Below are 72,089 nucleotides of genomic sequence, written 5' to 3'. Positions count from 1 at the left end.
TCTTACAGTCAACTCTTTTTCTAACCTGAAAATAAACACTGCAACCTTTCTCTGTGCATGAGTTACCCTGACCCCCTGATAATTCTGGCCACTCTTATGCCCCATTGTGCTGGTCCTGAGGGTTAACCGTGCGACGAGGTCCGAGTCCGGTCCGAGGTCAAGGGTGTGGTATGGAGGCTGTCCGTCAAAGCTGAAGCGGACTCCAAGGCAGGGAGTCAGGTGGGGTCAGGAACTCTGGCAGGAGAGCAGGACGGGGTGCAGGCAGGAATAGGCTACCAACAATGTTGCTCCCAAAACCTGGGACTGGGGCTGGCTGGCTTTTATCTGCCCCAAGGCATAGGGCAGCCCCGGTCCACAGGTGACTCGCCTCTCCTGGCCTGGAGGCGAGCACTCCTCCTGCGGGAACTTAGTTCCCTCGGCCTCTCTGCCCTGAGCCTCTGCAGCTCAGGAGAGGCTGGAGGGTTACTGGACCCAGAGGCAACCTCAGCTTCCCCTCACGGGGTTGAGAGTGGAGCACCTGCAGGCAATGGGTCCTCCATCACCTCAGGGGCCAGAGCAGACTCAGCTGGTGCCTGCACCTGAGGATCCAGCACAGGTGAGGACCCTTCAGGCTCAGGCCCCAGCCCCGGCTCAGCTGGATCTGGAGGCGGGGACTCCTGTGCAGGCTGGGATTCCTCAGGTTCAGCCTCTGAGTCCGAATCCCAGGCCATCACACCCATTTTCAACCCCACATCATCTTTTTGAGGGGTAGTGTCCGAAGTGGCACCCAGTATTCTAAGTGTGATGATAGCTTAGATTTGTATAAGGGCATGTTTGCCAGCTCAAAAATATCCAGTTTGAAATGTGGTGCCCAGAACCTTTGCTTTGACACTACAAGGGCATTTATTCATTGTCTTTGTCCTGTAGCCCCAGGCTGTTGTATTGTTAACTGATCTTGAGTCCCAGTTATGGCTTCCCTCCCCCACGTGGCTTGGAATATGGGAGGTTTCATTGGCACACATTCCTCCGTCAGTTCTCCTTCCTTTTACTGTGGTACCTTGGTTTAAGAACAGTCCTGTTTACGAACGATTCGGTTTACGAACTCCTCAAAACTGGAAGTAGTGTCCCGGTTTGTGAACTTTATCTCGGTCTAAGAAAGGAATCCGAACGGTGGAAGGGCACCGGCGGTGGGAGGCCTCATTAGGGAAAGCGCACCTCGGTTTAAGAACGGTTTTGGTTTAAGAACAGACTTCCGGAACGGAATAAGTTCGTACTCAGAAAGGACACCAGCTCACGACAAGAGTCTGAAAACAACGTTGTCTGCCATTTTAAGCAGCTCCTTTGTCCAAGAGCTGACACCTCCCCACACACAAATGGCTCTGAGAATTAGCTCCCCATAGGCTCCCCTTTGCCACCTGAAATGTGTTTGCTCTTTGCATTCTTGTGTGTGAATTACACGACACTCTCCAGGCATCCCCGTTCCTATTCACCCATTATTTGGTTCTTTTCCATTAGCCGGATGCTTCTAGAGAGTGCTGTTATGCAGCGAGATGCAGCAGACACAGAAAACTCATCATGCCATTTGAAACGTCAGTTTGGAGCACCTTTTTTATAGCTGGACCATAAAACATTGTCAGGTCCAGCGTAAGCCACCCATTTTGTTTCTCTAGTGACCCTTTGCTCTGCTAATGGAGGTGGCAAAGCTCCATGCTTGGATGCAAATGAATATGGGGGTTTGGCAGCTTGGAATAATGCTCCCAATCAATCAATGCCTTGTCTTGCAATGTGGACCAGAAATGTCCCTTCGGATGTTGAAGAGGCCAGTCTCTTTCACATGCATGGCATAAGAACCGCCTTAAAAATTCTATCCAGAGAAACTGAGGAGCTGGAAATAGGCAAAAGACACACACCACAGGGAGGCAACGCAGGCAAAACAGGTTTAAGGACAGGTTTGCCAGGCCTCCAGGTCTGAGCTGAAGTCTCCTGGTTTTACTGACCCCCTCTAGGTGGCAGGTGGAGGGCCTGTTCTCCTCCAAGTCAGCAAGACTGCCTGTAATAATAATACAAATTATTACAAAGACTGTGCATACAGCTTGCAAGCTTCAGCCTAGAAGGAGCTGTCCACAAATAATAGCATGGACACTTGGGCCTGTTCTCCTCTTCTCCCAATTAACCTCTGTCTCCAAAGCTTGCCCCTGTGACATCACTAGGAGCCTCCTCATGACATCATCCAGGTCTGCCTGTAGGTCTCAGGCTTGGGCGCTGAAATCTCAGGGTCTCTGATGCTCCTCACCAGGCAACCCTGTGTAAGGAGCCTGAGGTCCCCCATCCTTGCTATAGAAGGAACCTGCAGCAATTTATTTTTTAGTGTGGCAGCACCTACACTTTGGAATGCCCTATCAACACCAGGCCTTTGAAGTGCTCTATTCGGTGCCTGTTTAAAACATTTCTTTGTGTTGGCAAGCCTACCCAGACATACAAAAGTTATTTGTGTTTTATCTCTTTTTAGCAACTGCTGATTTTAATCTTTTTTTTTTGGGGGGGGAGTTTTTAAATACCCATTTTTAAAATCAATAATTTTAATATTTTATTTTATATTTTTGTAAACTTCTGAGAAGTGGTTTTGTTTTTGTTTTACAATCAAGTCATATATACTTTTTGATATAGCCCTTTCCACCCTTGCAGCGGAGAGGGTGTTGCGGGCAGGATCCTCCCACATCCGCGGGGGCTTCCCTTGCCCCCGCGAGACTTGGGGGGAATCCCCGGGCGTGTCTTCAACCCAGCCCGCCAATGGGTGGGCGGGGGAGGCCGCCCATTAACCTTATATCATTGTGTCCATGTCTTTATTTCATTGGGGGAGGTAACTTGCCACGCAACTATCTATCCAGTGCTTTTAAAAAAAAAAGTTTAGTGTTACTCTCATTTTGACTCAAGAAAATTTTATAGTTCAAATTGGGAAAAATAAATACAGTAAATGGACAAAAATAAATAAATAAAGTAAATGGACAAAAAATAAATACAGTAAATGGACAAAAGTACAAAGTACAAAGATTCACAAAATGTTTAGGGGTATGCGTACCCCCAGAAAAAAGCAATGTATTTATCTATCTGGAGGATTAGTGTGCTATTGCAATCAGGTCCTGTATGTTGGCTTCTCAAAGGCAACTGGTTGATCGTTACAAGAAAAGAAGGCTGGACTTAGTGGGCCACTAACCTCTTCTGATAGTCTTCTAATGCATTTTAAAGCCCATTTATTACAACAGTTTTCCACCAATGATGTTTTTGCTACAATCATAGCAAAGGACATAGAATTTGTTCTTTGGTCACAAATCTGTTGGGTGTGTGTGTGTGTGTGTGTGTGTGTGTGTGTGTGTGAGAGAGAGAGAGAGAGAGATATGACTCTCTGACTGAGTGATTTTGGCCCTAAATTGAAAAATCGCACATTCTGAACTAAGCTGAGCCAAGCTGGAAAAATACTCAGTTTATTTTTCAAAAGGTCTTCCTTTTTTTTTTTTAACCCAACTGTACAAAAAGTGGATATGAAATGCTCTAGTTGTTGGAAATAACTTTCAGCGTGGTGTGTACCAAAAAGAAACTGAAGCAACATACCGTTTTGAGCTTGTTTTTTAAAAGAATTAAGCGGTGTATAAATTTAATGAAATAAAGTAGTAAGAAATATAACCAAAGCTCCCTAGAAGAAGAAGAAGAAGAGTTTGGATTTGATATCCCGCCTTTCACTCCCCTTCAGGAGTCTCAAAGCGGCTAACAATCTCCTTTCCCTTCCTCCCCCACAACAAACACTCTGTGAGGTGAGTGGGGCTGAGAGACTTCAAAGAAGTGTGACTGGCCCAAGGTCACCCAGCAGCTGCATGTGGAGGAGCGGAGACGCGAACCCGGTTACCCAGATTACGTGACTACCGCTCTTAACCACTACACCACACTGGCTCCCTAGAGGAGTTTGCCCTGTGATGAAGTGAACCAAGCAGGTATACCTACCTTGTATATAATTATGGCTGCTCCACACACCCTTCAGCCAAACCTCTAGTGAGAAACTCCATTAATTCTGTGGAGAAGAGAAATCATTGACCCCCTTCATCATATGTCTAAAGTCCAGGTCAAGGGAGGGCAAAAGGTAAGAACATCAGAAGAATCTTCTGGATCAGGCCAAGGCCCCGTCTAGGCTACTGTTTCCTCAGTGGCCAATAGTCTGGCTCCAGGAGCAACATAGGCAAGGCATGAAGGCAACAGCCCTCTCCTGTTGTTACTGATAAGAACACAAGAAGAACCCTAATGGATGAGTCCAGTGACCCACCTAGTCCAGCATCCTGTTTTCACAGTGGCCAACCAGATTCCTGTGGGAAACCAGCAAGCAGGACCCAAGCACAAAAGTACTCCCTACCCCCGCAATATTTCCAGCAACTGGTATTCAAAGGCACACTGCCTCTGGTAATAGAGGCTGAACATGCCCATTGTGGTTGGTAGCCATTAGGAGCCTTATCCTCCACGGATGTGTCTAATCTTTTTCGGAAGACATCCAAGTCGGTGGTCATCACTACATCCTGTGGCAATGAAATCCGTAGCTTAACTGTGTGTTGTTGGAAGAAGAAGAAGAAGAAGAAGAAGAAGAAGAAGAAGAAGAAGAAGAAGAAGAGTTTGGATTTGATATCCCGCTTTATCACTACCCTAAGGAGTCTCAAAGCAGCTAACAATCTCCTTTCCCTACCTCCCCCACAACAAAGCACCCTGTGAGGTGAGTGAGGCTGAGAGACTTCAGAGGAGTGTGACTAGCCCAAGGTCACCCAGCAGCTGCATGTGGAGGAGCGGGGAAGCGAACCCGGTTCACCAGATTATGAGTCCACTGCTCTTAACCACTACACCACACTGGCTCAGAAAGAGGTACTTTTGTCCTGAATCTTCCAACACTCACCTTGATTGGATGGCCCTGTTGGGTTTCTAGTAATTATGTGAGGGGGGAAACCTCTCCTATCTACTTTCTCGACACCATGCTGGACAGCAGCGCTGGTCACACAATCAAGATCTGGAGATACTGTGTGTATGGAGATGGTTGGGAGGGGAGGCAGTGATCCAAAAGGCCTGAAATGTGAGAGACAGATTTTAATATTTTGCCTAAAGGCAGCCCTTCTCACAGTTAAGAAACTGTGAAATTTAATGCATACTTGTGTTTTCTTCTGTAAATGCCATGCGTGTTGTTGTTTTTTGCACAAAACACAATGGATGAAGGGAGAGTGTCAGGGATGGGCTTTGGAGGGGAGGGGGTGCACAAGGTGTAAGTGCCTAAAATACCAAAGCTCAACTTCACTTCCAGCCACTGTATTTTATTGCCAAGAAAATATTTTCTCAGCTGCTTTTGCGCAAAGGTGGTGATGAGTAGCTGGTAACGCCATGTAACGCCATGTGCTTTGACCATGAGATAGCCCACAGATCTACTCGGGCATACACTTCCTGCTCGGAGGTGGCAGTCTGCTTGGTCGACCCAAGACAGGTCTTGAACCCTTACATTCAGCTGAAATTGTTCTCCTCCCATGAAAGATTATGCCCCTATAAAATACAGTGGAAAAGTGGATCTTAACATCAGCTGCGAGATTAGAACATCTGTCTACCTTTCTGTGCTGGTGTGTCATGGAATGGTCATGAATATTCCAACATTCGAGGAGGATAGGTCAGTAATGGGAAACTTGCAGTTTCCATGGGGAGGCCATTTCAGCTGGGGAAGGATCCCTCATGTAAGGTCTATAACAGCAATAACACCCTGCCCTTTACCCCAAGGTCCTATGGTGGCTTACAACAATTAAAACACAATATTAAAACTGGTTTAAAACACATTTAATATGACCCCCCCATGCAATTTTGCCAATGTCCACATCTGCAAAGGAATTGTCCCCAATAGCATGCATTTTTATATGTTGTCTTCACCAATATATGCACTTTTGTGCACATGACTTGGCTGGTTAGCGGAATTGCAAAATTCAGAAAAAAATGTGAATTTCAAATGAAGTCTTTGTTCAGGTTTTCATATTGTTTCAGAAAGTATACATTGGACAGTTTTGCCTTTTAATGCAAACTGAATTGGATTTCTGCCCCATGCTTAGCTACATCTCCCATCAGCATAGAGGTGCTGGCTGGAATGGCAGTCCAAGTCATTTAGATGGTTGGCGAATGCTGGTGTAGAAACCCAGGCGAAGCTTGCAAGAGGGAATTTGCAAAAAAGAAAGAAGAGAAGAGAAGAGAAGAGAAAAATATTTCCTGCAGCATCTCAAGGGAAAATCAGGGTTGTTTCCTCCACCTCCCTTTTCCCTTATCTGAACGGCGGGCCACATGGCCAGTTGACCTCCAGGCCACTTATGTTCCGGGGCTGATTTACATGAAGCATCTGCCTCTTCTCTGTGTGTAGGAGCTTCACTCTTAGCAAAAGGGCATGGCTCTCACCCTGGGACATTATAAGGGATTCTGTCTGCTGAGATGATCACTTGTCCTCTTTCAAAGGAAAGTCGCAATCAGACCTTTTGCTCTGGCTTCAGACTTCCTGTTCCTGGTTGACTTATCACGTCGTGGCTTCTGCCTGACTTGAGCTTCCTCTTGGGTCAGCTAAGAGAGATCCTTCATCCTGTATCATTATTACCTCTTCCTGACACGATGGCTCAGATTTCTCAAGGGGACAGCAGTTCTGATGAGTGCTGGGCTCCCATCACTGGTAGTATTGGGTCTGTGTGGAGCAACACCCATATTAAAAAGCAGCACCATAAGACAGACGTGGGGAACCTTTTTCAGCTTGAGGGACATATTCTCACCTGGGCAATGTTCTGGAATGATGTATGGTTCCTAAATGCTTAGCTTTGGAGCATACTGTGACTAAAAAGCTTCCCTTTCAAGCTGATTGGACGGTTCTAGGACACTGGGGACAGGGACAATGCTGCAGAAATACCAATGGGTTTTCCCCAAGACTACAGACCACTGCACTTCCATCATGTTTCCTTGTATGCATCTTTTTTTCTAAACTAAACATTTTCTTCCTGAAAAGCTGACAGGTAAAGGTTTTATACCTGTCTTCCTTTCCTTTAACATGGAAAGAAGCTACCGAACATGGGTTGTTGTTTTCTTAATCGTGAAGTTTTACGTTCTGGCTTTACGACTTGGGCGCTCCATCGTCCATGCCGCAATTTCCCCCTCATAGCATGGAAGGCAGTGGGGTACCTCCTTCATGTCCGAACATTAAAATATTGGACTTCTTTCAGGGAAAACGGTGAGGGAGACATAACCCACTCTTCGAGATTTATCTGCAGCCGAGGAGCCAAAATTACGTTTGCTCAGAGTTCAAAAGATGGCGGAAAAATATTTCAAGCCGTTTCTCCTATTAATAATAGCAGTCAATCTGTGCAAATTAACATGTCAGCTTCTTTCGGCCTGGGCTATCTCAGTGCCCTTTCATCCCTCCACTCGCGGCCGGTGGCCCTGAAAAATGTTTTCACTCCATATTTCCCCCCTGACGGCTTTTGCAGGAAAAGCAATTACATTATTAAAACTTTAATTGCTTTCCTGTATATAATTTTCGACAGTTAAAGGGTTTTACCGGGGTCTGGGAAAGAAAGACCTAGTTTCCTTCACACAAATGCTTCTCCTACACAGACACCAGATTCACATCCATTGGAGAGAGGGTGTTCCATTGATGTGTACATGACATGTAAGTCCATTTTAATCCGCCGTCCCCTCCGTGGTATATTTATTTTATTTTCTTTCTACAAAGCTCTAGTTAAAGACGGGCATTTGGGTTTAAAAAGTGCAGTGATGGCTGGGATGGAAGCAATATATTAGCAGAATGATAAAATGGTGCCTCTTCAGTCAGCAGGTATGTGCACTCTTATTATGCCTCTGAATACTGATTGATGGAAATCACTGGTTGGAAGAGTGCTGTTGAACTCATGTCCTGCTTGTGGGCATCTGGTCAACCACTGTGAGAACAGGATATTGGACTAGAAGGGGCATTGGCCTGATCCAGCAAGCTTGGCTTATGTTCTTATGTTTCAAAGCTCTTGAGCAGAAAGAGATGTTACTAGCATAAAGATACACAATTCTCCTTCAGTGCAATGCCATAGTTACTTATGACTTCTTTCCTGTCCACAATAAGTGTTGGGTAGAATCCAATTACAGTGGTACCTCGAGTTACAGACGCTTCAGGTTACATATACTTCAGGTTACAGACGCCGCTAACCCAGAAATAGTACCTCAGGTTAAGAACTTTGCTTCAGGATGAAAACAGAAATCACACAGCGGTGGTGCGGTGGCAGCAGCGGGAGGCCCCATTAGCTAAAGTGGTACCTCAGGTTAAGAACAGTTTCAGGTCAAGAACAGACCTCCAGAACGAATTAAGTTCTTAACCCAAATTAAGTACCACTGTAATGGTTGCACCGCAAAGGAAGAAAATTGATTCAAGGTCTATCTGTATGTGCATTTGTTTACATAGTCCTATTTAGTCTAAAGTGTGTGGAAATAATGCAAAGAGGGGGCATGAGGCAGCATGCACGACACCCGCCCCAATATTCCCAACCTGCAGGCTGCACCCCTGACATTCCTGTACTGAGCAGGAAAGAGGGTTTCTTCATGCTATACATGCTTAGAACCCTTTCCATAGCTGATGGCATTCACAGCCTGATACTTTAGCATCACACTAAGAAAACTCAGGGTGGAGCTATGGGGACAAAGAGGTGAGATTGTGCAGATCAAAGAGGTGCAAATAGGGCCTGGCTCACTAACTCCCATTCGTTTATGGGAGACTCTGTGGAACATGATCTGAGACAGACTTAAAAGGGAGGTGGAACCTCATCATCAATCCATCCAACTAGGTTCACTAGGGTAGTCCATTCAGGTCTCCAAGCACATCCCTTTACATTCTGCCAAGAGAGTGCCTCCTTACCTTCAAATTGTGGGGAATGGAGACACTGCCTCTCTGTAGTTTGCATCACACTGGTCTCTTCAAAGGTCCTGTGTCAACGACTGCTTATTTTCAGATCTCACTGGTTTAATCTTGGAACAAACATTAACCCTCAGTGAAAGCTTGGATGCATGGATTGCACTGATGAATCAATTAATTTAACCAGCTCTATGCCTTATATTTTAGACCTTTATGCCCCTCATCACCCTACTTGTGGGGGAAAAATGGTGCTGTTTTGATGGCTGTCATTAGAATGGCCAATCATAATTTCCATTCTACAGAGGGTTTTTTGGAAAGGATTTCTGGGAACAACGCCCGAGCGAACAGGGTGCCAAATTCTATTTGGAGAAACGGGGAGAGGAATTAGCGATGAGATGCTAAAGGTCCCACGCATACCCAAATGCCTTCCTGCAGACCAGCCACAAATTTCCAACCCTTTCAAAATGGCCTCTTTTTAAGACGCAAAATGTGTGAATGGGGTGTGTCTGTGTGTCTCTAATTTGTAGTATAGATGTATTGGCAGTGCAAAGGAAGAGGGACACATTTTAATTTAGAAAACACAACACCGCAAAACAAGGAGGCGACGCATTTAAGGGTTGTCCCTTTGCAGTTTTTAATAGCAACACTCACCAGGATCAGAAACCCAAATAAACCAAGCCGAATCAATGAAAAAGGAATTGTGTGCCTGTTTAATATAACACTTTCACACACAAGCATACGGAAGCCAGGAATGAACTCAGCTCAGTGCCAGATAGTGAAGGGACGAAAACAAAACAACAAAGAGAGGTCCAGTCCTATGAGCTGTGGCCAGGTTGCTCACCAGGGCAAGACGGTTTGAGCCAATCCTGGTCTGACTGCACTGACAGCCAATTAATTTCCAAGCCCAATTCAAAGTGCTAGTTTCAACCTATAAAGCCAAAAACCGCTCAGGATTGCAATACCTTAAGGGTGTGTGTGTAATTGTTTGCTTTTTACTATGTATTTTGTGTTCTCATTTTGTATTTTTATGTTGTGAATTGCCTTGTGATCTTTGGATCAAGGGTGGGATGCAAATTTATATATTATTATTATTATTATTGTTGTTGTTGTTGTTGTTGTTGTTGTTGTTGTTGTTGAATCATGGAATGGTAAAGTTGGAAGGGACCACGAGGCTCATCTAATCCAACCTCCTGCAATTCAGGAATATTTTGCCCAGTAAATCCATGACTCTGAGATTAAGAGTCTCATACTTTACCCAATTTCAGTGTCTCTGAGCTGAGGCCACATACATTCACAACATACATTTAAAGCATCATGTTACCACAGTCATGGCTTCTCCTAAAGAATTCTGGGAGTTGTCATTGGTTGAGGATGCTGACAGTTCTCAGGCGACCCCTATTCTTCTCACAGAACTACTGTTTCCAGAGTTCTGTGGGAAGAAAAATAGACTGTTGAACAACTCTGGGAATTGTAGCTGTCTGAGGAGAATAGGTGACTCCTAATAACTCTCAGCACCCTTGACAAACTTGAGCTCCCAGAATTGTTTGCGGGAAGCCATGGCTGTTTAAAGCGGCTTCATAGTGCCTTAAATGTATGGTGGAAATGTGGCCTGGCAGCATAGACTGCAACTCTGTAACAGCTGCAGGCTTACCCAAGGATTTCACCAAGACGAACCCCACCTCAGCTATACTAAAATCTTGGATTTCTCCATTGGTTTCAACAGGCAGCTTCCAACATCTATTTCTGGAGACATTTAAAAACAACACCAGGAAAATTACCTATCCAGAGAATGGCACCGACCTCCTCTTCTTAAGCCACACCCTTCATTGATGAGGACTCAGCAACACAGCTGCAAAGAAAACATTTTAAGTGTGTTTTAAGTGCAATATACAATGTGATTTTAGATGGCGATGGTGAGCCTTATGGAAAATTCAACGTGTTTTTTTCTTTTCTTTTCAGAATGGCTTTTATATATGTGTAGATTCCACCTGAGTGTTGCACGCTTTTTGAGTGTTTTTGTGTGGCTAGATGTGTCCTCAAATGCTGATAATGTCTATTCTTTGCCTGGATGGATGGATGAAAGAGCGTGAGGGTGCATATAGAAACTAGCCTATTGTACAAAGATAATGTTTACATTAATTGCGCCACCCATTTTTGCCTCCAGCCACACCCAATACTGACCTGTGGCTCCCAGCAAGTTGTCTAGATGGAACTGTGGCCCTCAGGCTGAAAATTGTTCCTCACCCCTGATATAGATGACCTGATCCAGCTGGGCTCCTCTTACATTCTTGTATCCCTTGTTGGATCACAGTCTAGTTTCCGCCCTGTCCTGCTCTGTATGTGGGTTGTTTACGCATGTAGCCCCTTTCTTATGTTTTGCAAGAAGATGCCATTTAGCTGCAGGAGGAGTCTATCTCATACCTCTCTGGGCAGATGGCTGGGTGGAAAATGATTCACAATAGCGAGAGAGTTGGAAGACAGCAGAAAAGAGGAAGTTGCTTGGTCCGTGGTGCTCTTTGGTCTTCTGGTCTAAGATTTCAAAGTTCCCATTGCTTTGAAATTATTAGACCACCAAAAAAGTGACGGGCTGCCAAAAATGACTGTAAAAGGTAATAATTGTTAATAACTTGGCAACCCCTTGCTCATTTGAGCAGCGGGGGTTTGGCATCCAGTAAAGACAACATTGTAAGCAAACAGAAGAGCAAAATGCCTGGTGTGTAATATTGTTAACCACATCATAACTAAATATTAAACTGGAGGCTGCAGTGCAGTTTACACTCTAAATAAGGCTCTCTGCAGCCGCTTTGCAGGGATTAACATGAGTCAGCCTCAGAAGTTGCTAATTATAACAGGGGGAGATGGAGAATTTGGAGAGATCAGAAGTGCATCTCTGACCTTATTTTAAAGCTATTTTTTACTTCAGAAATTTAATTGAGAGTTAAAACAAGCTTTAAACTTGGATTCATAATGGCATGTATTTAAAGATCCATTACCCTGTTTTCTTCTGTTGTAGGCTTTCCCTGGTCCTGGGGAAGACATGTATGCTCTCAGTAAAGACTGGGAGAAATGTTTAGGGTTCTCCCCTTTTCTTTTAACATTGTGTTCTTGCAGTGGGGAGCCTTGGTGTTAGGAAGAAAGCACTGCTTTCTTTTCTGACCTTCACCCCCCCTTCTAGTTAATGCTTCCTTCTTTAGGAAAGCCAAACTGCCCTCAGCTGATCTTCTAAGAACATTAGGAAGTTGTCTTACACCAAGTCACACCATTGGTCTATTTATCTCAGTATTGTCTGCACTGGCAGGAGCTCTCCAGGTTTTCAGGCAGGGGATATTCCCAGTCTTACCTAGAGATGTTAAGGCTTGAACCTGGGACCACCGGCATGCAAAGCAGAGGCTCTACTCTTGAGCCATGGTCATTATCTTCTTCTGGCATTGGTCTTTTCTTCCTGCAACTACTTTTTTTTTTTTGCCAGACACAGGTATGCCCTTCCATCCACGCAGCTGCCATTTCTCTCCATCCAGCTAAACTAGCAGCCACCAGCAAGCAATGTTCATTTAACCATCATCTTCTAGCAATCAGTGCCAATGGAGGAAGCATCTTTTTGTACGCCCACGCTGAAGGGAAGAGAGGTAAATTTATTGCCTGCTTCCTTATTTCTTTGTAACAAAGTGGATGGACTTGTGTGGCAGGGTAAAGAATTGGGAAATGGGGGTGGTATCCAAGAAAGGCTTCTCTTTCAAAAGGAAACACACACACAGACAGACAGAGAGAGAGAGAGAGAGAGAGAAGGATCAGTTTCTACTTTCAGCTCAAATGGGAAAGGAGAGCTTATTCACTGGCTTTTGTTTTTATAAGTGGAGCATGCTAAACTGTTTTTCCAAGGCTTGCCAACCAGTGTTAAAACATAATGCCATTAAATTTGAGGTCCTACTGGGAAAAGTAATGCAAACTTCATTAATGCTAACCAGGGTTTCCTCCCTCCCTCTCCACCCTGCCCCCACCCCGCCCCCCCAGCTCTGTTTTCTACAAGCCCCCCCCTTTTTTTGCTTATAAAGCACTCACTCAGTCAACAAAGTGGCAGGAACCAGGATGGAAAAAAGGTCAACCCAGCCCAGCAAGGGCTCAGGAAAACAGCAGGCAGCAGTACAGATACCACAAGCGCGGCATGGGTGTAGAATGGGACACACACAATCACACGGCAAGAGACCCTAAAATAGAATGTTTTTATTTCACTTTCACTTCCCCTGATGGGTTTCAGACAGGAGTCTCTCCCAGCCCTACCTGGAGATGCCAGAGACTGAACCTGAGACTTTCTGCATGCAAGGCAGATGCTCTGAATGTAATAGCAGCAATAATAATACGGCTGAAAATTCGGACAAAAAGGTTGTTGAGCTTTTTTTACTTTTGCCCAAAGTTTTGCAAAATCTGATGGCCGAATCCCAAAGGCAGAAGGGCAGGCTTTCCATATTTCCCCATATTTACATCAGGTCCGGCCAATCAAAAGGCTTTATGGTGCCTGCCACTTCTGCAGGCTGATGTTATGCACGCCTAATCCCTTTCTCTGTCTGAAGAGGGCACCAAAGCTTGAGTGTGCCCAACCTTAGGTACCTCCCATCAAACAAGCACACACAACAAACAAGCAAACCACCTGAAACCATGGAATCTCTTACAGAGAGACCAATTCTGTGCTGAATTTTGCCCATGAAGATGCTGGGGTGAAAAGTGGGATTCTTAAATGTTCCCCCAAAGTGCAATGACACTGGTACCTCGAGTTAAGTACTTAATTCGTTCTGGAGGTCCGTTCTTAACCTGAAACTGTTCTTAACCTGAAGCACCACTTTAGCTAACGGGGCCTCCTGCTTCTGCCACGCCCCCGGAGCACGATTTCTGTTCTTATCCTGAAGCAAAGTTCTTAACCTGAAGCACTATTTCTGGCTTAGTGGAGTGTGTAACCTGAAGCATATGTAACCCGAGGTACCACTGTACTTGGAGGCTGGGTTAGATTCAAGTTGTGTCCCTCTCTCCTCCCAACCCTGATCCAGACACTATTTTCTTCTTCTTTGTAATGTGAACCCAGATAGTCAGGGATCACAGCTTGGATGCGATTATGTCGTAACCAATCAGCTTTAGTATGTGCCAACAACAAATGAGGGCAAGGGAAGGCAACTGTTTTTCAGCATTCCCACATTCTGACTGAGGAGGAAGGGAATATGTTGATGCAGCCTGCCTTCCAAAACCAAAACAAATGCAAAATCAGTTCAATTTGGCAAATGCAAATTAGGTAGGTTCACATTAAAATCTGAACCAAACCAAATTTATCTCCCCACTCCCTATTCTCCCTGCTCCAAAACTAGCTGGAATTACCTGATGGAGAAGAAAAGCACCAAGAATACCATAAATGCAACCTCCCTGAGCTGCCTGCACCAGTGAATTTTGTTAGTTAATTAATTAAATTTATATTCCACACTTCCCCTTTAAGGTGTCCAGGGTGGTCAACAACAATCAATAAGATAATTTTTTTTAATCTTTAAAACAATTGCAATACAGATGCAGACTGGAAAAGATCTCAACTTGTTGCCTATCTGATATTCAAGGGGACGGAATTAGGTGCCACAATACTAAAGGCCCAATTCCTACACTGTGAGGAACTGGCTTCCTGGTAAAATGGTATCTGCAGGAGGTCCTCACCTCCAGAGTGCAATGATCAACTGGGTGTGTATGTTGATATAGCAGAGTCCTTTTGCACAACGGAATGATGAATAGTACGTGCCACATGCTTTTTGTTGCTTTATTTTCAGTTCATTGTAGAGAATTTACAAACATGCATCTTGCCTCTGCGGGAGCAGAGAAGCAACCGTCCTTCTCCTCGGAATAACGAACACCGAGAGAACAGTGAAAAACAGGAAACCAGAGTACGTCACATCCAGCTTCCCATTCCCGTGGGAAAACCCAACAGTACTCTGACTGTGGAATGTAAACATTGTCTTGTGACAAGCACTTTGCTGCACAGTGAAGAGAGCAGAAACCAACATCCTCCCCCTTTCTGTGAACATCACTGGGCAGCGTGTTCGTACAATATCAGTACAAACCCAACTTCTGTACATAGGTACAGTGTTGATCCCTTGATACAATCTTGGACAATACATCAGCAGGAATTTCATTACCTGGCATATAAGACACCGTTACGAGTCCCTTCTGAATATGTTCCCTAGCATGTTGCACCTTCAATTGCAAGTGCTTCGTGCTTTGCTTACAACCTTCCGAATTCAGCAAAGCCAAACATGCTTTGTTGTCCTGGTAAACCTGGATTGGACATTTGACAGGAATTTTCATGTCTTTGCACAATTGTAACAACCATTCACAATCCTTAAGTGAATAAGACAGTGCATTCAGTTCAGCTTCACAAGTACTTAAGCTAATTGTTGTTTGCTTCTTGCATGACCAATCAAATAGACCTTGATTGTACATGTAGCAAACTCCAGACGTACTTTTCCTGTCTGTAGTGTCACTTCCAAAACTTGCATCTGCAAAAATCTCAAGACCACCAGACTTCTGATTGTTAAATCTCAGTCTGTAATGCATAGTGCCTTTCAAATAGCGTGCTATGCGTTTCAGAGCTTTCCAATCCTTAACAGTAGGATTGTTAACTTGTCTGCTTAGCAAATTACAGCTAACAGCAATGTCAGGTCTTGAACATCTGGCAATGAAGTTTAGCTTGCCTAGCACACTTCTGTACAGTGTAGTGTCAGAAAATGCTTCTTCAGTGTCTTCTACCTGATAACCTGTTGTCATCGGTGTGTCTACAGGGTTAGCATCCATCAGGTTTAGTTTGCTTAACACATCAGCAATTTTCCGTGACTGGTGTACTAGAATGTTACCACTTTGATCTTTCTCTATTTCCAGAGATAGGTAATTGTTTACCTCACCAAGATCTTTCATGTCAAAGTGCTCTTTCAGTTGAGCTAGGGCATTATTGTACATTGTGACATCTTTCCAAAAGAATAAAATATCATCAACATAAAACAAACAATACAGCTTCTTTTGCCCTTCCTCTTTGACAAACACACATGGATCAGCTTTCCCTTGCTGAAAACCTAGAGAAAACAATGCTTCAGTGAGTTTTGTGTGCCAACACCGTGCACTTTGTTTGAGACCATAAAGGGACTTCTTCAGAGCACAAACAAATCCCTGTTTTACCTGTACGCCATCAGGTGGAAGCATATAAAGTGATTCACCTAGAGATCCGTACAAAAACGCTGTATTTACATCGTGGTGACTAATGTGTAGATTCTCCTCTGCAGCTAGCTTGAGCATAAGCCTTATGCTCTCATATCTCACTGTGGGTGAGTAGGTCTCGTGATAGTCTTCACCTGGTACCTGTGCAAAACCTCTGGCTACCAATCTGGCTTTGTGTCTGACTATCTTGCCATTTTGATCAGTCTTCGCTTTGAATACCCATTTGCTTCCAAGCAGTTTCATTCCTGGAACTACTGGAACTAGCTCCCAAGTTTTGTTCTTTTCTAAGGAATCAAGCTCAGCCTTCATTGCATTTAACCAAGGCTCAGCTTCCTTAGAATCCAAATCCTGGATTTCTTGGAAACTTGAAGGTTCAAATACCTTCTTGGAGCTTTTAACAGCTGCTACTGCTGTCTTAGCATATTCATCAGCAAATCTCTTTGGAGGTCTGCCTTTTGTGGCTCTTTGTGACCTGCGAATCAGCCTTTGGTCTTCAACACTTTCCTCTTCCTTCTTAGGAGAAAATTGACCTATTGTGAACAATGGTTCCTCCAATTCCTGATCAGAGCTTTCAGAGGGTCGCATAGAGGCTTTCGCACTCTTGAAATCCTCTGACTTATCTGATTCAGTTTCAGACTCAGAATCAGAACCTTCATCAGTGGGTGTGGGTTGTTGTTGCTTATCCTCAGTCTCATCACTGTCATCAGGATAACATTGAAAAATTCCCACGTTCTCCCCCCACTTGGCATTGTACTCAACATTTCTTGTGAGCCTAATTGTCTTGGAGTCAGTCATCATTATTCTGTAAGAACCTTTCTGATAACCTAGAAAGATACCATGCAAACCACGTTTGCCTAACTTGGAGCTTTGTGGTGAGTGAATCCACATGTCAGAACCAAAAATTTTCATGTGTTTGATGTATGGTTTCTTGCCAAACATCTTCTCATAGGGGGTACAACCAATCGCTGAAGATAACCTGCGATTGTAACTGTAAAGAAAACACGAGAGAGCTTCGGCCCAATAACTCTCTGGAAGATTGGCATCATGCAGCAAGGTTTTTAACCCTTGAAGCAATGTTTGATTTGCCCTTTCGCAAAGTCCATTCTGCCATGGCGAGCGAGGACTGGACAAATCGTGTTGAATTCCTTTCTCAGTCAGAAAAGCTTCAAACTGCTGAGAAGTGAATTCTCCCCCGCGATCTGTGAAAAGAATTTTTATCTTCTTACCATGCACATTTTCCAACCAAGCACAGAATTCCTTGAACCTTGGAAAAGCCTCTGATTTCTGCTTGAGATTGTACACGTAAATATACCTGGAAAATGCATCAATGAGAACCATGAAGAACCTATTGCCACCTAAAGAGGGCGATAGTGGACCAACTAAATCAGCATGAACAATCTGGTATGGTTCTGTAGCTTGCCTACTAGACACCTTACCTTTCGCAGCCATTTTCACCTTGTTTGCTGCGCATGCTTTGCACTTCATGTGGTACCTGCAGGGTTTAATAGTCATACCTTCAACCAAGGTAGGCATTTTAGATACTGCCTCAAAATGCAAATGACCAAATTTTCGGTGAAAATCATGAATACATCCTGCATGCAAACTTTTGTTAGAACCTGCAATGCAACAAGTATCATTCTGCACAACATCATCATAATACAAAACAAACAAACGATCAACACATTCAGCATGCAATACATAATCGTCTTTCTTTGTGATGGTGCATTTCTTGTTCTTGAAGGAAACGTCAATGTTCCGTTCATTCAGCTGCATCACACTTAGAAGATTGTGTGTGGCATCTGGAACATAAAGTACATCCTGTATCTCTAAGTCCAAACTGTGAAGAACAACAGTTCCGTAGCCTTGACTGGGGATCGTGTGGTCATCCGCCTGGTGAATCGCACCTTCCTGCGGTGTAAAAGACACGAACAGTCTCTTATCGTTGCACATGTGGTGTGTAGCTGCTGAATCAACAACGAAGAAAGATCTAGACGTCTTCTGGACCTTTGCGACCTTTGGAGTGAAGCGTGAGACCATCGCCTTGTGCTGCGTTGTCCTGGACACCGGACCTTTGCCTTTGCTTTGGCCTTTTCCACGCGATGAGCTTCCGCTGCGCTGCTCTGTCTTGGCCCTGGGATATTTGCATTCCCTCTTCATATGGCCTAGACGTCCACACAAGTAGCATTTCACTGCCTTTAAAGCTTTGGCGCCCTCTGGTGGTTCCACTGCACTCTGGGATGACGTCTGTGAAGACTCCCCCTTTCCCATGCAGCTAGCACCCCGGCGATCTGCTTCATTCTGGATCACGGCAGTAACATAGGCTACTGTGAGCTGAGCAGTTGGTTGAACAGCAATCTGAGTGGCAACGGACTCCCAACTTGGACCCAAAGAATGTAGTATCATGAAGGAATACACAGCCTCTGGAAAGTTGAGTCCTCTCTGTTGCAGCTCATGTCTCAGATTTTGCATCTCCATCAGGTGTTTACGCACATCCCCACCCTCAGCAAGAGCCATATCATGCAGCTTGGCATAATAGTACATTGAGGATCCAGCTTCTGTCCTCAAGTGAGCTTCTCTTAAAGAGTTCCAAATTTCTTTGGCAGTGGTCTTTCCACGCAACAGACAGAGCTCTTCTGGGGATACTATCAACGTAAGCGTTCCCCTTGCTTTGGAATCCTTAGCATTCCATTCAGCTGTAACTGGAGCTGGGGGGTTGTCTGTAATAACATTAAACAGACCTTCTTTCCGCAGAATTGCCTCTGCATACTGCACCCACTCTGTGTAGTTATTCTTATTGAGCTTAGGAATCCCAAAAGCATCAACCAGCTTTGCGTTTGCCATTTCTGCTGCTTAAAACGAGCTGTGTCACAGTCCTGCAGCTTCAGCCAAAAGCACTTTTAAAAGTACTTTCGTTTTCCCAGCCATCCAAGCCTGTGAGCTTGTGCCTTTTGGAGCCTTTGCCTGTTACGCGGCAAAACGGCTTTAAAAGTTCAAAGTCCAGCCATAAAGCATAAACAAGGAGCTGGCAGGCTGCTCCGGGAGCATGAGCACATACCTTCATCAATCAAACTTGACGCGCAGAGCAGATAACGCGATCCGTTCCTCTGTACCTCTGCCGGCATTCCGACTCGAACGCTGGAGTCTTTGATCCTCTGTTTGATTTACGTCTTTCTGGGCCCGGAACCAAAATGTTGATATAGCAGAGTCCTTTTGCACAACGGAATGATGAATAGTACGTGCCACATGCTTTTTGTTGCTTTATTTTCAGTTCATTGTAGAGAATTTACAAACATGCATCTTGCCTCTGCGGGAGCAGAGAAGCAACCGTCCTTCTCCTCGGAATAACGAACACCGAGAGAACAGTGAAAAACAGGAAACCAGAGTACGTCACATCCAGCTTCCCATTCCCGTGGGAAAACCCAACAGTACTCTGACTGTGGAATGTAAACATTGTCTTGTGACAAGCACTTTGCTGCACAGTGAAGAGAGCAGAAACCAACAGTGTAAGGGGCAAGACAATCTCACTCTTATCCTTGTCCCAAACTGGGACAAGGACTTCATGCACCAAAACCGGCACCTTCAGCTTTGCCAGGGAGATAATTGGCAGCTATGTGTTAGTTTACACATATGTTTATGATAAATCAATAAAAATGATAACCAAAAAAGTGGGGCAACCCTTTGGAGATACCCTGCCCCAGTGAGCAGTCAAGCATTTTGCAACAGCTGTAGCTTCTTGATCAACCTCAAGCGTAGCACATAGGGTTGAACCTCAAACCTTCTGCCCCAAGAATGTATAACCTGGCAGTTGCACTGCCTGGCATAATTGCATTTGACATTGTCCTTCCAGCAAACAAGTTCAACATCTGAGCTTGCCATTTCTTCCAGGCACTGGGCTGACATTGGCCTCAAGTGTTTGCTTGCATTTAAGAAGCCCTATCAGCACGGAGGACCCAAGCCCTGTTGGCTGCTACCGTCTCTGCTAAATCCTCTCTACCAGTCATTGTTTTCCCCACAAAAAAACCCTTTTGTTATTCAGCGTGTGAGTCCCATAGTGTTCTCCCTGCGGTGTCTGCGTTTTGATAAGAGGCACCAGAATAGAATTATCAGTCCGCGGAGAATTCATATTTGTCTAAAATTCAACAGGTTCATTACCCAGAAACTGCTCCCCACCCCCAAACCCTCTCTATTGCAAATGTGAGCTTGATCTAGCTCTGTGATTACTAAAAAGCTATGAGTCTCCCTTCTGTAAGGGCATTTCCGGAGCAAAAATCAGCAGTGTGACATCTCTTTCTTTCCAGTACCCCAGGAGTATAAGTGTATGTGTGTGGATTAAGTGAACTACGCCTACATGGAAAGTTCCCATTTCCTCCTCTAAACAACACACACACAAACACACATACATACAGAAAGGGTCTTTCGACTGCCTTGTTCTACAACTGTGGCAGGTTCCCGCCGTAGCTACACTATAGGCCAGCTTTGGCACCATGCCGAAAACTCTCGTCTGTTTTCCAGACAGGAAATATGAATCAAAATAACATGACAGAAAAAAACAGTAATTAGCTTTTGTGTGAGACTGCTAAGGCCTTAATGAGGAACAGGCCTGCAATAAAAATGTTGGCTTCTCCCTCTCCCTCTTTCTCTCTGTTTGCATATGTGTGCGTGCGCACGTCTGCGCGCTTCTGAAATGCACATGCTTTGAAAAAGCAGCCATTTGCTTGTAAAATGAGATGGCTCCCCAATGAGGGTGGCAGCTTTTTGCATCGCCAAAACAGAGGGAATGCACTGTCCAAAAAGTACAGAGTTGCATGAAGTTTACATATGCTAACTTATAGATTAGATTTAGAAACTAACTTATAGATTAGATTTAGAAACAATTTAAATAGAAAATCAATAGGCCCTTCCGTAGTGTGGGAGACTGCAGAAGAGAGTCCAAGAATCTTAGGAACACACGAAGAGCCTTTCTGGTTGAGGTCAAAGGTATACCCTCCAACATTTCTCCAATGGAAATAGGGATGTCTTAAGAAAAAGCAGGACATGCTGGGATCAAATCAGAATCCGGGACGGCTTCTGTAAATCTGGGACTGTCCCTGGAAAATAGGCATGCTTGGAGGATCTGCAAAGGTTCATCTAGTTCAGTAGCCTATTCTCACAGTGGTCAACCATATACCTATGGGAAGCCTGCAAGCAGAACCTGAGCACACTCCCCACTTGTAACCCATAGCAACTGGAATTCAGAGACATAATTGGACAGAGGCTATATCCCTTGATAGCCTTTCACTCCCTGAATTTGTCCAATCCTCTTTTAAAGACTTCCAAGTTGGTGGCTATCACTGGATGTTGTGGTGAGACGTCTGCTATCCAGGCACTAACTGTTGATGGACAACTTCAGGGCCTATGCTCCCCTTTTCTTCTGTTTCTTTATCCTTAGACTTGTCACGGGCCTCTCAGTGCCATCAGAAACTGGCATGGTCTGTCAGCCACAGGCCGAAGAGGTGGTGGTGGAAGGAGAAGAAACAGAAATCACAGTCTCTTGGCCTAACTACCATCCAGAGTGATTGTGGGGATGAAATAGTGAAGCAGGAGAACTGTGTACACCACCTTGAGTGTCTTGTAGGAAAGGTGAGATATAAATGTAATCATAAACTTAAAAACAAAGGTCCCTGGTCCAATCTCTGGCACCTCTGCTCATCAGAGAACCTGGACAGCTAATGCCAGTCAAACAGAAGAGACTATTGTGGAATATATGATAATAAGGCAACTTGTTGTTCTCCTGATATGGTAAAAAAAATGCCAGATCTTGCTGTGTGAGGGTGAATTCCAGTGGCCCAGGACCGCAATACCTCAAGGTCCGCCTCTCCCCATATGAACCAACCTAGTCTCTGCGATCATCATCTGAGGCCTTTCGTTGTGTGTCCACTTCACAAGAGATCTGTTTCGAGAGAATAGGGCCATAATAAGGAGTGGAAACTCTGACAGAATTTGTTGTTTTATTTTTTTAAATTAATGGACTCAATATTAGGTATGGTGATAACTTCTCATTGTATCAGGAAGGACACCAGCCTTTGCCCACATCCATGGTTTGGTACCTGGAAAGCACCAAGCAGAGAATAGCTACATAGCAGTCGTATTGTTCTTTCTTCCCTTCTTGCCACTACATCAGTCCCAAATCTTACCATTTCCCCTCTGACATCATTTGAAAGATTTCATCATAGCTGATGTTCTCTTCTCAGACTTCTTGTTCACGTGGACTCCTAAGAGATATTCCTACTGACAGCCACAATTTGGACAGGAAACATGGGAGGCAGGGAAGCATGAGGGATGGTGGCGGTAACTATTATCAGTTGACAAGCACTGGCTGAACATATCCTGAATGGAAAGTGAGCCAAGGTTAAAGTTGATACCTTTCCCAGCTTTCAAATTTAAAATTGGAAGCAAAATATTTTTGGATTGAAAGTCTGTAGGAAAGCTTGTCCTGATGGCGACTTTCTTTCTACAACCTGGTTCAATGGGCCTGGGCACAACTTTGCACAACCTTGCTAACTTTAAAATTTAAAGTACAGGAACAGGTGATGATACCCTAACTGACCTCACCCCCTTGGCCAGAGGACAGTCCACAGCTACACTCCCAAGGAGACTCCAAGCATGCAGGCGGGTCTGTACAATCTTGTGCCCAAGTGATGCCATTATGATACTGCTTATGAAGTAGGAATCCAGACAAAGGAAAGGAAAGAAGAATCTAGCCTCTCTGAAGTGTGCATGCACACGAAAGCTCATACCAAGAACTAACTTAGTTGGTCTTTAAGGTGCTACTGGAAGGAATTTTTTTATTTTGACTAGCCTCTCTTTGTTTCCCTCATTGTCTGACCTGAACACCATACTGCCACAAGCAAATGTAGAGCTTCATTCTTTTGCTAGAGCAAGGCAGCTTCCTCATTTACCAGGGATATTCACAGCATTTCATTCAACAAGTGTGCAATCTGTTTACCTGTGTACACAGATGGACCACTTGTTGAATGCACCTCTCTAGTACTGAAGGTGAGAATAAGGCTTAAGCTGTCTTCAGTCAGAAGATGCCATAGACCTGTTTGAAAAGGAATTTTTTAACCTGTGTTGGGATCCCAGGGCCCATGTGCATCAGCTCTGCCCCAAACATCCCCACATGAACCAGCCTCAACCTATCTGTTTCCAGCCATCCCATGGAGCAGGGATACCTGTGTTTGCTTGGACTAGAACCTTCTGTGCAGCTGGTAACTTTGATAAATAGGGGTTTCCAATCTCGCAAAGGATGCTACTCCTACTCAAGCGAAAGTGCATTGAAACCTCCTCCAGATTTTCACTGCTAAGCAAGGGAAGGTCTGGAACTAAGCAGGTGAGGATGGGACATTTAAGCCAAGGTCAGCATTTGTGGTTAGGAATGGAGGACAAATCCAATTCAGTTCTCATTCAGAGGCAAAACTATCAAATTTGTACCATCTGAAACAATTTGAGAATTGAAACACAGCCATCCTTCAAAATTCACACTTCTCTAAATTTAGCAAAGTCATTCTCCAACCAAACAATGCTTACAAAAAAGTGATTATTAGGGGAAAGTGTCATTTTAATGCATATATTATGGGAAAGTGTGTATTTTAATGCAAATTTTAGGGAAGATCACATATAAAAATACATTAAGTTATGCTTGCAAAAATTCATCAAAACTGCACACAAAAGCATTCTTATTCAGAGAAGTTCAGAGAAATTCAGAAAAAATGTACTAAAATACTGGTGAATTTTCATGAGGATTCTAGCATTATTATTAAAAAATAAGTTGCAAATTGCTACAGAGATGCAGAGAACTGGATTTAAGATTGGAAAATGATGGAAATGGACATTTCCTTCCATTCCTAGGCATTGCCCTATGCTCCCAACAAAGATCTTGTACCCAAGACTAGTTAGAGGAGACCTGCCAAAACTAGTGGACATGGCTAACTGTAGGTCCATTGATTTCAATGGCTCTGCTCGGCATAGAGTTTAGTTTGAGGCAACCCAATATTTCCTGATGCTTGAACAGCTGCTGGAGAGGGGGAATCGGTTGTGCTTGGACTTTGATGAAACTCCAGGGGAAGCTTTCGTTGAAGTGATCTCAGAGAGCTAGTTGAAAGAGGAGAGGGGAGAGCAACGGGCAGGGCAGATTAAGAGAGAAAGCGGTTTGGTGAATCCTAACGAGGAAGGACTCCCCCAAGCATTTGCAGATGACAGCACAAATTGCATTGGACCTGTAGGACGTGTTCCGCAGCAGCGACTGGTGTTACCACCCATTGAAGGGGAACTGATTTGGGAAGCCTGCCTAGTCTAAGTAGAGAAGGGAGGTGAAAGGAGGGAAAAGCTCTTCTCAGAAAACATTTAAATTGATGTAGACATTTATGACTTGTGAAAGTTGTAAAAGCATCACACAGCGTTCTCATAAAAAGCAATAAACCCTATTTACAGCCTCAGCATTATTGGCCCAGTAACTCAAACCAGAGCTGCCTCCTCCTCCTCCTCCATGCCTTTGAATGGATTGATATGCATTCAAGAAGGCCCTTCTCAACTCGCTTGGAAGCATAGAGAGGAGCCCTACTGTTCTGGGGACGGGCGGAGGAAGGATGAAGAAAGAGAAGGAGGAACAGGGGTGTGGGAGAGACTGCTACATTTGCATTTCTTCGTGTTGTTTGTTCTGCGGTCACATGGGCACTGTTCTTTTGAAGCTGGGAGGTGTAGTCTTTGCCATTTTGCATGCATGAAAGCAGGCCAATCAGAGGCCAATCAGAGGCCAATCCCAGAATGCAATGGGAAGCCATAGTCCTGAGCTGCCCTTAATTACAGAAAAACCATATTCACAAGCCACACGTTTAAAGCACTATTGTGCCACATTTGTTTACTGAGATCCTGTTAAATAAACAAATCCGCCTTAGCCCCATCTGCACTATGCATTTAAAGAAGATTCACACCATGGTAAACAGCCAAGGCTTTCCTCAAATAATTCTGGAAACTGTAGTTTGTTTAGAGTGCTAGGAGTTGTCAGGAGACCTCTCTTTACAGAGCTACAATTCCCACAGTTCCCTGGGAAGAGGGATGGACTGTTAAATCACTGAGAATGTAGCTCCACCAACCATCAAATACTATCTCCAACGTTCTTTAAGGGAAGCCTTGACTGTTTCAAGTGGTATCATGGTGCTTTAAATAAATGGTACAGATGGGGCCCAAGGACATGCCCTACAGGGAGCCGGGTTCAGGCACCAAAACAGAGAACTGACCCCTGAGTGCTCTTCAAATAGAGGACTGGGCTGGGTGAGGTAGGACAAGAAGGGCAGTAATTGACTGGCAAAGCAATTGCTCTGAATGCAGAAAGTCCTAGGTTCAATCCCTGGCATCTTTAGGTAGGTCTGGGAACCCCCAAAGAGTCACTGCCATTCAGCATAGACAGTGCTGAACTAGATGGGCCTATGGCCTGATTGAGTACAAAGAAGCTTCTTAAGTTCTTCTGATGCACAACCACTCTCATTTAGAACCTTAAACTGAGCTCGGAAGCAAATTGATGCCAAATCTCAATGATACAGGGCAGCCGCAACATTTTGGACCAGTTGCAGGTTCTGAGCAGCTTTAGGTCAATCTGGAGGTACCTGGACTTTCTAGGGAACTGAAACTGACATTGGGGCATAGATCAGGGCTGACTGTTGGGAAGGGGCATAGCTCAGAGGTAGGTGATCTGCTCTGCATGCAGAAGGTCCCAGGTTCAATCCTCAACATCTCCAGGTTGGGCTGAGCCACTGGAGAGCCACTGCAGGTCAAGCTGTCACTCAGAGGAAGGCAGCTCCTTATTTTTCTGTGTAGGTCTACTCTTCTGTGTTCATTCTGTATGAAGAAAAACACCATATATCTTCAGCACTCTCTCATTCAAAATGGAAGAGAGCCCCATCATGCCTGCTCCTGGATCTTCCCACCAGCCAGGGAAATGAGGAACTAGGAAGATAAGAAGCTGCCCATCAGTCCATCAAAACCAGTATTGTCTACACAGACTGGCAGCGTCTCCCTCCAGGATTTTGGACAGGGGACATTCCCAGCCTGAGCTGGTGATGCCAAGGTTTGAAGTTGGGCCCTTCTGCATGCAAGGGCTCTTCTGCTCTACCTCTGTGGCCCTTCCTCAACACAGTCAGATGTTTCAGCGACAATGGCGTCTCCCAACATTACAGATGTTAAAGGGGAAAGAGAGCGGGTGGGTGAATTCAGGGGAGCTAGCCTGGTCCAGAGCGTATGAGAGCCATTGATGGAGGTGGTGGGGGTGGGGAAGGAAAACCTTCCAGTCACTTAATTGGGCCATCAATCAGCCTCAGCATCTGTCTGATCCAAGACGTGAGAAAGGGCCGTTCAGGAAGATTTGTTTATAATTCAACTTTCTCAGCATAGCCAAATATATGAAAAGAGGCTACCCCGTGGAGATAGCTGGGGTGTCAAGTTACCGTTGGTGGGAAGCCCACCCCTCCCATTGGCTGCAATCAAATTGTATCTGACTGTTGTCATCGTCCAAATGAACAGAGCTGAGCCTTTAAACCTCTGCCAGAGCATCTACTACTGACTGTATATGTCAGGGAATTATTGATTGATTTATTTTTTTAGCAGCGCCTGTAAAAAATGAACAAGTTCAAAGTAAGTAGCACAGAAAGGCAGCCATCTGGAGGGGAGGGGGCTCACTCACAGGATTTTTTTCAAAGACTAGGATTCTAAACAGAGTTAAATTTCAGGATTGTGGACTCCTTGGACGCTGCGTCTAACACAGCAAACCTCCTTAGGTTCCTTTAAGGGTGCCTCCACTATTTGATGTGAAGGCTTCAAGCACATATGAGAACATTTGGTTTTGGGAGTTAATGCGGTTTCAAGGGCTCTGTTGCCCTAGGGCACCAAATCTGCTTTTAAGACAAAAATCAGACTTTTTGCTGTAAGGAAAGTGATGGGGAAATGCATTGAAAAGTATGGGGCAAATGAATGGCTAATGGGGAGATGTGTAAACACCCCACAAACAAACCAGAATGAAAACAGATGAATGTTCATTATAGCACAACGATCCTACAAACAAATCAGAAAAAATGCTCAGTAAAGACCAGATATAATCTGACTTCCACAGAAGCTTTGTGCAGGCAAATCAGGATGAATGATCACCCCACATCATCTGGAGTGGGAGTATATGATTTCTGAAGCCAATGTCCAGAATCCAAAGAAATATTTCAGATGAGCCCAAGAAAGCTTTGATGTGCTCAGAGGGACTGATAACTTCTCTTCCCACTACCTCCCTGGTTGTCATTTCACAAACTTTGCCAGCTTTCCAGGTGTACTGAGCTTGGGTTTGTTTGTTTGTTTTTTTAAAAAGAGAGCGAGAAGAGGAAGAACTTATCACCATTATTAATTATATTTATGCCTTGCCTTTCCTCCAATGAGTTTAAGGCAACACACACACTAACATTTATATCTTCACAACAACCCTGCGAAGCAGGTTAGACTGAGAAGTGGTGTCTAGCCTAAGGTTGCCCAATGAGCTTCATGGCTGAGTGAGGGATTTGGACCCAGTTAGCATAAGAACATAAGAAGAGCATGCTGGATCAGGCCATCTAGCTCAGCATCCTTTTCTCACAGTGGCCAACCAGATGTTTATGGTAAAACTGCAAGCAAGAACCTGAGCACAGAGCACTCTCCCCTTCTGTGGTTTCTAGCAACTGGCATTCAGAAGCATTACTATCTTCCAACAGTTAAATATGCAATGAATATTTACTCTAAATTGGGTGAGCTTCCAGCTCTGACATGCAGACCCCAAACACAGGTGGACCACCACCTCTGCTGCTCATGAGAACTAAATCTTAAGCATTATGGTTAATTAGAAAAACTGAGTTTGAGGAAAGAGAAAGGGGGACTGCTGGAATAATAAATGACAAGAATTTATGGTTCAGTCAGCTATTTCCTAGAGAAGACCTTGCCCTGGGAAAGAAACCTGAGTAGGCTTGTACCTTTGAATCAAGGTCTTTTCCTTTAACTGCAAATCTCAGGGTGGGGAAGGAGGATTTTCCTTGCCTTTTGCATCGACTGTGTGCACACACAGCAACTGCATCTGTCTTTCGTTCCCAAAGAACAGGACATGAGGAAGCAATATTGTATTATAAAGCCAGAAGACAGGTCCAACCCGCACTGAATTTTCTTTTGACGGACAATTAACCCAGCCTAGTTCAGTTGGCCTTTGAAGCATTGCTTCTGTCTAAGGTATTTGCTTCATGAGAACATAAGAAGAGCCCTGCTGGATCAGACCAACAGCTCATCTAGTCTGGCATCCTGTTTCCCACTGTGACCAACCAGATGCCTCCGGGAAGCCTATCCTCAGGATCAGCTCCCACTATTGATTCCCAGCAACGGCATTCATAGGCACACTGCCGTAGATCCTAGAGGTACCATATACAACCATGACCGGCAGCCAAGTTGGTTATCATCATGACACCTTATGGGAGCAAATTCCATAGTATAATTATCAGCTGTGTGGAGAAGTCCTTTCTTTTGTCTGTCCTGAATCTTCCAACATTCAGTGTTATGAGAGAGGGAGAAAAACTTTCCTTTGTGCACTTCATCCATGCTATGCAAACTTTTCTAAACTTCTATCATGTCAGCTTTGGGTCACCTTTTCTCTAAACTAAAAAATCCAAATGCTACAACATTTCCTCAAATTCCAGGATTATGAGAAAAGGATGGGGAGAGTCTCTCTGTCCACTTTCTCTTCCCTGTGCCTAATTTTATGCATCTCTGTCACGTCCCTCCTTACACTTCCCCCCCTCTTCTAAATCAAATAGCCCCTGATTTTGTAACGTTTCCATATAGCATTGCTTTACATGTGACATGTTGCCAAAGCACATTTGCTACCATATAGTAGCCCTATCACATCAGGGAGGGCTGAGGCAGACCCACCTTGTACCTGTCCACACGGTGACAAACACAAGCACATCGCATGCATACATTTTGGTTTACGAAATTTTGAGCGGCTTAGTTATACTGGCCACATGATCTGGAAAAACTGTCTGCGGAAGCAGACAAATGCCAGCTCCCTCTGCCTGTAAAGCGAGATGAGCGCCGCAACCCCAGAGTCATTTGCTACTGGACTTAATTGTCAGGAGTCCCTTTACCTTTACCTTAGAGCATATCTTTGCCTTTGATCAAGATGCTAAATAAATAGTCATTCATTTTATTATTTATACCTTGCCCATCTGGCTGGGTTTCCCCAGCCACTCCCTAGTATGGTGTCATACCCATGGTTTTTAAATATTGGTCAAGCTGGACTTCCTTAGCCAGGTCATTGTTTGTGTGGATGCCCCCCCCCTCCAGCACTTTTGTTTTTCTTAAGAGTATTTGTGAATTTTGTTATATGCTAGGTTTAATGATAGAGATCGAGAGAGAATTTCAGTTCAGTCTGCCACCCTACTTTATTCTGGTGGACATATTTGAAAAGAAAAATTCATGAAAATTACTTGCACATAGGATGTAATTGAGGATTTATCAGCTAAGCAGAAAATGAGCTGGTTTTTTGTGAGCTGTGTAGCAAATCATCATAGGCTACCATTATTATTTTTTAATGGAAGAGATTACTTTGAACTGTAGGAATGGGGGGGGGGATTTGATTCCTTTTGCATTTTCAGGTAGACTCACCTAATTCACACTTCCTGAAACAATACACAAATCAAAACACAGCCATCCTTTGAAAGCCACTCCTCTGAATTTTGCAGTGTAGTTCTCCATCTAAGAAATGAGTACAAAAATGCATGTATTTGTGAAAGTAGCATACCCTAGTGTTAGCAAAAGTTGCTTGCCAAAAAAATGCATATATTAGGGAGAACTGCGTACAAATATGTGTATATTAGGAGAAATCTGCTCTAAAGTGCTGGTGAAAAATTGCAAAATGTGGCAGAGAACCAAATTTAAGATTGGAAAAATGAGAAACTGAAAGAAACAAAATTTGACAGCTTTAACTATGGTATTTTTGTAAACTATACTGGGGGCATTCAGTAAAGGATGGGTTATAATAACGGATAAATAAATACAAACACAGATTTGAGACAGGTCCATGGATATCTGTGGCTCATGTACGCTTCCCATAAGAATCCACTTCTATCAGCCTGGTGCCCTGGAGAATATACGTCAAGCTAATTCATGCAGTCATGCTATTTAGACCTTGTGCAATCTCTCGGCTACGGTTAGGTACCAATTCTAAATATTTGCTTTTTGAAGTGCAAATATGAATTTTCCCTTCTCTGTCCTGCCTCCACCCACCTCATCCACTAAGAGTCCAGGCACATTTTCTTGAAAAGATTGCAGAAAATAATGTCTTTAATTAGCACCGTATTTTTAGGACACTCTTATTTTGAAGGGTAGAAGCAACAACAACAAATATATCTTGGCTAGTGCAATCTTGTGTCCTTGCAGGGTTCTGAATGGGTAACTTGGAGGAATGTTTTCTTGACGGGCATCAGAACTTAATTTACAGTTCTCATTACAATAGTGATCTGAGACAGTGTGTTTCTCCCCTCCTTTTTATCTGAAGTCCATAATTTGAAGGACTTATTACAGATTGCCCCTTCTAGGATCCACACGGCCTTCATCACCTTTCCTAGCTCACCATCCTGAACCATTGGCCATGTGGGCTGAGCTGATGGGAACTGAACTCCCAAACATCTGGAGGGCACCAGGTTGGCTACCCTGATCCATGAACTGATTGCACAGTACTTTGTCTGTTTGATCCCCTTTGAAGCCATGGCTTGGATGCATATTCCCAAGGAACTTGTGGCCCTCCAGATGTTGTTGGAATCCAACTCCCTTCATCCCTGAGACCATTGGCCAACAACATCTGGAAGGCCACAGGTTTCTCATCCTTTGCCCCAAAGGCAGGGGCCTCGCTGTATTCTTGGCGGCGGCAGGATATACATTTTGCACTTACATTTTATCTTCCTGATGTTTCATCTGCCACCTTCCCAGCCCTGCACATCTGATATTAATTCTGCACCTCTACAAAACCAGTGTGTTGTTATTTCCTATTTCATGGGGCGCTCGTAATATTTTTATCCAAGGCCCTGTCTTCACCCCACTACACTAACTCTTTTATGCTCCAGATAGTTTTAAAAAGGGGGAGAGGTGGAGAGAAAAAAAGGAATAAAAAAGTGAAAACCAAAACCACAGATTAGAATTATTGCTACGAAGTTGCAGGCGCTTGACAGATGCTTTCATCCTGGATATTTAAATCCCCTAAAACAAAAATACCGCAGCTTCTACATAGACTCCCCGCTCTTTCCTTTTTCAAACAAAAACCTCTCCATCTGTGTTTCGGGAAAGAAGGAAAGAAAGATGCACTTCTCTGTTCGATTTTCTTTTTAAGGTGTACAAACAGGTCTTTAAAGGCTACAGATGGTTTGAACAGGACAGTGCTACTTCATGCCCCCCCCATCTCTCCATGCGCTAGAACAACAACAAAAAAAGCAGAATCTGGCTTGTAGGCAGAGGCTTGCAGGAATCTAAAGGATAGCAAATTCCATGTCAGAAAGGGAGCAAGGCAGCCCTGTTTCTCTTGGCACAGTGCCCCCTCACTTATATGAACTTGTAGCCATTTCTCGCTCTGCGGGGCCAACCTCTGGAGGGAACATTTCAGAAGGAGATCTGTCTCAGCTTCAATGAAAACTGTCACACTTCCTCTCCTCCTCCTGCTCCCCTCCCCTTGCAATTTACCTTGGGAATATATGGGGCATGTGAAAAAATGCAGCCACCCACACAATGGGAACCCGCCCACCCGCCCAGGCTGCTGTGAAACATTGCTCAGGATCTGTCCAAGAGCACCCACTGGGTTAAAAAAAAGAAGTGGATTGTAGGCAGCTGTTATAAGCACAGTAGAGTCATTGAAATTAATGGAGCTAGGTTAGGCACGCCCATTAATTTCAACGGGTCTACTCTGAGTAGAGCAAACATTGGATGCATACCTGTTTCTCTGCACATTTTTTTAACCATCAGCAGATAAAAGGGAGACTGTGCACAATCAGGCACAAGCCATGAGAGCCATATTGCTGTTGAAACACCAACACTCCCTGCAGATGGAAAGCTATCACACCAGGGAGATAGCAAGGTGAAGAACCAAACTAGATGCAATGGCAGAAATGTGGCTAGCAAATGCATGAGATGCTTTTTACAAATAAATCTCAGACATAGGGAACCTGATCAGTTAACCATGTGCCCCCACTGTGGTCCTGATCCAGATCATGCAGCCTACAACTGCATTGGCAGCGAGGAATCCCTTTTGGTTCAGCGTAGATACGCAAAAATGCGTAGAAACGCATTTTTAACATGTTAACCCCCCTCCCCACAACACAGGTAAGTTATTGTGTTTCATTTCTTCTGTGGAATCATTCAAGCAGGTAATCTGTCCTAGCTATCATTTAATGAGATCTGGTCCCTTTCTGATGATGCCAGAGGCTTTCTCTACATGTTTGAATAGTGTAGGAGTGGCCACAGGTCTGCAACACAGCACACAATCTGCTTGAAGAAGTTTGTAGAGTCAGAATTAAGTGTGAATACACACACACACACACACACACATCAGAATTAGCTCATTCCAATCACTGGAGGCAGCCCAGGACATTTCGCCACCAGAGGCAGAGGATAAGTTCATCTCCACCTTCACATTTTATGTTCAGAAGTCAAGGGTTGCCATACATCCGGGAATTCCTGGACATGTCCTCTTTCATGCCCGTGTGTGTGTGTGTGTGGAATTTTACATTTTAAAGCAAATGTCCTAGATTTTGGTTTTTTAAAAAAATGTGTGCAGGAAGCTCTAGCGGAGGGGGCTACTGGCCAATAGCTTTTTAAAAAAGCTCCAGATTTTTACCTCTTGAAATATGGCAACCCTAAAGTCAACAAGATCAGTAGTTGGAGCAATGCTGGCTGAGAGGCAGCATTGTACAACACACCTGAAAGCTGTAGGCTAGCTTTCAGAGTGCAAGCTGGGCCAGGTGGCGCAGACACAGCTCTGTCCTACAACAGCTGCAAGGGCTGCCACTTGGCAAGTAAGAAGGCATCATCTTCTGTCCTGCCCTGTATTCATCTCATGCAGCACTGCATCAGTTCCGCTGCAGTTCATCTTCCACCCAAAATGGCATTAGTCATATCACGGTCCACTGTGGCAGAATGACGTAACTTACATGGTTTATGTTTTCATTGTTTTATCCCACCCCATTCATTTCGGTGCAAAGGAAACACAATGGAAATGGAGCAGGGGGACATATTGTTTGTGAACTGTAAGCAACAACAACAGTGAATACCAACTGTATTCGCTGGATTGATTTCCATTCTGGACATGGGACAAATAAGCAAATGCCAGCAATTTCTGCTCCCGTTTCCATTTTCACTGGAATCTTCTGACATCCCTCATGGAGAGGTAGCTCAGTTGGTAGAGCATGAAACTCTTAATCTCAGGGTTGTGGTTTCGAGCCCCACATTAGGTGAAAGATTCATGCATTGCAAGGAATTGGACTAGATGATCCTCATGGTTCCTCCCAACTCTACGATTCTATGATCACTGCCACTGCAGCCCCTTACAATCCCGCAACATCTGCTGCCTGAGGCAGCCACCTCACTCTATCTAATGGTAGGACCGGCCCTAATCATTGAAAAAGATCCTGAGGATCATCAGTTCTTTCTTCCTGAAATCTTGGTGAGCTTCCCTCAGTCCATGAGTAGACAACACGAGCCATGAGATGGGCCAAGGGTCTGACTCAGTATACGGCAGCTTGGCATGAACAAATCATCTTCAAGAGTCACTGGTGAAGAGTTACAGCATGTGGCTTCTTTCAAAGACACGAGTTATGGTGGCTTTTTGAAGACCACCAAGAAGCAACAAGATATTTTTAGGAGCATCTGAACATTTGCCGGTTCTTATTGGTTATTCCCTCGTTTTCATCCAAGCCAAACCAATAAGAATATCAAATGTTGCTTGGGTGGGTGGCCTTAATGATTTTACCATTATAGCCATCGTAACCAAAAGAGAGAGAGAGAGAGAGAGGCCCAGTGGATTGCCCTAGTTAATTGGGAATAGTTAAATTTGTTGCATATGAACAAACAGACAGCTAACCACGGAGTTGTTAGCGGCTTAGGGAACAATGTTGCAAAGGTAGTCATTGTGCCACTGATAGAGTGGTGGTCCTGGAACCCACCCAGCTTCTTGGGAGTCCAGAATCCTATGCTCCCTTTTTTTGTGGAAAAAAGGGCTAGGAATGTTGTGGACGCAGGCATAAGTCAGAGTCAGTTCTCAGACCTTCTACTCTTCCACAGAAATATTATAGCTATAAGAACACGGGCAGCTGCTTTGCAACAAGTCAGATGGCTTGCTCCTTTGACTCAGTGCAGGAGTAGCTGATGTGGCAGGCCTCCAGATGTTGCTGGACAACAGCTCCAACCAGCATGGCCAATTGTAAGGGATGATGGGAGTTGTAGTCCAGCAACCTCTACAGGACGCTGTGTTGGCTTCCCCAGAAGTACTGTCTCCTTCAAGCAGACATCACATTGGATATCACATTGAAAGCAGGATTCCATAGTGTCCCCCTCAGGTTTTGTGTACATGCATAGGTGCATATGTACATATATGTATGTGAACATATTGTGGGATGTGAAACACAAGAGCAGTCAAGTGCAACATCCCTAGAGTGGACATAAAAGGGGATGTCTGGACCAGCCAGTTGGAACTTCCTGCTTCTCCTAGGCTGGGATAGATTTCCTCTGCATGTGACTAGAGTTGGGCGTGACCTCACCTGCCCAGGTAGCAAAAGAGCAGGACTGATCAGCCATCTCTCTCTCTCTGACCACATTCATCAAAAAAGTAACATCAGCTCAGCCTAAGATGCTCTCTTGGCTTGCAGCCAAGAGAAGACAAAGGGGCTATCTCCTTATGAGATAGTTTCCAGGTGTATATTACTTTTGTAACTTAGGTCTGCCTTCTAGGATCCATCTGGAAACAGAATGTGAGTGAGTAAACTCTTTTTATACTTTTATAGAAGACTGTGTCGTGTCTATCTTTTTATGAGGGACTTAAGGGGAAATTAGGATCGTGGGTGGCACTGTGGGTTAAACCACAGAGTCTAGGACTTGCTGATCAGAAGGTTGGCGGTTCGAATCCCCGCAACGGGGTGAGCTCCCGTTGCTCTGTCCCTGCTCCTGCCAACCTAGCAGTTCGAAAGCATGTCAAAGTGCAAGTAGATAAATAGGTACCGCTCCGGCGGGAAGGTAAACAGTGTTTCCGTGCGCTGCTCTGGTTCGCTAGAAGCGGTTTAGTCATGCTGGGCACATGACCCGAAAGCTGTACGCCGGCTCCCTCAGCCAATAAAGCAAGATGAGCGCCGCAACCCCAGAGTCGGTCACGACTGGACCTAATGGTCAGGGGTCCCTTTACCTTTTTAAAGGGGAAATTACCAACGAAACTTATTTTAGAGGCTTTAGCGAGCCTGAGCAAACGCATCCGCTGTGCAAGTTTAAAAGGGGAAAGTTACTTTGCTAAATTGTAGAACTTGTTAACACAAGTTGGAAAGGATATAATCAAACAATATATCCTCTCCTGCATCCCCGAACATTCCCACACATATTCCTCTACTGAAGGGGGTTGGAGTAGATGGCTCTTTGGGTCCCTTCCAACCCCATGATTCTATGATTCTACATATACATATACGTATTGGTATATGTTTTGTGTTCATTCATATGTGTACATGCCCCTTAGGTAACTGTGCATAAATGGCATCCTTCTATCCCCTGCTCCCTCTCCCACTCTCTTAAAAAAAAGCTTTGGGCATTTCAATACCATTATTGTAACCTTTCTTTGCAGTTTGTTAAGTGATTTACTCCCCCCCCCCCGGAAGGCGACCGCCCCAATGATTCTGGGATAACAGCAGCTCTCATTGTTAAAAGGCAAAGAGCAAACTGATGGATGGCAGGTAATCAAAGTGGCAGAGAGACCTTGGCCCCAGCAATAGTCACCTTACATCTGTCACTCAAGACATTTTACTGCCAATCAGCTTCCTTAAGAAGGCTGGCTGGAACAATAGAGGCCTTTCTGTTTCGTTCCCGCTATTGACGCGAGCTTGTGCCTACAAAGTTCACCATTTATGTAATCCTCAAAGCATGTGTGCTGGCTTTCTCAGCCAAGTTTTGAGATATATATCCCCCAGTGTCAATGAACTGGTTCGTGGAGGGGAGGGGGGAGGCCTCTCCTCGCAGCCAAAGCGTTGAAGGTGGTCCTTTGCAACGGCGACTGGGATGAGCGTATGATCGGCTTTGTCCGAAGATGAGGTGTCAGAGTGATAGGAATTCATTCGGGACCCTCCCTGCAGCTGCCAGAGATGTTAGGGGCCTTTGATGGCTCAGCAGTGACCACTGTTCTCGGATCATTTCTAGCTGTGAAGACGCTCTGTCAAAACAAGCCCTTTCTGCATGCGGCTGTGTGCGTCATCCTGCCTTTGCCGGGAGACCAGCTTTTACAGGGTGACTCAGAAAAACCCACAACTTAGGGCAGGATCCTGTGAATGTGGGAAGCCCAGAGAAAGTGTGGATTTCTTTCCCCTGTATTTCTCTGGTCACACTCACATCTTACATTTAAAGCACTATGATACCACTTTAAAAGAGTCCTGCCTTTCCCCAAATAATCATGGGAACTGTAGTTTGTTCCAGGTGTGTAAGGAGATTCCATTCCTCTCAAAGAGCTACACTTCCCAGAGTGGTTGAGCAATCATTCCTTCTTCACAGGGAACTCTGGAAATTGTAGTTCTGTGAGGGAAATAAGGGGTCCCCTAACAACTCACTAGTGCAATATCAAACATTTCCACACCAAAGTACATTCAGACTGCAGAAGACATGAAGGTTAGTTAAATAACACAGAATTCCTGACCACACTTTACTGAGGGAATTGAACAAAAACAGTATACAATTTGTGGAGAATGGGAAAGAGAGACTTCTTACTTCAAGCTTTGTGCATAGCAGGGAGACATTTAACCACAGACAGAGAGAAAAATCTCCCTCAGAACTACATAGCCAATCAGAGCATGTGCTACCTCAGCATGCATCATGGCACTCTGCTTGCTTGGTATGCAACACTGCCACCACTCTCTCTCCATTAGATGACTTTTTGGTAACAGGATTAACCCTTAAGGTACAAACTTAATTATTCCTGCCATTGCACGCCCAACACCAAGACTATCTAGCGCACATGTGGGCAACCTGTGAACTTTAGACCATATGTAGACCATGCAGCCCCCTGAAGGACACTCCTCAGCCACCATGAGGCAGAAGGATTCTAACTAGTGTGGCATAATAATTAGAGTGTCAGACCAGGGCTGGGAATAGATTTATATCCCAATCCAGCCTGGAGGCTCACTGCATGCTCTTGAGCCAGTCCCTACTTCTCAGCTTAGCCTACCTCACAGGAATGTTGTGAAGACAACATGAGGAAGAAGGGAAGAGGATGGTGCATGCTGCCTTAAGCTCCTGGGAAGAAGGATTTTTTAAAAAAACTAAGATATCATGACAGTGACAAATAGGGAGAGAGATATGGAGACTAGACAATTTCGTTGTGAAGGTCACAGGAACCTTTCAAAAGAGAAAGTATGAGGACCACAGGGAAATGAAGGAGGGGGGTTTGGAATTGGGATTTTGCCAAAGTAACTAGCCGACTTCCAAGACACGTCTGTCAATGCATTTGCTCTGGAATTTCCTCTGCCTATACTAGAGGGTTTAATTTTTCCACAAGCCTCGGTATTCTCCTCAATTGAGGATCATGTTATTAAGCAAGGGGCACTGACCAGCGTTTCAACCTGGACTCCGCTAACCTGTTTTGCTCCTGACGTTCTCAGAGGCCAAAGCAAGGATCATGTTCTTTTGACACTTCTGTAGGGGAGGCGATAAAAGATGGGCTGCCAGATTCCAAAGCAGGCTTGATTTGCCCAGGCGTGTTTCTGGAAAACAGACGTTTCAGGGACATGGAATGGCCAAGCTGCAAAGGAACTGAGTTTGCATGAGACAGTCGCTTCCCACACTCCCAGCCTGGGAAAAGGAAAGTGCCACTTCCCCTTGGGCATCTCCACACTCAGTTGCGGATCACTCACTGCCCCTCCTCTTAGTGCTGAAGGCCATGCATCTCTCTCCAGCTCACTGGGTCTTTGAGCTCAGACCCACTATTAACAACCCGGGTTCATATATCTTATTCTGGATGGGCCATAGCTCAAGAGCCTCTGTCTTACATACAGAAAGTCCCAGGTTTGATCCCTGGCATCTCCAGGTCAGGCTGGGAATGACCTCTGTGTGAAAGCCTGGAAAGCCACTGCCAGTCAGAGCAGACAATACTGAGCTAGATAAAACCAATAGTCTGACTCAATATAAGACAGCTTAACTGAGCTTAGATAGCTCAGTTGGTTAGAGCATGGTACTGACAACACCAAGGTTGCAGGTTTGATTCCCACATGGGACAGCTGCATTGGAAGGGGCTGGACTAGTTGATCCTCAAGGTCCCTTCCAACTCCACAATTGTATGATTCCAACATTCCTATCTTCAATATACTGGTCAGGGATTGCATGTTTCAAGGATCTTCCACATAAGAAGATGCCAAGAACATGGAAATCTAGCATGTAGGGTGATGAGGGTGGTTCTAGCCCTGATATTCTTTGTGCAAAAAAATATGCAACTCTGCATTTCTGGCAACATCAGTTGACCAAACCAATCAGTTTTACCAGAAAGGTTGCCAACTTTTGAGCTGGCCTCTGTAGCTGTCCCTTGAATTGTGAGACAATGTACAAACAAGGGCAGGTGATAATGTTTACCTCCATACTGTGAAAGCTTCCCCTGCCAATTCCTGCAGCTCAAGCTGTTATTAAAAGCAAGAGACCAATGCCTGTGGGTTTTCTTTTTCTTTTTCTGCTGCTGATTAGTTGGCAACCCTATTTGTCAGCCTCTTCAGGATATGGTCATTGTCCTGCAGTTCACACTCCATGGTGCAGTCCTCTGAGAGAAATCAGGATTCTCTAGAGAGCAACCGTTCAGGTTCCAGGGCCATGCATAGGTGACCTTCACTGACCTTGATGTAGGTTATTAAAGATATACTGGAAAGTGCTTTGTGCCTTGTTTAGCTGAGCCCTTGTAAAACTGCAACCCATACCCACTTCAAAAGAAGAGACTTCTTTTGCAGTGGAGAAATCTACTAAGCCGGGTGGACAAATGGTCTGAGTCAGTACAAGGAAGCGTCCTCATATAAGTAAACTGGGAGGTCTTGGTGACGTAATTCAGAAGCAGCAGTGTGAGGAACGCAACACGGAACATTTTAAGCTCTTCTCCTCGTCCCTTTTGGAGACTCTTAATCCACCCATATCTGACCAACCTCGAGGAGGATGAAAGGGAGCTGCGTAATGCTACAGCTGTCGAAAAGGTAAAAGTTCAGAAGTGCAGGCACAGGCACAATGAAGATATCAGACCTCCGCTTTGTAGAAATTTAAAGGAATATGGTTCTGAATCATGGCTTTGGAATGCAGCTCTGACTTAATAGCTGCAAGCAGGACAGATGACAAAATGGAAGGTTTGTGAGAGGGCATCGCACCGCAGGCCATCTGAAAAACAAGACAAGGCGATGTTGAGAATGGGAGGAAATTCTATGCCGGCTGCTTTCACTAGGGGAGGAGGTAAGCTCATGTAACACGCCAAGATAGGTTATGTTCCAGCTCCCAGTGGTTTCAAGGGGAGATTTATGGGTTTCAGCTGGAGCCTTGGCTATTCCCATCCAGAGCTTCACAGAGCTCGCACACAATGATCTGTCACTGCGAGGGCCAAGGCCAAGACCCACCCAGCTGAGTCCAAGATTGCTGTGGATTAAGGCTTCATGAAAGGGTGAATGAGATAGGAGGGGAACTCGTGGCCACCTCTCCAGCCTCATAAAAAAAAGAACAGGGAAGATGTTCCGATGGATTTTGAAGACGCAGAAAATAATGCCCAGCACATTTATTTTTAAAAACAAATGTATGAGCTTTGTGTTCAGTTTTAGCTACACACAATACTATATCAGGGACCAGTATAGGTAGTGGTTGTTGTTGTTAAGTGATATCCAATTCTAGTGCTATTTAACTTGCTGGAGTTAATAGGCACCAGTAGCTAAGGTTCATTAATGTCCATGTTTCCATCCGAGTTCTGCTTTTGAACTTCCCCAGAGGCATCTGACTGGCCACTGTGGAAAACAGAGTGATGTACTGGATGGGTCTGATCCAGCAGGACTCTTCTCATGTGTTGTATCCAGAAGGTTCAGTCCCTGGTATCTCTAGGTAGGACTTTAAAAGAGCCCTGCCTGAAGCCCTGGAGAGCTACTGCAAGCCAGCGCGAACAACACTGAATTAGGTGGGGCAGTTGTCTGACTCAGCGCCATAAGGCAGGTTCATATACTGACTGTGTTTGCAGCTCTCTAAAAGAAACTATAAATGGCTGCCGGCCACAGCCAGTTGAATGCCATCCTGCTGGTTGCTGGCTACTTCAATGCCATCCCTTTGAGGGCATGACGTTCCAAGGAAATTGTCAAACTGTGGTGCAGATGTAGATATATGCATATTAGCAGGGGACAAGTGGTTAGATGTGGCCAACAGTCAAGGAGATAATTCTTTCCCTTTTAGAAGATGAACCATACAGTGTTTCCATTAGAATGGTTCTTTTCTTTGTACCATCTCATGGGGCAGTTTCCATCCTTTGTGGTTTTCCCATCTTGCAAATTCTACAGAAAAAGAAAGAAAAATAAAAAACCAAGACCCCAAAGCCTGTTTGCCGCAGCCTTGAATCATGAGTCACAAGGGAACAGTATATCTCTGAATTAATATGGATTCTGAAGATAGGAAGCAGAGAGAGAGAGAGAGAGAGTTTGGTTGTCTATCTTTGTACCCAACTTATTACTAAACAAACCTTTAGCAACAAGGGTCTCATTTTCAAGTTAGGCTGCAGATTTGGGCCAAAGGGGACGCAAGTCATGAGCATCGGGGAAGTGTCCAAATATTGCTCTGTTTTGGACATTTAAAAAAAAAAATCCAATGAAGATTTCCCTTCAGCTGACAAAGTGGCATTGAGTCCATGAATGCTTTTGTGTGAAGAAAATAATTTTGTCCGTCTTTGAGGTATCACAAGAACGTAAGCCTGCTGGATCAGATCAAAGGTCCATCTAGTCCAGGGTCCTGTTCTCACAGTGACCAACCAGATGCCTATGGGATTCCCACAAGCACAGGCGCCAACTCCTAGGGGCCAAGGCCCCTTAACCCCCCATTAAAATATTTGAGGGGGCTGCCCCCAAGATGATGGCCATTGCCATTAATATGGCATGTGTATTTTGATTGATTATGTGGGGCAAGGCTTACCTGCCCTCCATATTTTATTCAAGTTGAGACCCCTGCACACAAGCAGGACCTGAGCACAACAGTACTTTCCCCACTTGTGATTCCCAGCAAGAAGACTCTGTTGTTTTAACCACAAGAAACAGAAGATGGGCTACCCCTCTTGAATTTTTTAGCTTGGCAATTGCCTCTGTGGTGAGCTGGTTTTGGAAGTGGGTTCAGATCCCATTTGGTTGCCCTTTTATCATTTGGCTTTGGACAACCACCCTCAATTCAATAAGGAAAGGAATTAAAAAATTAGGCCTCTGGAGCTTGAATATTTAATTATTATCTGAAATTACCGGTACTCTGACTGACTGAGATCACTTATGTGAGTGATTTTTTTAAAAATGACCCTCCTTCTTATGGTCCCCAGTAGGGATGGGTGAACATGTCAATTTCATTTTCTCTGTTCTCATTTCTTTAATCTTAAGTTTCATTCTTCATATTACCACACTGGCTTGCAATATCTATCTATCTATCTATCTATCTATCTATCTATCTATCTATCATCATCTATCATCTATCTATCATCTATCAATCATCTATATCTGTCTATCTATATCTATCTATTTCTCTATCATCTATCTATCTTCATGGATTTTTTTCTGATTCAAGTCAAAACACAGTCATTCTTGTGAAATTTGCACTTTTCTGAACTATGCAATGCGGTTCTCCAGTCAAGTAATGGGTACAAAAATGCATAGAACTAGTGTAAAGCATGCCTCTTAATGCATATATTGGTGGAAATAACCAATTTAAATGCATTATGTTCAGGAAAACTGCTTTGCGAAACTGTATATATTAGGTAAAATCCTCACTAAAATGCTGGTGAATTTTCATGATGACTCTTTTTTAAAAAAAACCAACAACCAAGATTGTTGCAGAAATCTGGAGAATTCAAATTCAAAGTGGGGAAAATACGAAATAGGAAGAAATAGAAATCTCCATATTCTCTCCTCTCTAATATTAGCTCACGTGAAGGCATTACTTTCAGCTGGAAAAGAACAGATGGAAGAATAGATTTTGCACACCCAGAACCCATTGTTGGCTTTAAAGATGGTGGTCAGGAACCCAGGGTCTCCTGTAATGGAGCAGAAAATGCATCACATCCTAAAGTCGCAATTACACCCACTCCTATGGCTGTATAGACTCCTCATTCCGAGTGGATCAAGTGCTTGCTATAGACATAAGGGGGTACTATGGGAACTACCATAGTTTGGAGGAGATGTCAAGCAGATGTGAGTGAGGTCTGCATGCACAATAGGTCTGGTCTGTATGCTGTGATTTTCCTATGGATCATCTCTCTTCAAAGAAGCCCTTTGAAAATGCCCCCATTTGCGACAACTGCTGTATGAATTAGCCGCAATGTGTGGAACGGCTCCAAATTGAGAAGGGATATTATTATATGCTATTATGATTATATATTGTATATGATGGTGTTCATCACTATATTCATCAGTGGTTTTACACTGGCTCTTTGAAGTGTGTGATCCATGTAGTTCTGACTCTATAATGTGACAACGCCTTTTGGAAGATGGAACAATTTTGGTGCAAAAAAATGCCCCTAAGCCCAGAAAGTGACGTCATGAAAACCTTTTCTGGCCTATTTTGTCGCCCGCAGATGTTTTGAGAAGGAGTGTTGAGTTATTATTTGGACCTCCAATTGATTGATGGGCCTCCTGTTTTTGTTTTGTTTCGCTGAGGTGAAATATGTTTACTGTGGCGTGATGTGGCTTAGGAACATTTTTCTTGTAATATTGCCTAGCTGGGTCACTGGGCACAACTGGCTTTTTATGTCAACCTCTATAATTAAAAAGCTGGGAGGGGGGTTCAAATGTTAATTATAAGCCCTATTTTGGGTCTTGTTTGAAAAGCTTCCTCTGTGATGCCAAATGTCACCATAGGGGTCTTTCCAAAAAAACCTGCTCTCTGTTTTGAATCACGACAACGTCAGGAATTTGTGGCTGACCAGTTGGAGGAAGTGGTCAACTGTATCCGCCTCTCCATTGAATCATGGGCCTTGGATTCCATTGGCTGTGACCACTTGAAAACGTAGAAGTGCTGTACCCAAGCCAAATCGGGACAAAATATAGCACAAGAGTAGCTCACTTGGGACCTGTTTTCAAATGGCATAGGAGAATGAATGATGGGGAAGGGCCAGTTGGTCAGGCTTTGATATTTATTATGGTTTAGTCGATTTATTTGCTGCTTTCCTCTAAAGAAAAAAATATATATCAAAGGAAGGAAAGCCACACAAATACAATTCATACAAACACAACATTTAAAAGCAATATCAACACACTAAAAAGGACCGTCCACTAATAATTATCACAAAAAAATATCTTCCCACACTATGAAGGCATGGTTGCCAGCTAATATGAACACAAGAGTCACAACACTGTTAGCACATGTCTGGGTTTATTCTATTTTTATTTTGTTATTACATTTAAATTCCACTTTTCCTCCAAGGAGCTTAGGGTAGTGTACATTCCCCAGTTTTTATCCCCACAACACCCCTGTGAGGCAGGTTTGACTGAGAGAGAGTAAAGTGCACATGGTCACTGAGTGAGTTGTATCTGGCTGAGCGGGGAGCTGAACGCTGGTCTCCCATGTGCTCTTCATAGAAACCAAAACCATGTCAATATCCGCACCAGGTGAGCCTTTCTGGGTAGAACATTCCACAAGCAGGGGGAGCCACTGAAATGGCCCATTATTTTCATTGTCATTCTGCAGGGGGGGGGTCTTCTAACAACCCTCAGAACCATTGACAAACTACATTTCCCAGGATTCTTTGGAGGAAGCCATGACTGTTGGTCGTCATGTTGACCATCTGCTTTAAATGTATGGTGCAGATGGGGGTTGAGGCAGCTTCCTTTGTTTACTAAGGAGAACTTTCCACATCCATAATGCTGGTGTCAGGAGAATGGGGAATAAATACCTTCTGGGTTACAGATGGAGAACTTGCAGCATCCCTACATGGACCTAGTCTGACTGACCTCCATTAGTAGAAACTTTCAACTCCCAGCAAATCAAGACCAAGATTCCCAATCTGTCAACTTGAGTCTTGATAACTTGTTTCGCTTCTGCAAGAAGTAGATCTGGATAAAGTTGTTTTTTAAACCTTAAACAGGCAGGCTTGGTCAAAGCATTGACCAGTCCACTGCACTATGACTTTACCAGGTCATAGTGGGTGGGGTTACACAGGAACCTGCAAAGACATCATAGCTCAAAGAACCTTTCCCTCTGCAACCATAATCAGTTTGGCACAAAGGGTAGTAAAGGAAAGGTCCAGTGGCTTCCAGTTCGAGTCCTAATAATAACAACAATCTGTTTTATCCAAGAGATCTTGGAGTTGCATACACTCAGGCTGCAACAGAGGGAAAGAGTGGAAGTAGGGCTATTCCAGTACCTCTGCTTGAGAGACCAGCTGCCATTTGCTCTTCTCCTAGCAGCAGCCATTCACATGAGGCTGCTTCATCTGTCTCCAGCTGGTGATTATAAAAATGTTTGAAGAACTGATACTTGTCTGTGTGCTTTGTCCACCATCCTCATCACAACGCAGGTGGCGCTGTGGGTTAAACCACAGAGCCTGGGACTTGCCCATCAGAAGGTCGGCGGTTCTAATCCCCGCAACGGGGTGAGCTCCCGTTGCTCGGTCCCTGCTCCTGCCAACCTAGCAGTTCGAAAGCATGTCAAAGTGCAAGTAGATAAATAGGTACCGCTCCGGCGGGAAGGTAAACGGCGTTTTCGTGTGCTGCTCTGGTTCGCCAGAAGTGGTTTAGTCATGCTGGCCACATGACCCGGAAGCTGTACGCCGGATCCTTCGGCCAATAAAGCGAGATGAGCGCCGCAACCCCAGAATCGGCCACGACTGGTCCTAATGGTCAGGGGTCCCTTTACCTTTATTTTAGACTGTAAAGCTGAGGACTGGGACTGCCTTTTTTTCCTTACCAAACTGAAGAGCTGGCTTTTTTTGATATATTTTTTTAAAAAGCTTTAACTAAAATGTTTGAAATGCTTTGAGTACTAACATCTCTTGGCATCTTTGGAGAACTTGGCCATTACATTCCAAAGAGCTAGAATGCTGGCCTTTGACTCTGTTTCTTCTTTACCAGAGTCTGCATGTTGCTCGCCAGGCGATTGCAGCTAGCTGTAAAAAGAGAGATTTCTGAAATTTTAACAGGTATTTTGTGGTTGCGCCTGGGCTGCTGCAACATTTCTCAAAGTCTCCAGCTCATACTTATTGCTAACCTTTTGCAGGTTTCTTTCATAGTATTGTTGTTGCAAGGTTTTCACTGAAAACCCTGGAGATGTGTATTTCATTTCCAAGGGAGAGTCTTGGCAATGGCCCGGCAAGGGCGGCTTGCAATCTGGGAGGATGGGGTAGGCCCTGCCTCAGGCAGACGTGGTGTTGGCTGAGTCCTTTGAAAGCAAGATTGAGACCTGTAAAACAGCCATGCATCATTCTGCTTCAGGACCACACAGAGCTATGAAGCTGGTTTCAGAAAATGGCGCCCTTTCTAGAGATGGAGGAAGTCTCTTTCATTCTGCTTGTCGCAGCAGATTTAACAAATTCAGTGCTCTTGATTGGATTATGCATTTCTCTGGATTCCAGTGCACAAACAGCATTCACAAAAGTATGCAATTTACAGGAAAAGATGCAGATGAAATGCATATTTCATAAATAAGGGAAAATGCATAGAGAAGCATTGAAACATAATATTTTAGGTTATTAAAAATGTGTAAGGTGCATACGTAATGAAATGTGGACCTTTCATACATTCTCTCTCAAAAAAAAAGTGCATGGAAGAGGATGGAACAGACCTAGGATAACCACCAGTGGAACTGAAGTGGGATGAAGTTAGGCTGCTCATTCCATTATTAGCGTTTCTTCATGCACACACAAATATATATACACACACGTGTGTGTGCAATACTTATTTGGTGTTGAAGACTATATAATTGCTATTCTTCACTAGGGATGAGAGAGAAATTTGATTTAGTTTGCCTATCAAGTGGAAAGGATTTAATCTGCACTTTCTAAAACAATAGACAAACTGAGACATTGTTAATTAATTAACACACATATATAATTCAGTGGAGCATGAGACTCTTAATCTCAGGGTTGTGGATTTGTGCCCTCCGTTGGGCAAAATATTCTTGCATTCCACGGGGTTGGGATAGATGACCCGTGTGGCCCCTTCCAACTCTACGATTCTATGATCTTAAGGCAATATACAGGATACACTAAAAACAGTACAAAAATAACAAATGATTTTTTAAACAAACAAACAAACAACAAATGAAATGGTCCCCACAGCAAAGACGTATTCATATAGCTGGTAAAACCCATGGAAACAAAAATGCCCCCAGCTATTTCTGGAAAGTGGAGATAGTGGGGCACCCCCCCCCCCACTACTAAAGCAATTCCACAGAACCCGGACAGCCACAATGGGTGCCATGTAGCCGTGAAATTACCGTACTTTCCCGTGTATAAGACAAGCTTTTTTTTCATGAAAAAGTAGGTAAAAATTTTGGGCCTTCTTATACATGGAGAGTGCATGAGGGGGTGGGCAAGGGATTGTTTGCTGCTGGGAACTGGAGATTGTCAGCAGCTATTGGTTGTGTTTTTTGTGGCTGCAACAAGGGCTTGTGTTGATTGTGTGTTGCTGCGGCAATTGGGCAAGTGGGGACACCCCCCAAAAAAGCTCAACAACTCTGGGCAATCTCCCCTCAGTTTCTTAATTTGGAGTCCCCCCAAATAGGGGGTGTCTTATACATGCAGGCATGTTATACACGAAAAAATATGGTAACTTTGAAATTCACACTTTTCCAAATGTTGCAATTCTCCCCTAAGTGTGCAGAAATACATCTGCTTGGTTAAGAGTGGATATGTTAGCGAAAATAACATACAAAACACATTTACATCAGGGAAATGTAGCAGTGTTGAAATTAGGGGAAATTGCATGCAAAATAATGTGCATTGTCAGGAGAGAAAAAAATTGAACTAAAATGCTGGTGGGTTTTCATGAAGACTCCCCTCCTCCAGTAAATAAATATCAAACTGATCTGGAGAACTAAATTTAAGATAGGAAGAATCAGAAATGAAGAGAAACTGAAATGGACATACCCACCTATCCCTATTCTCTACCCACCAGATTGCACCCATAATACAGTGTTTTTTAAATCTGTGTCTGTGGTGCATATTTTGACATCAGAATACCAAATACATTGTCTTCATGCATCTAGTATTATTTTTTTTAGCAATAGCAATAATAACAATAGGCCCCAGTGCCTTTTTATAACAAGGCCTCACGCTGAGCACAATTAAACCTACTGTTTCCAATCAGGTTTAATGCGAGGATAAAGTGAGCGCTCCCTGAGATTTGAGAGGAGGATAATTTGTCAGTAATAATAAGTGAAGACAAACAGGATGTACTCCAGTGAATGTAGCCTGATTAGAACCAAATGTGTTCTTAGGGATCATTGCTAAACTCCTTAAAACGAAGGGATTGGCCAAGCCTAGTAATGTGCATTCTTCATCTCTCCAACTCTCCCCACTTTTCAGGTCTGCTTTGCAGCCAACAAATGTAGAGGGTAGAAATTATGTGAGTAACTAGGTTGTGGGGTTGTCATCAACCCAGTCTGTGCTTTTTAATACATTTTCTCCAAATTCAGCTTTATAACCTGCCTAGGGGAAAGCATTTTAACAAGAAACGAGGGGGAACTGCTGGATTCCCCCCCCCTACCCCATTTGCCAGCAGAAAGCCAGCACACAGTATTTTGCACTGGGAGGAAACATGTCTGGTCAGAATTTGGACCTATGCGTAGGAAACCTGGGTTCAAATCACTCAGCTCTCTGCCACTGACTTGTTGTGTAACCTGCATATCCTCAATAAAGGTAAAGGTACCCCTGCCCGTATGGGCCAGTCTTGCCAGACTCTAGGGTTGTGCGCTCATCTCACTCTATAGGCCGGGAGCCAGTGCTGTCCGCAGACACTTCCGGGTCACGTGGCCAGCGTGACAAGGAACACCATTTACATGGAACGCCGTTTATCTTCCCGCTGGTAAGCGGTCCCTATTTATCTACTTGCACGCGGGGGTGCTTTCGAACTGCTAGGTTGGCAGGCGCTGGGACCGAACGACGGGAGCGCACCCCGCCGCGGGGATTCGAACCACCGACCTGACGATCGGCAAGTCCTAGGCGCTGAGGTTTTACCCACAGCGCCACCCGCGTCCCGCATATCCTCAATCTCGCTCTGTAAAATGGAAACAGAGAGAACAAACAGTTGCAAAGCCCTCTGCAATGTTTGGAAAGGGCCTATTAGACGATTATAATAATTAAAAAAATAGTCATAGCCAATAATAGCAGGATAGCAAACCAGAGACTTGTTCGGTAAAGGTTTTTCTTTCATTCTTTTTATTTGGTTCAAAGTGTTGCGGAAGTAGAGGTTGAAGCCCTGCATCCAAAAGGGTTTCTCCTTGGCTGAAGAAGAATTTCCATAACCCAACATAACAGCGCAACTAACAGACTGGCAAAGCCACTAATTAACCAACTGCCTAGATGCAGACAGACTGCCTGTTTCCAGGCAAAATGCAGCTCTAATTCACCATTGCTCAGTCTGTGCAGGATAGCCCAGCGGAGGGTGTAAAACTGACTGGCTAAGGAAGAAGCAACTATAACATCAGAGGCATTGTAGACATAAAATATGCCTCATGGAGATATGCTTGGGGTTTTAGACAGGCGTCTGGTTGGCCACTGTGAGAGCAGGATGTTGGACTGGGTGGGCCATTGGCCTGATCCAGCCAAGCTCTCCTTATGTTCTTGCCATTAGTGCTATCTTTATTATTATTATTTAGGGCTGTTTATTTCTTTTTTGTGTGTGATTTTCCAGGGGGCATTTCAAATCCCTTTTCTTAAAATTTCTATTCTGCTGATGAATTTCCTTTTCTTTCTCAGCTGCTTAGAGCAATATTCTGTTGAAGAGGGCTGAATATAAATATTCTCACAGTACCATTTCTATGTGTGTCTACCCAGAACTAAGCCCCATTGAGCACTATAAATAAATGGCTGCCTTGGGTTGATCAAGTATCGGTTCATCTAACTCTCAGTACCAGCTAGACTGACTGGCTCCGAATCTCTGGGGTTTTAGATAGAGATCTTTCCCCAGCCCTACCTTAACGTGCTGGGGTTCAAACTGGTGGGTGAGTGTGATTTGGGGGGACTCCTGAAACACTATATCTATCGTGTCTTGCAAATCTCTGCTTTCACTGATGCTGAGAAAACTGTCCCATCTCAAGGAGAGGATCCACACTGAACTAGACTAAAAGGCCTGAGCCAGGATCCTGTTGTCTAGATGCCAGGATCCTATTGTCTAGATATCCACAAACCAGACCTCAGTGACTGCAGCAGGACTTGCCCCACTTCTGATTCCCAGTGACTGAAGGTAGTACATAACACGTCGTAGCAATAGCCATTGAAAGCCTTATCCCTCAAGAATGTGTCTGATGGATGGCTCCCTCTCCGTATCCCACCTATGGTGGAAACCTGGTGGTTTAGGCAGGAGTTAAAGCCACACCTAAACATTGGAATACCTTGTTCCATGAAGTTTGGATGATCCCTTCCTTAACCATCTTCCATTAGTTAGTACAGTGGTACCTCGAGTTACAGACACTTCAGGTTACATACTCCGCTAACCCAGAAATACTACCCCGGGTTAAGAACTTTACTTCAGGATGAGAACAGAAATCGTGCGGCGGCAGCAGGAGGCCCCATTAGCTAAAGTGGTACCTCAGGTTAAGAACAGTTTCAGGTTAAGAACAGACCTCCAGAACGAATTAAGTTCTTAACCCGAGGTACCACTGTAACTATGCTGCTGCTGCTGCTGCTGCTGCTGCTGCAGGCTAGTTACAAAGTTTTTTTTATCAAATAATTTATCTGTTATGCCAGCCTCCACTGTAGGGATGAACCTAAGAGTTCTGCCCCATTTCCATTTTGTCCCGTTCCATGCAGATATTTTGAGAGAATGCATGAAAAGTCTGCACTTAATTTGTATGCATTTTATGTGTACTTTTTGATATAAAAATAAACATTTTCTCAATGTTTTTCAGTATATTTTGTATTCATTTATTATGTAAAAAGTATGTATCTTTGTGTGTGCTATTTGTAGACAAGAATTGCATTGCAAAAATCCAAAGAAGTGCTTAATTTGACTGAGAACTGCTTTATGATCTGCAAGCAAGTTTAGGAGCTTTAGATTGGATTTGTCAGCTGTGAAAAGCAGACCAAATGAATTCCTCTCTATCCTGCCTTGTTAATGTTGTCATTTTGTTGTAATTTTACCTGTTGTGGTGCATTTGCAGGATAAACATTCCTGATGAATATTTTTTTTAAAAAAAAAAGTTTGCCCAAGATAGGCAGAAAAACCAAACTATGAGCTGGGCAAAATGGGATGAAGAGAAATATATGAGATCAAATACTCAGATTATCCCATCAAGACTGACAATGTTTCACATTAAAAATGTGATTGCTTGGGATGAATTGGTTTTTAAGTGTTTCATTTTGTTTTGCCATTTCTCAGAACATAAAGAAGAAATGACAGACACAACACAATGGAACGACTGCATAAAAGAAAATAATTTATGGGAAGTAGACAAGGAGCTATCAGCCTGCTTCAGAAGGCTGTTCAGAATATGGGCATCAGAATCCGACAATGAAGTAACAGCACACTGTGCATGTAGAAAGATAATCAGCACTGGGATGAATAGGTACAATAAACAGAGGGGTTTTTTTAGGGGGAGAGACATACTGAAGCTCATGAAATCCACGCGTTTATCTGAGTGGGTATTCCTTGGCGATTTTATTTATTGGATTTGATTTACAAAACTGCTTCCTATGAAAAGATCTCAAAATGATGTAACAATAAAAACACCAACAAGAAAACCTATGCAAAAGAATTCTGTATTGCAAAAAAAATTGAAAACAACTTCATATATAGAGACAATTAAAAGCCACACACACACACACACACACACACACACACACACACACAATTCCTTACCCACTGCAATGGCAAACCGATATAAAAATTTCTGCTTAAAGGCTTGTTGAAAAAGAAATGTCTTCGATACGGTCCCCAAGAGACAACAAAGTACATTTCCAACATCATATGGAACAGACATCTCAATTATCCTATTCTAGCAGCACCATCCAAATATATGGAAATTTGCTTTGGTAGTTAATTGAATCACACACATGTAATTCAGGGAATCTGCACTAAACTGCTAAAAATCGTGCACCCCCCAAAAGCTATCAAGCTGTTGACAGTTACACCTTATGTTTAAAAAGACAAGCTGGTCTATTTTAAGATTTTCGGGGTGCAATCCTGCTAATTCCCACTGTGCAGGGCATAAGCCTCACTGAGTTCCATGGCACTTATGCAAGAATAACTGAGTTCAGGTTTGCATCATGAACTTATGGAATGGTACTTTTTTCTTCACTTTCCAGGTCAGCGAAAGCAACAAAATCTGATTGTCAAATTTAACCAAATCTTTTAGGAATTAATAGTATGCTTTAAAAAAGAGAAAACACCTCATATAAAATTGCAGCAACCACCATCTATGACATACACACTCCAAAATAAAACAACAATTTCATTTATGTAATATTTGTGAGACTGAAATAACACGCCCCATAATTCCCCTAACAATCTCAGACAAACACCGGCACTTGTTTTCTCTGTCTTTCTACGTCTTTCTTCTCTTTCAACTGAATGCAACAATACCTTAATCTTACAGAACCCACAGTGCTCCCAGTGTTTCCCAGTTTAGCTTCCACTGGTCAATGATTTCCGTTGCCATATTGAAGATTAAGGTGCTCCTTTTCCTTTGTCCTGGCCAATGACACCTTTGCCACTGTTAATAAAATAAATACTAATTCATTCTCACCCTTGTTTTATCCAAATAGCCTTTTTAAAAAAATCATAAAAAGCACCATCACAACCTTAATTCTTGTGATGCTTAAGAAATTCAGTGTTCATTTTAAGCTTTACTTTTCAAAATATGTCCAGGGAGACAATTAGAAATGTTTTGCTTTCGGTACATCAAACCAAAGCAACTCTTGGGTGTGTATTTGTATTACAACATTTGATCATTTTAAAATAATAAATGTAAACTGAACATGGCAAAACAAAGCATGTCAGAATGCCTTTCCTCCTCCCCCTCCCTTTCTTTAGAAAGTGTGTGTTTTCACTGGGAAATTATCTGCTTGTAATAACCGTTTTATGGAAGGAGACAAACTCATGCTAACATTTTGTCCATAAAAAAAGGTTATATTGCTTGAGTCCTGATGGAAAAGGCAGATGATAAAAACAGCGAACAGCAATTACGGAGGGGGGTAAAGCAGATCTTGCGAGAATGGAAAGATCTCTTTTAAATTGAGCAAAATACTGCCAATTAAAAAAAACACACCTGAACTAAATGAATGAAGGCTTAAATGGCATTTGAACAAACATCCACACCCTGGATTTCCACCTCTTTCTGCCTCTCAGACTAGGATTCTTAAGTGCCATCACCATTTCCTAGTCATGCGGTGCATGTGGGTATTTTATTAGGAATAATAAACCCCCGTTTTCATACTTGGGTGCTGTCTTGGGGGCCCTAGGAGTTTGACCATCAGATGCATCAAACAGACAATGAAGGAACCAGGGAACTTTCTCAAGGGTTCAAAGGAGCAATTTGCTGTGTCTCATAAAGGTAATTGCCTCCCATTTTAACTGCAATCTGTTTTCTTAGTTGGAGAGGGTCTTAGAGGCAAATGGCCCTTCTTCCAACCACCCCACTCTTTCTTTCTCCTCCTTCTACATGAACAAATATATATTAGCAGTGGCACTTTAGAATGCAGACTTCTAAAACAGATTTGGAAACAGTTCACATGCGTAGAAGAAATTCATACCCTAAAGGGAAAACAATGAGCCCTATAGGGACTGAGGGTAAGTAAAATGATCCAAAGGAGCAGTGCAGGAAAGAATTGTTAACCAAGGAAACTTTCTATTTAAAGATCTTGGGGACTTGGGGGGGGCGTTATATATTGGAGGGTTGTTTTGATTTGAATGTATTTTGGGATAAAGTAAATACTCCGTTCTGGAGTTTCAGGTTTTCTGTGGTGCAAGAAAGGTGACGGTGAAGAATGTGAATTAGTCTGTGGTAGGTCCAGCATATGAAAGGATTTTAGCAAGGGGGTATCGAATCCCTGGAGCTTCCTAAATTCTCTGCACATTTTCTATTTTAAAAAATCTGATAATTGTGCCTTCACCCCAAAGAGAGGTTTGATCCTGTTGAGATAAATGATCCAAATCTGCAAAAGTTGCCATCAAACAAACAGAAGCAAATCTGATTCACTATATATACAACTTTTCTTGTCGACATGTATATCATGGGCAGCGTTACTATGTGCATTAAAAGTTAAAATAAGCGAATCGAAATGATGGATCCGAATTAGATTCGGCTAGCATCAGCACCATGCAGGTTACTAGAGGGAAGCCATGTGCTTTAAATGACAATGATGATGATTTTCATTTTCATTTACATTGTATCTGTACTCGCAAAAGAGCTGGACGGCAAAGTGACCCACAATTTAAAAACAAAAAGAAAACACTGTGAAACAGTTAAAGGTATCTAAAGAACATTTATGGTTCAAAACACCTAAAAAGCAGTTTTTTAAAAAAACAACATCATCCAATCTAGGGACAGTATCCTACCAAATGCCTTGGTAAACAGGAATCCTTTCAGATTTTCCCTGAAAGTGAATAATGATGGACACAGGCACACCTTACTAGGGAGGGCATTCTACAAGTGGGGAACCACCACTGAAAAGGCCCTGTCATGGGTCAACACAAACCAGGCAGCCCCCAATGGTGGCATCACCTGCCTGCTGATGATTGGTAAATGTGCTTTAAATGACTCTGCCCTCTCATGAGCATTAAAAAAACTTAGGTCTCTGCCCCAAAAAGCTTGCCTGCTAAATTTAAAGAGAACGGAAAAGAACACAGGATTAGCCAAGGAAAGGAATTGGTTGCATAGTCTGGCTACTGTTGTTAAAACCAATGTTTTTGGCAAATATCCTCTACCTCTCCCCTATATCTAGGCCTTCATAAACATTAGCTGAATTCTCTTGTATTAACTGCCAGTAATACTATTCTATTTGTTCCTGTCATTTTTAATTTGCTTTGATTTGCTATTTTTCACAACTGTTTTAGTAGGCTGCCATGGAAAATGTAAGTGGAAAGGTTGGGTAAATTTTAACTAACTAAATATTAAGAGAATAGATAAAATTTAAATTTAAATGGTGGGCAGTGCAGTTTGCCATTCTCAGGCTTACTTTTGGCTAGAGGATTTTGGCTGTTATTTATTTAAAGCATTTTAATGCCACTTTTCCAAGAAGCTAAAAAAGGAAGAAGAAGAAAGTTCAGAACACATGCACACACACTGAAACCGGGAAGTCAAATCAAATAATAGAAATAGAATAGGGGTCATTTACAAATTCACAAAAGCTGCCTGACAAAAATACATAAAGCACAACCTGCTAGACCAAAAGTTGTTCACTATTGGTCCACATTTTCTGGAGGTAATTAAATATATTCTTCAGCCTGGAAGCCACCACTATAAAGGACCTGCTTCTGCTGTCTAGAGCTCTAACCTCACACTGATGGGATGCAACCAGACTCTGATTCAAAGAGTATGGCTGGCGGAGGAGTTTTTTTTTGGGGGGGAGTTTTATCTTCTGTGGATCCCAGGCTTTGAGGAGGTTAGAGAGAAAGGTGATAATCTGTTCTGGGAGAAAAATCCAATCTTAAGGGGGCACTTAGGGAGAAGCAGCAGACTAGTTTAGGAGAGAGACAAATCTGTCAGTATTGATTTTTCTCAGTCTGTCATTTTTCCAAGCTTAAGTGCAAATCTTCACATTTCCAGATCAGTTTACACGTATAAAAAGTCCTCATGAAAATTCATCAGCACTTGAGCACACCTTTCTCCTAATGTACACGTTTTCCTATGTAATTTTCCTTAATAGACTCATTTTTAGCCAGCCAGCTTTCCCTAATATAACAGGTAGCATCCAGCTCAACGGAGACCCGTTGAATTCAATGCACCTATGTCATGCCCATCAATTTCAACAGGTCTCCTCTAAGTAGGACTAATGCGGGATACAACCCAATGCATTACTGCATGGCATTTTCAACAACACATGCCTTTTTATTTATGCTTTACCCTGGCATATGCATTTTTAGACACATCACTTGGTGGCAAAACTGCGTTGCAAAATTCAAAAAAGTGCCACTTCCAAAGGATGGCTGTTTTTCGGTTCGTGTATTATTTCAGAGCCTGCGAATTTGGTGGACTTACCTTTAAATGCAAACTGAAACACATTCCACCACCCTCATCCCTAGTGTGAGATCATCAGGCAGTTAAGAGTGGCAGAAGTGGAGGAGTAAAACCTCATGGGAGGGGGGGCATCAGGAGATGAGGTCAAAGAGATAAGGGGTGGGGTGCTGCCTCTGATTCATAAATCAATAGCCTTTTAGAGCCAGATCTAAATAATGAATTGTTCTGTCTGTTGATCTCTTCCCCCCCCCCGCTTTTAAAGAAATATAAACTTGCAAGTTACAATGCTATTGGGTCTCTCTCTTTCTATCTTTCTCTCTCTCACACACACACAAAAAAAAACACACAGTGTCTGCTAGGAAAGCCTCCTTGGCAGTCCCCAGCTCACATTTCTTAGGCTGCCCAGCCTAACTGCCAAGCGCAAAGGCATCATCCATTAAAAAGTTGGCTGGATTTTTGGAATGGTTCCTCAAGATAGCTTTGACACCCATCTCTGACTTGTTAACTCCCCCACAAGGGGGAGGGAGAGAGTGGGGAGGATAGGAATAGGTGACAAGCTTCTTTGCCCAGCACATTTCAAGGGTAAATCACAGCGGGAGACAACAGGGTCAGCTTGGATCTGCGATTCCAGTGGTTCAGTCCTTCCCTAAAAAAAGAAAACAAACCCCAAAAGGGCATTGTGAACCACATCAGATTGCCAGTGGCCAAACCATCTCCAAGGCCCAGATCTCTATATGAGGTTAGAACAGCAGTGCTAATCTCCTATCCAGTGTTTATAGAGCCTTCTCATCACTGGGAGGGAGTGGAAGGCAGCCAAGTTGCAAGAAAACATTCATTATTTCATATATATATATATATATATATATATATATATATGCGCGCTACTGTCAACAGTGACATTCAAACTCTCGGCATAACCCATCGTTAGAAATCTATGAACCAATCTGAAGATAATCCTGGCACAAGGTCAGTTCACACCCTGCAACCCCAAAGCATCTGAGTTCAGCACTGTGGAAATCCAAAAATTATATGTCAGAGAAGGTCGAATTCTACGCTGAAATTTCTGCAAACCAGAAAATAGCATGTATGAGAAGTTGGCTCATTTCAAATCATGTTACTTCTCTCTCTCTCTCTCTCTCTCTCTCTCTCTCTCTCTCTCTCTCTCTCTCTCTCTCATATTCTGAACTGTATCAGTGGTGAAAGCAGGCAGCTACAGCGCGCTGGCAAAATATTGAGAGCTCTTGCTGCATCATTTCACCCAATTTCAGTGCTGAGTACCAGAAAAAGCAGCAAGAGAGTTCTAACCATTTCACCGCTGAATCAGAAGTGTATGTTTTTGCAGAAAGGTCCATTGCTTTTGCAAGAAACATCAGGCACCTGCCATAATCCCACGTGTTTTGACTTTTACATTTCCCTAAAGATGCTCAGGACGCGATGGATCTCCAAGAGAAACGCATTTCACATTTGCAGGGAAGCCACTGAGAAGACCCCTGTGCATGCGCATGATCTTCTGAGCGGACTCATTCGGTACCACAGAGACAGCACCATCGCTTGAAGAAGGGATGTAAGTGCAATGTTAGAGCATATGCTTTGCCTGCCAAAGGGTCCAGTTTCAATCCCCAGAAGAAAGCGCTGGGAAGATTGACCAAAAGTCTTACTTGGGTGGAGAACCTGTGACCCTCCAGATGTTGTAGACTTCACCTCCCATCATCCCCTCCCATTGACTATGCTGGCTGTCAACAATGTGGAGTTGGAGTCCCAACAATATCTGGAGGGCCACGGGTTCTTCATCTCTGTTGCAAATCGATATGCCAGCGTTGCATCGTTGATTGTGGAGAAATGATAGAAGATAATAATAATAATAATAATAATAATAATAATAATAATAATAATAATAATAAAATTTATTTATATCCCGCCCTCCCCGGCCGAAGCCGGGCTCAGAGCGGCTAACAACAGTAAAATGATAAAACATTCTAAAAGCATTTCATTATAAAATTAATTCCAATCAAATTAATGGCAACCATTGGGTTAGAAGTTCTGTGAGGATTGCTAAAGGAGGGAGTCAGGCTGTACCCTGGCCAAAGGCCTGGTGGAACAGCTCTGTCTTGCAGGCCCTGCGGAAAGATGTCAAGTCCCGCAGGGCCCTAGTCTCTTGTGACAGAGCGTTCCACCAGATTGGAGCTACAGCCGAAAAAGCCCTGGCTCTGGTTGAAGCCAGCCTAACCTCTCTGTGGCCTGGGACCTTCAAGATGTTTTTGTTTGAAGACCGTAAGTTACTCTGTGGGACATACCAGGAGAGGCGGTCCCGTAGGTACGAGGGTCCTAGGCTGTATGGGGCTTTGAAGGTTAAAACCAGCACCTTAAACCTGATCCTATACTCCACCAGGAGCCAGTGCAGCTGGTATAGCACCGGGTGAATGTGATCTCGCAGCGAGGACCCCGTAAGGAGTCTCGCCGCGGCATTCTGCACCCGCTGGAGTTTCTGGGTCAGTCTCAAGGGCAGCCCCACATAGAGCGAGTTACAATAATCCACTCTGGAGATGATCGTTGCGTGGATCACAGTGGCTAGGTCAGGGCGAGAGAGGTAAGGAGCCAACTGCTTAGGTTGGTGGAATGTGACTGAATGTAACTCAGAAGCAGTGGTGCTTGATGCACAAGTGTTATCCATACATCAGCTGTACTAAAAAGGAACTGCTGTCTTCATTAGCATGGACCATACTCATATCATCCCTGGACATTGGTCATGCTGGCTGGGGCTGCTATATACCGTCCTAGATTTGCATAGTGCTGACCTTCCTGTCACTTTGCCTCTCCCCCTCTTCCTTTTGGTAAGTAAGAGTGACCCACCTGGCATGGAAGCTATTGTAGTGATTTTGCCACTCCTAGTAAGATGCTTCTGACTGGTGTGTGTGTACACACACCCCTTCACTTTAGAGAATTATCCCCAGTGTCACACTAAGGTACAAATTAGCATGACAACTATATAAACTGTGTGTGGGGAGCTTTGGGGCATCCAGATGCTGTTGAATTTCCTTCCTTCCAGTTGAAGTCAATGGGAGCTTTCTTCCCACCTGGAGTCAATGAGTTTTCCTTCCATTTGGAGACAATGGGAGCTTTCCTTCCATTGCAAACAGCGAGCATGTGGGGATTTGAATCGGATCATAGCAGAGGCAAGGATTAAAGCTCACCTTCCCCATGTCACAGTTCCAGTCTGTTTCCCCCAGCCTCACCAGAGCTTTTTTTTTTTTGCAAGGGCAAAGCTTACTTCTAATTTCGTTATCGGATGACTTTTTATTTTTATTTTTTAAGTGATTTGAAAGTTTTGCTTCTTATGGTGTGCACACATAGTGCTTTTGTGCCACTGTCACTTGGGGAAAAAGGGGTCTTGAAACATTGCGAAAGCTGTTCAACAGAAACCAAAGTGAGTTTAGTATATCACTCACAAGCATTCCTCCCCCTTTCAAACTGCCTCCATTTTTCTGAAAAAGTGATTGTCACCAGTACAAACGGTGAGAGGTGCTTTTTATTAAGGAATAAAACACTTAAGACTATTTTGTTACTGCTTATGGGTTGTTGTTTTTTAGGCTACTATAGCTCAAACCTTTATGAAATCATAGTAGATATATTTTTCTTCTATGCAATTAGATGCATTCCACCATGATGTCTTTTGATCCCTTGCTGAGTTGCAGAACTTTTAATTTTATGAGGTGCATTTCATTATTATCTTTTGCCGTGATATACATCTTGATCTTTTAGATGCCCCCATTTTCTTTGCTACACACAATGAGTGGCGTCAAGGCAGTTGGCAGTATCCACTCAATGTAACCCCAAACACATTTGTGTAAAATTAGTACACAGGATTTGCTAGAGAGTATATATACTTTGTTTATAGAAAGTATATACAATGACTATTGGATTTGGTGACTTAAAATTGCAGTTTTTCAAAAATGTTTGCATGAAATGGAGAAAAGTAACTCAGTTTAAAGGAATTTTGCTATGTTTTTAACTGCTTCAAACAACCTTTCTTTTCTGGTCTCTTTATCATTTTTAAAAGTTGGCAAATCTGCCTATATTCCTAGACAGTGAGCTCTTTGTCATAGTGGCTTCCTGGTGTTCCGATGAGCAAATTAAAAATAAACAAAGTTTTGCCTTCAGTTTGGAGAAACGATAAAAGAGACAAGATTTGTTTCTACTGGCAATACAAAAGGTTTTGGACAACCTTTACTCAACATCTGAGAAGTGAAAGGAAATTCAGAATCGTGCCCTCTAAAACCAAACCACTGACACAGATTTCACTTGTGGGGCCAGAATTTATCTCAAGAGGCATCTATCTTACATTTATTTGCATAAATTGAAACTTGCACCATTTAAACCTGCACTATGGGCTAGCCCCATATCAAGCTTTAACCAATTTCTCAGTGACTGATTATGGCTGATTTTGAGGATGGTCAAATATATCAATTTCAGTTTCTAAAATTCTAATCATAAAATCGGTCACCCCCTTTTCTGCACCAGATAGCAATTTTAAAAATTGGGCAGAGCTTTCGTGTGTGTGCATTTATACTAATGCATGCACTTTTGATGTAACTTGGCCCAATATTTACCACTTTCCCAGGGAATTTTGCAAATAGAATGCATTTTTATACATTATGGTTAAGCTGGAAAAGTGCATTGCAAAACGTGAGGATGTGCAGCTTTCAAAAGACAGCTAGTGTTGCAGTCTGCATTCTGATTTGGGAAATGCAAATGAGGGAGGTTCCTATCAAAATGCAAACCAATCAAATGCACCTCCCATCCCCGTGCTAGTGACTGTGGAACTAAATAGTGACAAGAATTCGGAATTTATTAGCATTGACGCAAGCTTGTGTACATGGTCTGGAAGCAAACAGATTAAAATGAATTCCACTTAGCTGTTATTCTTGAGTGTAATTTGGTTTCTGGTTTCTTAAAATTGGTCTGAGATGCTAACAATACAATGTCTACAAATCCACATGAAAATACATTGTAAGTGACACAATTCTGTCTTGTTCTCTCTTACTTTGTGCGAGGAAATACTCCAGTCTAAATTTCTGGAGGAGCAAGGAAATTATGAAATGCTGTGTAAATGTTTTAGGAGCATGGATTGCTTTAGGTTCATGGAAAATTGCTCCGGTCTTTTATGAAGTACAGTTTCTTTTAATTTTACTGCCTTTCAGGCCAGGGAGGTGGGGAGGGAAAGGCCCGTCTCTCCTACTGACATGTCCGGCCGTCAGATTTGCAATCTGTTTGTTTCAGAGTTTCTGTGCAATTCCGCCTTCCAAGGCAGCCTCAGGAAAACGAGTAGCCTTTATGCATTCGTTGTGTTTCCTTAAATGATTGTTTAGTCGGGAGATGTTGCCAACTTCCTGATGGGTTATTTCTGAAGCTGTGCTAGAGAGACATGCTTCCTTTATTTTCCTTAAGGAAAGGGAGACCGGCAGACGAGAAGCAACCGGCTTGGGAGAGAGGTGGACTCTTCAATCTGTAGGTACCGGATCTTTCTCTTTCAATGTTTTGCCCATCTTCCCACCCCTCCTCCACTTTCCCAAGACTGAAATGCACACACTTTCTCAGGAATCATATAAGACCTTCCAGTTTCAGTGTGTTTGGAACCTTTCTGGAGAAACCTCAGTAATCTATCACCCTATTAAGAAAACTTGCTGGGTAAATACTGGTTGCTGTTGAAAGTTACTTCAGAGGTCTGCATGCCCTTTATTCACTGTAACTTTTGTTTTTATAACATATTTTGCCCTACATGCTTCAGATTTTCTTTTCAAAAGCTGCTAGCTCTTTTTCCTCGCTGCAGATTTATTGCAAGCCAATTAGAGGTTTCATTAACAGATACAGCATTCCATCTTATGCATCTCTCCACTGAATGCGTACATCTCTACATCTGTCAGTCAGTTTTTAATTTGCCTTGCTCCCGTAAGATTTTGGGCAGGCAACAATCTTTTTTAAAAACCACACATTTAGAATCTGGGGAGATTTATACAAAGGAAAAGCAGCTTTAAAAAAGTTCACACGGCTCACACTATTTCACTTGGTTTTATTTTACTCTTTCAATCCAATTGTTCCACCCGTATTTTCTTCTTGCGAGCTGGATTGTAGGCATTTGTACATTAGTATTTTGTCAAAATGTAGCTTGCTGCATTAAATCCTTAGGATTTCAATTTTATTTCTGGGTTATAAATATGTTTGCCTTAATCCCAATAACACTGGATAAATAGAGAGGCAGGTAGGCATCAGCTTTAACAACAGATTTTAAAAGACACCACTAGCGATATGATAAAAATCTGTAGGGCAGTATGTCTTGTTTGCCGATGGTTGAAATGAGTGGGGAAGCAACTAGTTTCATCCTCTGTATGAAGTACAGAAAGAAAGATTTTGCTTAATGGAGCTGGAGGGCGGGGTGACCTCTGCGTGTGTTACTATTTTGTGAAGAGTCATAGGAATTATTTCAGAATCTGTTGACAGGTAACATATACGCAGGGAGTGGGATGTGCAGATTATATGTGCTGACATAATGAAATCTCAAATCCTGGAAAGTTTTTCAAAGTACAGACAACAGAGCCACAGCCCCCAAATTCACAGATTATTATTTTTTAAGCCATGCTCCAGAATATCAATGGCCCCACATCAAAGTCAATGAGTTGTTCTTTAATTATAAATGAAACCAATGACACTTGGTAATGATGACTAGCTTGCAGCGCAAGCCTACTCAGAAGCAAGCCCCATTGAGCTCGACAGGACTTGCACACAGGTAAATGTATTACACCCAGGATTTCAGCACAATAAACTTTCTTTGAATCAAATTCAAAGTTCAAATTCAGGCAAAGGGAGAATCTCTCTGTGTGCGGAGGCTTCCACAACTGGAGTGGAAGGGGGGGGATAGATCTGAGAGCACATCAGAGCAGGTTTGGAGTCCACATGTCTTAATAAGACTAAGATCCGAGTGATGGCACCGAAAAGAAAAGAAAAGAAAAGAAAAGAAAAGAGACTATGGAGACACATTTATGATACTCATGTTGAAGCAGAGATGTCTACAGCAAATAGGAAGATTTTTTTAAAAAAAAACCAACCCCACAACTTTGATAAACATTACAAAATTCAAAGATTTTGACAAACAAAAGCAAAGTTTTCTGAGTGCAAACAATGTATCACTTTTATAAAATGTTACTTGTTTATTAAGGAAGGATTCTGGCAACAATTCAATTTTCCCAGTCACAAGCAACAGATTTCCATGGAAAATTCATTTAGCAATCTGGAAATTGTCCAGATCAGGATGTGTGCCCATCATTTTCTGTTTTGGGAATTACTCTGGTTAGTGTTAGTCCACGAATGGCAACCCAATACATCCATTGCCACTCCAAGTTACACTATCATCCCACTGTGTGCGTACGCCTCAAGCTACACAAACCTTTAGCCTTTCTCATTAAGTGTGTATTTCACTCACAGTTGCATTGCCTCATTGATTATGTAGTCTTTAAATGTTTTGTTCTGTGGATGAAATGGAACAGGTGTTAATCTGGAGAACAACTGTTCACAGTTTTAAAAGAGTTCCCAGTTTTAAAAAATACACGATGCAGAATTGACAAAAAAGGGTTAACCTATTGTCTAGGTGCTTGTAAGTACTGCTTTGAAGGTGCTTAAATGCTTCCCAAATGAATGGGCATGAATTTTCAGATCAAAACTGAAAACCGCAGAATTCAACTTGAATTTTTGTGTTGCTGAAATTCGGGAGCCACCCTCTTTCAAGTACTGGCGTGCAGCAAAGAAATCCAAATATTTTTCAAGCCTCCACCTCAGCATTTTGTTATTCTTCCAGATAAACTTTTGCTTTGTAAATCTGTTTTAAAGGATTTAAAGTCTGGGTAAAGATCTTTATCAGGAGGAAGCCTGCTGAGCTGATTAGGAAAGGAGTTCCATCTTCATCCATTAGGGGGCATTGCTACTTCTGCAGATCAAACCAGGGGAGAAAAAAAACCTTCAAGATTCCGAGAACCTGACAATTTAAAGCAGATTCAACCTCATCATCTCTGTTTAGCTGCTCAGAACACTAATTTGGTGTAAAACCATCGTTTAACAGTTAAAAGGAGCTGTTCTTGTTGCTATTTGTGGCTTCAAGCGTTAAAATCTTGGTTCATCAAAGGTTGTTCAGACTTCCAGTATGGCGAGAGGAAAACTGGCTGTCTATTTGCAAACCATAATTAATTAGTCTAGCAGGGCACAATTCAAGGTTTTTACTTTTTCCTTTCTTTTTGACTGATCCACATTTTCCTCCGGTGATTCATTTAATACAGCATTTATCCCGTATTAAAAGGTTAAGGTGTTTAATGATTAGATTTCTAGGGGAAGTGGGAAAGACTGGCTCTCAGGGATGAAGTTAATGGGGCAACATCAGTTTGTTCAAGGAGCGTATTGTGGAGCAACTAATGGCAAACACTGTTATTCCAAATTCTTACTAATGAAATATTTTATTTTTGTAAAAATTTCTACCACATCTGTTTAGTGTCAATGCATCACTCAGCTCAGATGACAGCATTTTAAAATCACAGTATATTGAATATGCATTACAATACAAAGAATAAAACAAGGTAACATTCACAACATATAAAGTACACAACTTTTAAAAAAGAAATCTATTCAAAAGCAATGACAGAGATCATGATAACAATAACCTCCTTTTTTAAACCTTAGCAGGCAAAAGCCTACTAGAATAAAATGCCAGCAAAAACAACTAGAGAGGCTACAATCTTATACCCATTTACCTTGGAGTAGGTGTTATTGAATTCAATGGGACACCCTTCTGAATAGATTTCTGGAAAGAGCCAGCCTGGTGTAGTGGTTAGAGTGTAGAACCAGGACCCAAGAGACTTAGGGTTAAAATTTTTACTGAGTGATTTTGAAAACTAGTTTCTCATCCTAACTTACCTCACAGGGTTGTTGTGAGGATAAATTAAGGAGGGGGAGAACCTTGTGTGCCATCTGGAGCCTACATATATTTGATAATAAAATGAAAATGAATATTTTATTGCAAATTGTCCACTTGTTAGGGTTTCAGTCTTGCTTTAAAGGTATTTGTTGCTGTGCTTTTACCTTTTTTTTAAACCTGTTATGTAAATCACCTTGAGATGGTGGCTGAGAAGGTGATGAATAAATTGATGACAATTATGATGATAAACCACTTTGAACATATTTTAAAGAGGAAGGGTGGTTATTTTGGCCATCCTTTATATATCAACCAGATTCTCTTGTCCATTGTATGTGCACCTTCCACAGAGGTGAGCAAGGTAGTTTAGAAACTGGAAATAAAATCCAAGAAAGAAAAAAGAAATTTCTGCCCCCCTCCGAGCTTTCAGTCCTTGATGTAATCTGGGCTGTGGAGACGTTTTAAATTGCTGATAGGTTACTAAGTTTATCCTGGGCTAGTTGACTGTTTTGGAGCTGATTTTTTTAGATCATTACAAAGTGTGGCTGTTTTAGCGCTGTGGTAACAGGGCCCTCCAGATCCTGCAGGACTCCAGATCCCATTAGTCCCAGGCAAGATGGACAATGTTCAGGGATGCTGGGAGATGTAGTCCAACAACATCTGGATAACAGGACTGTGCTGGCTTACCCTTCTTTTAGTGCATTTCAATGGTATTTGCATTGGTCATTTTTATTACTGAGAGCCAATGTGCTGTAGTGGTTAGAGGGTTGGATTAGGACCTGAGAGACCAGGGTTCAGATCCCCACTTGGACATGAAGATCATTGGGTGACCTGGGGCCAGTCACTGCCTTTCAGCCGATGCTTCTTTACAGGGTTCTTGTAAGGAATAAATGGGGGGGGGGATAGAGAATCCTGTATGCCACCTTGAGCTCCTTGGAGGAAAAAGTGCACTGAAAAAATAATACTGCATAGGACTTTGTCAATAATGTTTTCTGAAAAAAAGAGTTTATAAATTTATTAGGCTTGAATTTAACAACCAAAGCACCAGGCACACCACTCATTGCTCAGGGAAGCAATGTAAGTGTCAAACATCTAGACTTCCCATCTCTAATGGAAGCTTAACACAGTTTGTAAAACAACCAAAATTTGGGGTTGTGTCCAGTGTTAGCCCTGCTCAAGAGTAGACCCACCAAAATCAATGCTCTTGACTAACAGGTTCATTCATTCAAATGAGTTTACTCTGAACGGTATTTAGACTGATGCAACCCATAGGAATTTCATTTGATTCCCTATCAATATTACATCAGGTAAAAAGAATATTGAACGTATTACTGGAGGAAAACAGGGATCATTACTCACTTATTAAATCAGTTCAGCACTGCAACAATAGATCGACCAGTTGTGTGAGCCTAGACATGTCTACTCAGAAGTAAGCCTCATTAAGTTCCACGACATTTCTTCCCAGAGGAAGGGAGTGTAGGATTGCAGCCCAAGTATATCACCCCAGACTGTAAATAATTCTTCTAAATATGTCCAACATTTTTCCCTTAGGGGAAATGTTTAAACTTGCAGCAGCCCCATAAACCGTAAGCATGTTCACTCGGAAGCTAGTTCCCTTGAAATAAAAGCGACTTAGACTCATGTAAATACTGCACAATCATAACAGAGCATATTAAAATGAAAGAAACATAAAATTTGCTGCATGTAATGGTAATAACCCCCGTGCCAGATTAGCAAACATATATACCTATGAATGTGAAATGTATTCATTTTGTGTTTTCTTCTTTCTGCAGCAGGGGAGTTAAGTCTTGTGGGCTGCATAACTAAATTCCCAGAGTGATTTTCATAGGTATGATACAATTTATTTTCATATGCATGTATTTGCTGCATTAACTTTTCAATTTTTTTGTTTTTTTTTTAAAAAAGTCCAGATTTCTTCTTTGGTTGGCGTTAGATTGCTTAAATCAGCAACAAATGAGATTGCCAGATAAAACTTGTTCAGATTCACATTTTAACAAGCAGTTAATTATTCTCTGGCTAATTCAGCTTCACAACTTGATCTTTAACTGATACATTGTCTTCTCTCCACTAATCACGACCTATTCCTCTTCATTCACCACAGATTTCCCTTCCTATTTCCTGACATGTTTGGGATCGCTGGTGTCAGCAGGGGGAATAACAAGTCAAATGAGCGGCAGAAACACCAACAGACTTACACTGTGTTGCTATATGAACCCGACTACAAACAACAACTTAAATATTTAAAAGGAACAAATATAGCCTAGTGTTTTACCCAAGGTGTATATTGCTGAGCTCTGCCACAAAATGTCAAATCTTGTGGCATTTTCAGTTGCGGGATTATTATTCGTAGACCTGTAGAGATTTCTAATTTACGTTGTTTCAAAGGTCGCAGCCAACTTAAATCAAAGTCTTGCTGTCTTTTATTTATCCTAGTGCCATTCTGCGGAATGGGGAGTTTCTGTTCATGATTGACGTCTTAGGGGCAAATTAGCCCTAACGTTAAATCTAGTATTTGCATTGAGTCGGCAGGTTTTTTTAAAAAATAAAAAAAAAACCGCACATGAGATGCAAAGATTTATCTGCTTATATTATTTATATCTTCTTGTTTGCCCAAAAACCTCAGGGTGGGTTACAGCAATTAAACATTGTCATAATCAAATATTAAATCAGGTAAAAGCCACCACCAACTAACCATATTCTGTGTCATGTGTTGTTTTCCTCAATATATAACTTTCCCTCTTCATTCATGGACTTACGTTATTTTCTCAAAAGTCTGGTTAATATCTATATCTATATCTATATCTATATCTATATGACCAGCTAGTTTTTCCAATGCTCTTTCTGAAGTGTCTTGAGTTCATACCCCACCCCCACCCATTCAGCGAAAACTAATTTTGGGAGAAGCTCTTCGGCAAGTCAAATAATAGGGTTGTCTGTGAGTTGGCACATTCTGTTTTGTTTGGTTAAGGTGGAGGAGATTTACGAGAAGCAACTGGCACTTCTGACTTCTGCTTTTGACCATCCCTTATTAAATAAGGGAGAACAAACAGGTTCTCAAATATACAAAAAGAAAGCATTTCCCCAAATAACACATCATTCATGTGTGGAATTTTCTGCAAAAAGAAGCATCAGTGGTCACTTTACATGGAATTAAATGGAGAATATATTAATTGGTGCTTATTGGCCCTGACAGTTAAATAGAGCCTCCATGTTCATAAGCAGTTTACCCAATGGTACATTTATAGGTACACTCAGTATATGTAGAAGGGCCCATGCAGCTGAGAGACCCCTCCCTGAGTTATAATATTTTTCAAGAGCATTTCATGAGTTTGGCAATTTAAAGTCATTTAGAAAGCTAGAGTACTGCAAGAGTTAGAGTGTTGGACTAAGTCCTGGGAGACCAGGGTTTGAATCGACCGGTGGCCCTGGTCAGTTACTCACTTCCCAGCCTAGCCTATTATGCAGGGTTGCTGTGGGAATTAAATGAGGAGGGAGAGCACCACGAAAGTAAACCTTGAGTTCATTGGAGAAAAGGTTGGATGTAAATGTAATAAATAAAACAAATAATAAACTTCAGCCCTCTAAAGTTCTGCATAGCAAGATGTAAATTACGGCAAGTTCCTTGTGCAAAAGGAAATGCCAGGAAAAAAACACGTATATTTTGTGACTACCTGTGAATAGTTTACAAAAGTCTTTTAATTTTCATCCATTTTGTTCCCTTAAATAAAGTTCATTTTCTGACAGAAGGTGGTGTTTTCTTTTTATAGCTCTCTACGCATACATATCATTAATGAGAAACAAAAAGCACAGTTTAATAATATAATAGTAGAGAAAGATAACCTGTGTTATTAACTCATTCTTATGCATTTAGCTCTGACCTATTTTCAGACACATTCATGCTTACTTGTGCACACACAAAAAGAGGACTGTGTTCAGGGCCCCACAGACCATAAATCCACCATTGAATATACCCGTGAACACCAAAGGGCAGTGGGGGGAACAATCAGTTTATGAAAAATACTCCTTTAAGTTTTGCTTGTGGGATTCCCTTGTGGTTGGCCACTGTGGGGAAGAGGCTATCAGAATTAGGGATGGGAAGAAATTTGGTTTGCATTTTCATGTGAACCCATTTTATTCACACTTCCAAGAACAATGCCCAAATGGAAACACAGACCACCTTCGAAATTCACGCTGCTCTGAATTTTGAGATTCAGTTGTCCGAGCAAAATAGTTTTCAAAAGTCTGCATATTAGGGGAAATGGTGCGGGGGAGGGGAATGCACACATATTTTTGCGAAAATAACATCCCTAGGTGCATTATAACAGAGAAGATTGCTTATAAAAATGTGTACATTGGGCAGAAAGGCATTAAGAGAATTACTAAAATGCTGATAAAGTTTTGTAAGGAATTTTTTTGGGGGAGGGGGTGTCACAAACTGATGCAGAAATGTGGAGAACTGAATTTAAGACTGAAAGCAGGGAAATGAGAAACTGAGAGGCACTATCATTTACAGGCTTGCCCATCTCTGAACTAGATGAACTGAAGTCTGATCCTGAAGAATCTGATGCATTGAAAATACATAGAAATATACATAAATGTTAAACAACAAACAGGGGAGGGGGAGACCAGAACTTAATGGCAACAGACAATACGCTGAGAAATATGCTGCATACAAAGCAGCATGCTTATTAATTTGACGGCAAGTGTTCCAATTTAGTAGCAAATAGGCTTAAAAAAAGAGAGATCTGTTTAAAAAAGAAATAAAGATCTGATCCCGTGTCAAGGGGAAAGGGCATAGCTCAGTGTCAGAGCGTGCTCTTTGCACACAGAGAAGGTCCCTGGCAGAATTGCCAGTTCACATTGTTGTTTCAATTTCTTACCCACCCTTCGCTGTAAGATTCCAGGGCAGGTTACAGCCATTAATTTTTTTAGCATTAAAAACAGCTTAAAACAAATTACAGCTGCAATAGCAGGGTGGGTGCTACAAACATATCTTCCAGGTGTCAAAGGCCAGGGTGAAGAGGTCCATCCTCAGAAACTTCAGCACTATAGGTTTAAAGAAGTATCATGTCATTTTAAATAGTTATGCCTCCCCCCACCCCCCAAGAATCCTGGGAAGTTTAGTTTGCTAAGAGTTGTAAAGAGACCATTACTCCCCTCATGGAGCTACAGTTTCCAGAGTTCCCTGGGAAGAGGGATTGGTTGTTAAACTGCTCTGAGAATTATAGAAGGGAATAGGAGTCTCCTAACAATTCTCAGGGGACGCGGGTGACACTGTGGGTTAAACCACAGAGCCTAGGACTTGCCGATCAGAAGGTGGGCAGTTCAAATCCCCGCAAGGGGGTGAGCTCCCATTTCGCGGTCCCTGCTCCTGCCAACCTAGCAGTTCGAAAGCTAGTGCAAGTAGATAAATAGGTACTGCTCTGGCAGGAAGGTAAACGGCGTTTCCATGCACTGCTCTGGTTCGCCAGAAGCAGCTTAGTCATGCTGGCCGTATGACCCAGAAGCTGTACACTGGCTCCCTTGGCCAATAAAGCGAGATGAGCGCCGCAACCCCAGAGTCGGTCACGACTCGACCTAATTTATTATTATTTAATGGTCAGGAGTCCCTTTACCTTTACTTTAACAATTCTCAGCCAACCCCGACCTGCGTGCCTTCTTGCTTACATCCAAGTTGTCTTCGTAGAACTCAGCAGGGAGCAGGTTGGGGACAAAACTGGGATTACTTGGCTCTGCTTATCATTTGCTCTGGCTCCCCCTACTGTTGACCTCCTTGTCTTCTGCCCTACCAGTCCCACTGGGCCTCAGCTATCACTGGGTGGAAGATAGCCCTCTCTGGAGCTCTTCAAACAAGGGCTGGGTGGTCATCTGTTGGAGATACTCTAATTCTGGACTACTTGCTTCAAGTCCAGGGGTGAGCTTGATGACTTTCAACCAGTGGCGTAGCGTGGGGGGTGCCAGGGGTGCCGGCCGCACCGGGCGCAACATTTGGGGGGGGCGCGGAAGAGACTCGAGTGCTAAAATCCACGAGTTAGGGGGCGCAAATTACTTGCCTTGCCTTGCTGAGAACCCACGCTACGCCACTGCTTTCAACCACGCCTCTGACTCTCTGATTCTACTGCCACATTTTTAGAAGAAGGTTTCGCAGGAACTGCTCCCAAGCCAAACCACAAACAACAATTAGGGTCAGGAATTTTGGTGTTCTATCTGATGCTACACAGAGTAGAACCACTGAAATATTCGTTTAAATGGGTCTACTCCGAGTAGGAGTAGCATTGGCCCACAACCCTTTTTTCTTTTCTTTTTAAGGTACGGCCTATTCTTTAGCCCATTGTACAAATAAGGAATTAATATGTATTATCTTAATAGTGGCATTTCATGTAAGCATCTAATATCAGTTACATTCAATGTGTTTCTGATCATGTATTTGCTGCTGAACCCCTTCCAAGCCTATGAAACTGAAACGCACTTTCCATTGTGCTGCTGCCCTTTATAACCCAACTGCAATGATTCCCCCACCCCTTCAAAATCTTTGCCTACAGTAAGATTTTGTTATTCATATGTTGAGGAATTTGCAAACGTTTCAAAGAGCAAGGGCAAACCCAACGAAAACTGTTTTGGCTGGAGGTGCTGGGCGCGACCCTTTACGATCTCGCCTAAATTCATTTGTCCGTGATTAAATCCAGCCCACAGAGTGAAATGTTAGGCATGTTACTTAAGAGCCCCACACCCCTCGAGTGGCAAGACAGAGGATCACCTGGCCCCTCTTTGGCATAAGCTAAGAAAGTACGGAGATAAAAGCTGAGCATGACCTGGTACCTTCTTGCTTTTTGGCAGAACACCAACCAGAATGTAAATGCATATTTTTAAAAATAAATAAATAAATCTGTGAACTGCCCCAGAAGTCATCACCAGCCCCATTCAGGTGTTACTCCTGCTGCATACAACAAATGGGGACAAGAGGGGCTTGGTTTTCATTGAACCCCCTCCCCCAATCCCTGACATTGCACATGCTGAGATTTTATTGCTTTGGGGTAGAGAGGTGGGGAGCAACCATTTCTGGACTGAGAGCTGCATTGACCCATGGTCAGCCCTTGGGTAGGGGGACACATGCCAAGGTGGGTGTGGCCAAAGTTTAAAAGGTTGTTCGCA

The 72,089-nt window shown here is 43.1% G+C and overlaps 1 long non-coding RNA gene across 3 annotated transcripts; it reads left to right on the top strand.

Annotated features, from left to right (window-relative positions):
• The first annotated feature begins 39,458 nt into the window (after window positions 1–39,458).
• Window positions 39,459–67,470, top strand: LOC309537886. Of its 3 annotated transcripts, none has more exons than XR_014222036.1 (4): window positions 39,459–39,615; window positions 61,412–61,475; window positions 66,713–66,765; window positions 67,039–67,470. It is a non-coding gene; the product is annotated as an uncharacterized lncRNA (long non-coding RNA). The 3 variants fall into 3 exon arrangements; XR_014222037.1 differs by having other exon boundaries at window positions 66,710–66,765; XR_014222038.1 differs by lacking the exon at window positions 39,459–39,615 and having other exon boundaries at window positions 61,261–61,475; window positions 66,710–66,765.
• The last annotated feature ends 4,619 nt before the right edge of the window (window positions 67,471–72,089 follow it).

This window comes from Podarcis vaucheri (genome assembly GCF_965113315.1).
Source record: "Podarcis vaucheri genome assembly, chromosome: 7".
Lineage (NCBI taxonomy): Eukaryota > Metazoa > Chordata > Lepidosauria > Squamata > Lacertidae > Podarcis > Podarcis vaucheri.
Note: the sequence above shows the minus strand (reverse complement) of the source record. Positions and strands in the feature narration are given on the sequence as shown.